Raw genomic sequence first — 72,089 nt, forward strand, 5'->3', positions numbered from 1 at the left:
GATGCATTACTCTCTGTCTCTTCATCTAAGTCATTAATAACATAGATTGTAAATAACTGAAGCCCCAGCAATGATCCTTGCAACACTCCACTATTCACTGCCTGCCAACTTGAAAAAGCCAGTTATGCCCATTCTCTTGTTATGGCAGGCAGATGGTGAATGCCAAGCTGCTCAAATCCCAAAGGGAAACTCGAAACACCTGCCAAAACTGTTTTGCTGTGTGTATATATTTCGAGATGCGTGCCTTGAATTCAGTAGTAATAAGACCACTGAGTATTACAGGTTTCTTACAAAACTAAATTAAACCTTTATTAATAGAAGAAATCATTTTAAGCACATAAATAGATCTACAAATTACGACTATGATTATTTCTAAATCCCGTAATTAATCTAACCCCATTACACTTCTGGTAAGGCAACAGTGAGACACATAGATTTTAAAAGACCCAGGCAAAATAACACACAATACACTTGGCAGTCGAATTCAAAGTGAGTTTTCTTAACTTCAGTTCTTTGTAGACAGCAGCTTGTGGCTTAGATGCTGGAGGCCCTTCACACTTGTTAGATCTTAGTTTTCCTTCCCTTATACACAACCTTCCCTCCTTTATGCATATTTTCCCCTTTGAATGCAAATTCCCATTGTTTCACCATGGGCAGGATTTTGCCCTTGGCGGGCATGTTCAGTGGGGGCGGGCGGGGGCGCTTGGGAAGCTGGCTGCCGCCCACGATCAGCTCCGTACCGTTATTTCACTCAGGCGGGCCAATTAAGGCCCGCCCTGCATGGATCGTGAGTGGCAGCAATGAGCGCTGCCTATGCAAGCGGGGGGGGGAAGAGGGAAAGTGGGCCTAGTGCGCAGTTCGCGCATGCACGCAAAAGATCGCTTCAATCTCCCTGAGGAAATTAATAAAGACAGTAAAAATTTAATAAGACATGTCCCCTCCTGTGACTCTGTTACATGAGATGATTTTAATTCCAAAATAAAGTTTTTGTTTAATGTGTATTGGCTTTAGGATACCTCATCCCGCTCGTGGATGAGGTTTCCTAAAAAATGTAAAGGCCACTTAGCCTTTTCACCTGCCCGCCAACCGTAGGGTTGGACGGGCAGCGTAAATTCAAGTTAACAGGATTGTTAGTGGCCTTAATAGACTTTTTAATTATCGGCGGACGCGCAGCCAACTCCGGCGCGCAGCCGACTCCGGTGCGCGCCCGCTGAATGAAGTATTGCGCAAGTGCACGATGACATCGGGATGCACGCCTGATGTCATCGCGCATCATTTTACACTCGGTCTTGTCGGGCGCACATCCCCACGCCGAGCGTAAAATTCTACCTCATGTATTTGGATTTTTACCTCCAATAATAAAATCTATAATATTACCAATTTCACCAGTAATCTTTGGGAAAAACAAACACACTGGGCTGAATTTTGACATCGGCGAACAGGGGTCGGGGCCTGCTCGCTGACACGTAAAATGATGCGGGATGACGTCGGGTGAACCCCTGACATCATCCCGCCCCATTTAAAATTTCAGGAAGGCGGGCCCGCAGCAAAATCAGCTGTGGGCCCGTCAACCTGTTAATGACCAGTTGAGGCCACTGACATGATCATTGAAACAATTAAAGGATCTGCCTGTCCAACCTTAAGGTTGGTGGGCAGGCCAGGAGCCCTGGCGGGAATTAAAAAAAACATGAAACCTCATCCACCGGCAGGATGAGGTTTCATGTAGGGATTTAAAAAGTTTAATAAAGTTTTAGTGTCATTTATGAACACGTCCCATCTCATGTGACATTGTCACATGAGGAGGACATGTTAATTGGCCTGCCCACGTAAAATGGCGGCGGGGCCTGCTTCTCTGGTGGGGATCAGCTCCCCACCCGCCGGAGATTGGGTCGGGCCCGCCTGCCCGGCAGACAGAAAATTCTGCCCATTGTTTCTTAACTTCTACTGGCTAGGTGTAATATTTCACTCCTCCTTTTGAATTCAATCTAGTCTGGTTTATTTTAAAATGTATTTGTTCCCTTTACACCTCACATCCTAAAACACCACCAACTGGAAGTTCTCCTCCAAGACACCCACCTCCTGACTTGGAAATATATCACCTTTCCTTCACTGTCACTTGCTCAAAATTCTGGAACTCCCTTCCTAACAGCACTGTGGGTGCACCTACACCACATGGACTGCAGCAGTTCAAGAAGGCAGCTCACCATCACCTTCTCAAGGGCATCTTGGGATGGGCAATAAATGCTGGCCCAGCCAGCGAAGCCCACATCCCGTGAGTGAATTTTTAAAAACCCCATGTTTACCTACTTAATATTTCAAACCTAGCATATCTTCTGTTACATAAAAGCCTTCAGCTGCCTTTAATTCAATTAAGTCCCACACTCAGACTCATAGACACAAACCCCACTATTACTCTACTTTTAAATAATTTCCAATAACATTATGAAAATTATTATATCTTCCTGACACTCTGCTTTCTACCCATTAACCAATACTCTACCCATGCTAAAATACTACCCCCAACTTCATGAGCCCTTATCTTCCCTATTCACCTTTTGTGTGGCACATTATCAAATGTCTTTTAGAAATCCATGTACACTCCATCTACTAGTTCTCCTTTATCTACCCAACTAGTTTTTTTTATTTGTTCATGGGATATGGAAGTCGCTAACTAGACCAGCATTTATTGCCCGTCCGCAATTGCCCTTGTTCAGAGAACATTTTTTAAGAGTCAACCACATTGCTCTGGGTCTGGAGTCACATGTAGGCCAGACCAGGTAAGGACAGCAAATTTCCTTCCCTAAAGGACATTAGCGAACCACATGGGTTTTTACAACAATCAACAATGGTTTTATGGTCATCATTAGACTTTCAATTCCAGATTTTTATTGAATTCAAATTTCATTATCTGGGTCCTGGGTCCCCAGAGCATTATCCCAGGTCACTGGAATACAGTCTAGTGACAATATCACTATGCCACCACCTCCCCGCTCAAAATACTTTAATAAATTAGTCAAACAGGGTTTCCCCTTAGTAAAACTATGTTGACTTGTTCCAATCATACTATGCTTTTCTAAGCGCATTATTAAGACTCCCCAACAAATGATGTTAGACTAACTAGCCTGTAGTTCACTGATTTCTCTCTCCCTCCTTTCTTAAAAAGTGGTGTAACATTTGCCAACTTCCAAAGTAATGGGACTGCTCCTGAATCTAAGGAATTTTGGAGAATCCTAGCCAGCAAATCTACTGTCTCTGCAGCTATCTTTTTTAGAACCCGAGGGTATAGGCCATCAGGTCCCTGGGATTTTTTGCATTTTAGTCTCTCAAGTTTTGCCAATACTTTACCTCTGTTGATATTAATTTCCTCACACTTTTTAGCCGCTAGGTTACCATCTGTTTCTAGTATGAAACTTGTGGTCTTCTACTCTGAAAAAGTATACAAAATATTTGTTCAATACCCGTGCTATTTTCTCATTCCCCATGATAGTGTGTCCTGCCTCTGCTACTTTAGCTACTCTCTTCCTCTTTATATACTTATAGGGCTGAACTTTCTGGCTGGTGGAGGGGCGGAGCAGGAACAGGCATGGGGGGAGCGGACCAAATCGCAGCCTGCGATCGGGTCTGTGCCGCCATTTTACGTGGGCGGGCCAATTAAGGCCCACCCAGCGTTAATCAAGTCTCCTGAGGAGAGCAGGGATGGCCGTCCGGCGGCGGGACTGCAATGAGTACTGGGTCCAATGGCAACCCAGCAGCCTCTTTTAAAAAGTTGCTGCAGTCTGTCAAAGGCTGTGATTGTTGGCCAGTGAAAGCACTCTGCACAGCACTGCTGGTGAGCAGACCAGGCAGGAAGGTAGGGCAGATGGGCACTGTGCCCCTTGTTTTTCCAATGATTGCCTTGCTGCCCACCTCAAAGAGCGCTGCTTCACTTGAAAGGAGTGTTTGGGGCCTTGGACGGTGAGGAGATGGGAAGTAAAAGGGCAGGTGTTGCACCCTCTGCGATTGCATGGGAAGGTGCCATGGGAGGGGGTAGAGGTGTAGGGGGTGATGGAGGACTGGACCAGGGTGTCCCGGAGGGAACACTCCCTGCGGAAAGCTACCAGGGGGGAAGGGAAGATGTGTTTGGTGGTGGCATCATGCCGGAGTTGGCATAAATGGCGGAGGATGATCCGTTGAATGTGGAGGCTGGTGGGGTGATAAGTGAGGACATGGGGGGCCCTATCATGGTTCTGGGAGGGAGAGGAAGGTGTGAGGGCGGATGCGCAGGAGATGGGCCGGACACAGTTGAGGGCCCTGTCAACCACCGTGGGTGGAAACCTTGGTTAAGGAATAAGGAAGACATGTCAGAGGAACTGTTTTGGAAAGTGGCATCATCAGAACAGATGCAACAGAGGCGAAGGAACTGAGAGAATGGGATGGAGTCCTTACAGGATGCGGGGTGTGAGGAGCTGTAGTTGAGGTAGCTGTGGGAGTCAGTAGGCTTGTAATGAATATTGGTGGACAGTCTATCACCAGAAATTGAGGCTGAGGTGTCAAGGAAGGGAAGGGAAGTGTCAGTGATGGACCACGTGAAAATGATGGAGGGGTGGAAATTGGAAGCAAAATTAATAAAATTTTTCCAGATCCAAACGAGAGCATGAAACGGCACCTAAGCAGTCATCGATGTACCGGAGAAAGAGTTGTCGGAGGGGGCCTGAGTAGGACTGGAAGAAGGAATGTTCCACAGATCCCATGAAGAGACAGGCTTAGCTGGGGCCCATGTGGGTACCCATAGCCACACCTTTTATTTGGAGGAAGTGAGACGAGTTTAAGGAGACATTGTTCAGTGAGAGAACAAGTTCAGCCAGACGGAGGAGAGTAGTGGTGGATGGGGATTGTTCGGGCCTCTGTTCAAGGACGAAGCGGAGAGCCCTCAGACCATCCTGGTGGGGGATGGAGGTGTAGAGGGATTGGGCGTCCATGGTGAAGAGGAGGCGGTTGGGACCAGGGAACTGGAAATTGTTGATATGATGTAGGGCATGAGAGGTATTGCGGATATAGGTGGGAAGAGACTGGACAAGGGGAGAGAGAATGGAGTCAAGATAGCAAGAAATGAGTTCCGTGTGGCAGGAACAGGCTGACACAATCAGTCCGCCAGGACAGTCCTGTTTGTGGATTTTGGGTAGGAGGTAGAAGCGGGCCATTCAAGGTTGGGAGACTATGAGGTTGGAAGCTGTGGAGGGAAGATCTCCAGAGGAGATGAGGTCAGTGACAGTCCTGGAAACAATGGCTTGATGTTCAGTGATGGGGCCATGGTCCAGAGGGAAGTAGGAGGAAGAGTCTGCGAGTTGATGCTCAGCCTCTGCGAGGTAGAGGTCAGTGCGCCAGACAACAGCACCACCCTTGTTAGCGGGTTTGATGATAAAGTCAGGGTTGGACCTGAGAGAACGGAGTGCGGCAAGTTCAGAAAGAGACAGGTTAGAGTGGGTGAGAGGAGCAGAGAAATTGAGACGACTGATGTCACGCCAACAGTTCTCAGTGAAAAGATCAAGAGCAGGTAAAAATCCAGAGGGAGGGATCCAGGTGGAGGGAAAATATTGGAGGTGCGTAAAAGGAACCGTTGAACGGGGAGAGGACTCCTGCCCAAAGAAGTGAGCATGGAGACAAAGGCGGCGGAAGAAGAGTTGAAATTCATTGAGGTGAGGGCATAAGGGTATGAAACTGAGTCCTTTGCTGAGCACTGAACGTTCAGCATCAGAGAGGGGAATGTCAGAGGGTATGGTAAATACAGGCCGGGGCTGGGATTGGAAGACGGGATGGGGACAGAGGGGCAGGCAGGGGTAGGGGATCCTGGATGGGCGTTGGTGTCGATGAGTTGTTGGAGCTTGCGTTCCTTTGCATCTGAAAGAGACAAAGTTTCTTGTTGAGGCGTCAAATGAGACGAAGAATAAAATAAAACTGGGGGCAAGGACAGCTTAGAAATAGGGTGCGTCGGTGCTGCTGGAGGGAGAGTCGAGTGTGTTCATATGGCGGCGCATGGCACTGAGTGTGGATCTCAGGATGCGACGAGAACAGCAGTCCAAGGAGCGTTGTATGTCCCGGGGAAACCTGTAATCCTGGGTGGGTTCAAAACATGAGGGGTGGAACTTCAGTTGGAATCCACATGGGGTAAGTCGGAGATGGAGACAGTCACTGAGGAATGAAATATGGCTGTGAAAGCGAGTTTTAGTAAACACCTTGTCAAACACCAGGAGAGAAATGGAAAGCAATGAAGGTGAACAGGGCAAAAGAGATAGGCGGAAATCCTGTCGGAGAGAAGAGCAATACTTCTTCAAGGTATTCTTAAGATAATTGGCAAAAGAAGCAATGGCGACATGAAGAAAATCATTTTTTAACATCGAATGGTTAGAATCTGGAATGCATTGCCTGAGGGCGGAATCATCCTAGATTTGCCCTAAGTGTGGTAGCGGGTGGGAAAAATGACATTTCACCCGCCAGCCGCAATGGCAATTTCTCACACCTTATCATCTCAACCCCGCCGCATTAATTAGGCATTCCCAGAAAACACACCGTTTCGATGGCGGGTGGGCTCTCATTCGCCCGCCACGCCATCAGCTTGCCACTTCCTCATGCTGGGCATCATACTTAAAATGCAGCCATGTGTGTGCAGCATGCACACCTCTCATTGCTTCCAGTGTTCAGTAGGGCACCGGGAAAGACATGGCCCCAAAAGCCAAAAAGAGTGCAGCTCCTCAATTCAGTGACGCATCCCTGGGATGCCTTCTGGACACCATTGGAGCCTGCTGTGATGTCCTCTACCCCCGCTCTGGCTGCAGGAGGCCCATCAGTGTCACCACTCTGGCTTGAGAGGTGGTGGCAGAGGTGGTCAGTGCCAACGCTGCACAGAAGAGGTTCGCCGTCCAGTGCAGAAAGAGGGTAAGATGGAAAGAGGGTAAGGCAACCATCTCATCATGCTAAACTCACACACTCACAAGCCCATCACACATCCACTGGCATCTCATTCATTTCCTGCTCAAGAGATGTCACCACTCATTCTCTCACACGCCCTCACATCTCCATTTGGCCTCCTCTCCTCTGAAGAGCTTCCTCAGCCCTCACCCTCTTGAGCCCACTTATACAGATCACCATCTGTCCCCAAACAAATTCTGGGATACCCTCCCCCCCTTCCCCAGTAATGCCTTAGCCATGCAGCCTCTTCCCTTGCCTGAGGCCACTTCTCCCCCTTCCCCAAGCAAGCCAAAGCCCTGCAGCCATTGAAATGCCACCCCCACCTTACCGCTGGTCTGGTAGATAGAGACCTGCCCATGATCCCCTCTAAAAGTGATGTGGTGCTGCCTGATAAGCCTGTCGCTGATGACCGTGGGTGCTGGCCGAGACAAGGTAGGCAAACAAGCCTCAAAATCCCAAGCGCAGTGCAGCTTGCCAGTTGCATGTCGCTTGTGTTTAGTTGTGAAACACATCAGTGTGCAATCATGCCGACGTGCTTGGGCGATCCAGCATGGGGAGAGGGATGATTCCAGTGAGCTGGGCTTATAATGATATGCGGATGTATTACAATGAGGTTCCTGACGTCCAATAGCAGGAAACGCTGCCCGCCATTGACGGGCTGAGCGGACAATCGCAAACTAGTTTCATGATGTCGTGAAACCGATTTTTGGCCTTCCCGCCATATTTTCCACTCATGCCACCAAACACGCCCAACACCAGCGGGCACAGAAAATTCTGCCCTGAGAGTGCGGTGGAGGCATGGTCAATCAAAGCATTCTTGAGGGAACTGGATCATCGGGTGGGATTTTCCAGCCCTGACATCAACAGGCATCGTCATGGGCAGGATGGGAAAATTTGGAGAGCAGTTAACTTTTAATGGCTCTCCAAATTTTCCTGTCCTGTGCTGACGATGCCCGCCGATATTAGGGCTGGGAAATCCCGCCCATTATCTGAAAAGGAAAAATATCCAGAGCCACAGGGAAAAGGCAGAGGAGTGTGGCACTAGGTGAAATGCTCCTTCAGGGGGCCGGCACAGACATGATGGCTTGCTTGTGTGCTGTAACCATTCTATGATGCTATGATTACTACAGAACAATTTCCCACCCAAATTCTACATATAAAGGGAGCAAACTGCTGATTGTTTCCTAAACTTCACTAAATTTCACGAAGTTTCAGCTTTGGCACTACTCAGCCATTGCCCTCCAAAACAGGTGGCTTCGGCCAATTCTGCTGCGAGTTGCTGCCACAGCTCAACATGTATCAAGTGATGTAGTTTATTTTTCATGGCAAATACCCATGTTGCTTCATTATAATTCTTACCTTTACCACAATTGCTCTCCCTTATGAATCTTGCTGAGACTCAGCTCTGGGTATAAAATAGAACTTTTCAACTGTTGACTCTTTGACATCATAATTGATAAGCAGGGAACTGGAGTAAAAATTATATATGACTCCTGTTTCGCTAGATGGTTGTTGGAAGTCAATCATCTCAGTTCCAGGACATTACTAGGAGTTCCTCAGGGTAGTGTCCTAGGCCCAACCATCTTCATCTGCTTCATCAATGCCCTTCTTTCCATCCTAAGGCAGAAGGTTCGCTGATGATTATATAATGTTCAGCATCATTCGTGACTCCGCAGATACTGAATCAGTCCATGTCCAAATGCAGCAAAACCTAGACAATATCTAGACTTAGGATGACAAGTGGAAGTAACATTCGCATCACAAAAGTGTCAGGCAATGGCCATTCCAACAAGAGAATCTAACCATCGCCCCTTGACATTTAATAGCATTAACATCACTGAATCCCCCACTATCAACATCCTGAAGATCACCATTGACCAGAAACTGAACTGGACTAGACATATAAATACAGTGGCTACAAGGTCAGAGGTTCCGAAAGCTGCAGCAAGTAACTCACCTCCTGACTCCCCAGAACCTGTCCACCATCTACAAGCACAAGTCAAGAGTGTGATGGAATACTCTCCACTTGCTTGGATGAGTGCAGCTCCAACAACACTCAAAAAGTTTGACACGACTCAGAAAAAAGCAGCCCACTTGATTGGCACTCCATCCACAAACATTCATTCCCTCCACCATTGATGCACAGTTGCAGCAGTGTGTACCATCTACAAGACACACTGAAGGAACTCACCAAGGCTCCTTAGGCAGTATCTTCCAAACCCATGACCAGTATCATCTAGAAGGACAAGGGCAGCAGACACATGGGAACACCACCACCTGGAAATTCCTCTCCAAGTCACTCACTACCCTGACTTGGAAATTTACCCCCATTCCTTCACTGTCACTGGGTCCAAATCCTGGAGCTCCCTCCCTAACAGCACTGTGGATGTACTTACACCACATGGACTGCAGCGGTTCAAGAAGGCTGCTCACCACCACCTTCTCAAGAGCAATTAGGTATGGGCAACAAATGCTGGCCTAGCCAGTGACAGTCTCATCCCATGAATTAATAAAAAATGAATAGATTTGAGTTTACATTTGAGTTCACTGTGATCCATTTAAACACAAGGTTATAAAGAGAAAGAGAGAAAGAATCAAGTGCAAGTAAGGAGCATAAATAGCTAACTGTCTTCACAGTTTACGAGTGCATGGTCAATGTGATCTTATGATGGGTTTCAATCATCTGAGGGGGTGAGAGAGGGATTTTTTAATTCTTTAACAGCAATATTCAATATCTCTTTTAGGTGCAAGGAGGAGCTCTACCATCACAAGAAGGCATTCCGTATCAGGTGGCTCAAGTAAGTTGTAAACTTACAAAAGGACTAGTTACTTGGTAGGATAATATTTAATCTTTAAGCATGAAGCCACTTAAATGCACCAAAGAAGTATAGCTGCTAATCAAATGTTGCGGTGAAACTATTGATGGGCAGATCTCTGAAGGCGGAGGGGCATGCTAGTGGGGTGGTAAAAAAGGCATATGGGACATTTGCCTTTATCAATCGAGGCATAGATTACAAAAGTAGGGAGGTCATGTTGGAGTTGTATAGAACCTTGGTGAGGCCACAGCTGGAGTACTGTGTGCAGTTCTGGTCGCCACATTATAGGAGGGATGTGATTGCACTGGAGTGGGTGCAGAGGAGATTCACCAGGATGTTGCCTGGGATGAAATATTTAAGTTATGAAGAGAGGTTGGATAGACTTGGGTTGTTTTCTTTGGAGCAGAGAAGACTGAGGGGCAACCTGATCGAGGTGTACAAGATTATGGGGCATGGACAGGATGGATAAGGAGCAGCTGTTCCCCTTAGTTGAAGGGTCAGTCACAAGGGGACATAAGTTCAAGGTGAGGGGCAGGAGGTTTAGGGGGGATGTGAGGAAAAACTTTTTTACCCAGAGGGTGGTGACGGTTTGGAATGCGCTGCCTGCGAGGGTGGTGGAGGCGGGTTGCCTCACATCCTTTAAAAAGTACCTGGATGAGCACTTGGCACGTCATAACATTCAAGGCTATGGGCCAAGTGCTGGTAAATGGGATTAGGTAGGTAGGTCAGGTGTTTCTCACGTGTCAGTGCAGACTCGATGGGCCGAAGGGCCTCTTCTGCACTGTGATTCTGCACTCCCTCTATAGCAAGTACATCCTTCCTCAGATAGGGAGACCAAAACCGCACACAGTATTCCAGGTCTCACCAAGGCCCTCACTTGAGAATTCCTAGTCTCTGACCTGCTCTTCTAGCCACAGTATCTGTATGGCTAGTCCAGTTCAGTTTCACAAACATTCACCCTCTTCATCACCAGTTCAGTTTCTGGTCAATGGTAACCCCCAGGATGTTGATAGTGGGGGATTTACCGATGGTAATGCCATTGAATGTTGAGGGGTGATGGTTAGATTCTCTCAGGTTGGAGATGGTCATTGTTGGGCACTTGTATGGCATGAACGTTACTTGTTACTTGTCAGCCCAAGCCTGGATAATGTTCACATCTTGCTGCATTTGGCCAGAGACTGATTCAGTAAGTGGCATCTGTGATGCTGGGGGCCTCTGGTGGAAGCCAAGATGGATCATCCACTTGGTACTTCTGGCTGAAGATTGTTGCAAATACTTCAGCTTTATCTTTGCATTAATGTGTTGGGCTCCCCCATCATTAAGGATGGGGATATTTTTGGAGTCTTCTCCTCTAATTACTTGTTTAATTGTCCATCACCATTCACGACTGAATGTGGCAGGACTGCAGAGTTTAGGTCTGATCCGTTGGATTGCAAGCTGTTTGCGCTGTTTGGCATGCAAGTATTCCCGAGTTGTAGCTTTTCCAGGTTGACACCTCATTTTTAGGTATGCCTGGTGCTGCTCCTAGTATGTCCTCCTGCACCCTTCATTGAACCAGGGTCGATCCCCGGCTTGATGGTAATGGTAGAGTTGAGGATATGCTGTGCCATGAGGTTACAGATTGTGTTCAAGTGCAATTCTGCTGCTGTTGATGGCTCACAGTGCCTCATGTATGCCCAGTCTTGAGTTGCTAGATCTGTTCGAAATCTATCCCATTTAGCACGGTGATAGTGCCACTCAACATGACGGAGTGTATCCTCAATGTGAAGGCGGGACTTCATCTCCACAAGGACTGTGCGATGGACACTCCTGCCCATATTGTCATGGACAGATGCTTCTGCGGCAGGCAGGATGGTGAGGATGAGCTCAAGTATGTTTTTCCTTCATGTTGGTTCCCTCGCCATCTGCCGCGGACCAAGTCTAGCAGCTTTGTCCTTTAGGACTCGGCCAGCTGGGTCAGTAGTGGTGCTACCGAGCCACGCTTGATGATGGACATTGAAGTCCCCCATCCAGAGTACATTCTGCGCCCTTGCCACCCTTAGTGCTTCCTCCAAGTGGTGTTCAACATGAAGGAGTACCTGATTCATCAGCTGAGGGGAGGCAGTATGGGGTCATCAGCAGTATGTTTCCTTGCCCATGTTTGACCTGATGCCATGAGACTTCATAGGATCACAGGGTGATGTTGAGGACTCCCAGGGCAGCTCCCTCCCAACTGTCTGCTACCGTGCTGCGACATCTGTTGGGTCTGCTGCTATTGGGCAGGACATACCGAGGGATGGTGATGGTGGTGTCTGAGCATTGTCTGTAACGTATGATTCCATGAGTATGACTATGTCAGGCTGTTGCTTGACTAATCTGTGGGACATCTCTCCCAATTTTGGCACAAACCCCCTGGTTAAGGAGGACTTTGCAAGATTGACAGGGCTGATTTTGCCATTGTCATTTCCGGTGCCTAAGTCGATGCTGAGTGGTCCGTCCGGTGTAAGTGTAAGATCAGTGACGGTGTCACTTTGTCTTTATTATCTTCTTACTCTTCCTGCAATTCCTGGGCAGGTTCCAGTATCTGGGTATCTGAACTGAAAAAAAGGAATAGGGATTGGATTGGTGAAATTAGTTCATGCTTATGCTCATGCTAAAAAGTTCATGCTTATGCCATTTGCAGTTTCTCACTCAAGTGATTGGGCTCACTCAAGTGATTCCTTGATCAATACTGCGACCCCCCCGCCCCCCACCTCTTCTATCCCCCTCTCTATCTCATTTGAATACCCTCTAACCAGGCAGTGAAGGAGAAGAGGGGTGAAATGAGGAAGATTAGGTCTGTGGATATCCTCATCAGCAATTACTTCAGTACCACCAGCAAGCTCAGTAATATTCTTTCTCATGGTGGCCAGCACTGTCTCCTCTAATCATGTCAAAACATACATTCGTGCTTGTCTTCCTGCAATTCTTCCTCCAATTGTCTTCCTCCTCCCGGAGTGCCAGGGTCAAGGATGTCATGAAACAGCTGCAGGGTATTCTGAAGGGGGAGGGTGAACAGCCAGAGGTCGTGGTCCATGTTGGGACCAATGACATAGGAAGAAAAAAAAAAAATCTTGCAAAGGAGTTAGGTAGGAAATTGAAAGCAGGACTTCAAAGGTACCAATCTCCCGATTACTCCCGGTGCCACGCAGTAGTGAGTATAAGAACAGAAGGATAGAGCAGATGAATGCATGGCTGGTGCAGGAGGGAGAGCTTTAGACCCCTGGGGCATTGGGACTGTTCAAGGGGGAGGTGGGACCTGTAAAAATTGGACGGCTTACATTTGAACAGGAACAGGACCAACATCTTCGTGGGGAGGTTTGCCAATGTTGGTTGGGGTGTATTTAAACTAAATTGGCACAGAGATAGGATCCTGAAAAGTAGTTCAGAGGGGAGAGAAGCTGAGATGGAATTAGAAGTTAAAATGCCAATAAGTGAGTCTGGAAGGCAGAGGAAACATAGGTTAGATAACAAAGAAGTGAGTTTAGCAATGCTAAATGGGATATATTTTAACGCAAGGAGCCTGAGGAATAAGACAGATGAGCTGAGGGCACAGATAGGCATGCTGAAGTATGATATGATAGCTGTGACCAAGACTTGGCTAAGAGAAGGGCAGGATTGGCAGCTCAACGTTCCTGGTTATTGAGTATTCAGACAAGATAGAGAGGGGGATAGAAGTGGGGGGGGGGGGGGGGGGGCGGGGGGTCGTAATATTGATCAAGGAATCAATTATAGCAGTGAGGAGGGATGATATCTTGGAAGGAATTAGGCCTTATGGGTAGAATTAAACAATACAAAAGGGGCAAACACGCTGTTGGGTGTGTACTATCAGCCCCCAAACAGTCAGGGAGAGATAGAGGGTCAAATATGTAATCAAATTCAGATAAGGGTAAGAGTAATAAGGAAGTAATAGTAGGGGATTTTAACTACCCAAATATTAATTGGGATAATTTTAGTGTGCAAGGTAGGGAGAAAGCAAAATTCTTAAGTTGCATCCAGGAGAAATTTTTTTAGCCAGTACATAGAAAACCCAACAAAGGAGGGGGCAGTTCTGGACCTAATATTCAGAAATGAGCCCAGGCAGGTGGAAGATGTATCAGTAGGGGAGCATTTTGGAGATAGAGAGCATAACTCAGTTAGATTTAGGATAGTTATGGAAAAGGATAAAAGTTCTAACCTGGGGCATGAAAAAACATTGGCAGGTAAAATAAAGGAGAATCCAAAGTTATTTTACAAGTACATTAAGAGTAAGAGGATAACTACGGAAAGAGTAGGGCCCATTAAGGACCATAGTGGTAATTTGTGTGTGGAGCTGGAAGACATAGGTAGGGTTCTAAATGAATACTTTCTGTTGGTGTTCACAAGTGAGAGGGACGATGTGGGTATGGAAATCAAGCAGAAGGACTGGGATATAATTAAAGAAATTAGCATAAAAAAGGAGGAGGTTCTAAGTGATCTGGCAGGCTTAAAAGTAGATAAATCTCCAGGCCCAGATGAACTGTATTCCAGGCTGTTGAGTGAGGCAAGGGAGGAGATAGCAGGGGCGCTGGCAATAATTTTCAATACCTCTCTGGCCACAGGAGAGGTGCCAGAGGACTGGGGGACAGCCAATGTGGTACTGTTATTCAAGAAGGGAGGAAGGGATAAACCAGGGAACTACAGGCCAGTCAGTCTAACCTCAGCGGCAGGGAAACTATTGAAAGCAATTCTGAGGGACAGAATTAATCTACACTTGGAGAGGCAGGGATTAATCAAGGACAGTCAACGTGGTTTTGTTAAGGGGAGGTCATGTCTGACCAGTTTGATTGGATTTTTTGAAGAGGTGACCAAGTCTGTAGATGAGGGCAATGCATTTGACATAGTCTACTTGGACTTCAGCAAGGCTTTTGATAAGGTCCCACATGGGAGACTTATAACGAAGATAAGAGCCCATGGGATCCAAGGCAATTTGACAAATTGGATCCAGAATTGGCTGAGTGGCAGGAAGCAGAGGGTAAAGGTCGAGGGGCGTTTTTGTGACTGGATGCCTGTGTCCAGTGGGGTTCCATTGGGATCGGTGTTGGGTCCCTTGCTGTTTGTGGTATATATAAATGATTTACTCTTGAATGTAGGGGGGGTGATCAGGAAGTTCAGGGATGACACAAAAATTGGTGGGGTGGTAAATAGTGAGGAGGATAGCCTTAGATTACAGGAGGATAGAGACGGGCTGGTCAGATGAGCTGATCAGTGGCAAATGGAATTTAATCCAGATAAATATGAAGTGATGCATTTGGGCAGGACAAACAAGGCACGGGAATACACAATGAATGGTAGGACCCTGGGAAGTACTGAGGATCAGAGGGACAGAAGCAAGAGGCTTGGTGTGCATGTCCACTGGTCCCTTAAGGTAGCGGGACAGGTAGATAAGGTGGTTAATAAAGCATATGGGATGCTTTCCTTTATTAGCCGAGGCATAGAATATAAGAGCAGGGAAGTTATGCTGGAACTGTATAAAACGCTGGTTAGGCCACAGCTAGGGTATTGCGTGCAGTTCTGGAATCCGCAATTTAGGAAAGATGTGATTGCACTAGAGAAAGTGCAGAGGAGATTTACTAGGATGTTGCCTGGGCTGGAGAGTTTTAGCTATGAGGAGAGATTGGATAGACTGGGGTTATTTTCCCTGGAGCAGAGGAGATTGAGGGGGGACATGATTGAGATATATAAAATTATGAGGGACATAGATAGGGTAGACAGGAAGGAACCTTTCCCCTTGGTGGATGGATCAATAACCAGAGGGCATAGATTTAAGGTAAGGGGCAGGAGGTTTAAAGGGGATGTGAGGAAGAATTTTTTCACCCAGAGGGTAGTAGGAATCTGGAACTCACTGCTTGAAAGGGTGGTAGAGGCAGAAATCCTCATAACATTTAAGAAGTATTTGGACATACACTTGCGATGCCATGGCATACAAGGCTATGGGCCTAGTGCTGGAAAATGGGATTAGATTAGTTAGGTACTTGTTTGACTGGTGCAGACTCGATGGGCCGAAGGGTCTTTTACTGTGCTGTAGACCTCTATAACTCTATGGGGAAAGGCTAATTTTACTAAGATGAGATACGATTTGGCCCAAGTGAACTGGGAGCAGATAAAACTATGTCAGAGCAGTGGGAGGCATTCAAAGAGGAAAAAGCAAGAGTACATGGCAAATATGTTCCCGTAAAGACAAAGGACCAAGTCCTTAGAACCCTGGATGTCAAGAGACATAAAGGTTAGGATTAAGATAAAAAAGAGAAGCTTATGGCAGATACCGAGGGCTCAATACGGTAGAGTCCCTGGAGGGGTATAAAAAGTGCAGGGGGGATCTTAAAAAGGAAACTAGGAAAGCTGAGAGTGCATGAGAAAGCATTGGTGGGTTGAATAAAGTGAAACCCAAAGGGGTTTTTAAATATATAAAGATCAAGAGAATAACTAGGGAAAGAGTAGGGCTAATTAGGGACCAGAGAAGTAATCTGTGTGGACCCGGAGGATGTGGGTACAATCCTCAATGAATACTTTGCTTCGGTCTTCACAATGGAAAAGGACGACATAGGTATGGACATCAGGGTGGAAGGCTGTGAAATATTAGAGGAAATTAACATAGAGAGAGAGGAGGTACTAGCGGGTTTAGTGGCCTTAAAGGAGGATAAATCTGCAGGCTCAGATGAGATGTTCCCAGGCTGTTGAGGGAGGAAAGAGAAGAGATAGCAGGGGCCCTGGCAGTAATTTTCAAATCCTCTCTGGCCACAGGTGAGGTGCCAAAGGACTGGAGGACTGCTAACGTTGTCCCATTATTAAAAAAGGGTGGAAGGGATAGACCAGGAAGTTAAGGCCAGTCAGTCTAATCTCGGTGGTGGGGAAGCTACTAGAAAGAAGTCTGAGGGACTGAATGTATCTGCACTTGGAGAGACACGGATTAATCAATCAGCATGGATTTGTTAAGGGAAGGTAGTGTTTGACAAATATTTTTGATTTTTTGAGGATGTAACCAGGAGTGTTGATGAGGGTAATGCATTTTATGTGGCAAACATGGACTTTAGCAAGGCTTTTGATAAGGTCCCTCATGGCAGACTGGTCAAGAATGTAAGAACCAATGAGATCCAAGGCAAAGTGGCACATCGGATGCAAAATTGGCTGAGAGGCAGGAAGCAGAGGGTGATGGTAGAGAGACGTTTCGGCGACTGGAAGTCTGTTCCAGTGGGGTTCCACATCGGTGCTAGGGTCCTTGCTGTTTGTGGTGTACATAAATGATTTGGACTTAATTGTAGGGGATATAATCAAGAAGTTCGCAGTTGACACAAAAATTGGTGGAGTGCTAATAGTGAGGAGGATAGCTGTAAACTGCAGGAGGATATCATTGGACTGGTCAGGTGGGCAGAGCAGTGGCAAATGGAATTCAACCCAGAAAAGTATGAGGTAATGCACTTGGGGAGGGCTAACAAGGCAGGGGATTACACTATGAATGGTAGGACCCTGGAAAGTACTGAAGATCAGAGGTGCATATCCATAGATCCCTGAAGGTAACAGGGAAGGTAGATAAGGTGGTTAAGGCGTCATATGGGATACGTGCCTTTATTTGCTGAGGCGTAGAATACAAGAAACAGGAGGTTATGCTGGAACTGTATAAAATGCTGGTTAGGCCACAACTGAGTACTGTGTGCAGTTCTGGTCACCGCATTATAGGAAGGATGCGATTGCACTGGAGAGGATGTAGAGGAGATTTACCAGGATGCTGCCTGGGCTGGAGGGTCTGAGCTGTGAGGAAAGATTGGATAGGCTGGGGTTGCTTTTCTTGGAGCAGCGAAGGTTGAGAGGGGACTTGATAGAGGTGTATAAGATTATGAGGGACATAGGTAGGGTGGAGAGGAAGTCACTTTTTCTATTAGTAGAAGGGTCAATAACCAGGGGGTTTAAATTTAAGGTAAGAGGTAGAAGGGTAAGAGGGGAGTTGAGAAATTTTTTTCACCCAGAGAGTGGTGGGAGTCTGGAACTCACTGCATGAAAGGGTAGTTGAGTCAGAAACTCTCATAATATTTAAGAAGTATTTAGATATTCACTTGCGCTGCCATAGCCTCCAGGGCGATGGGCCAAGTGCTGGAAAATAGGATTAGTGTAGTCAGATCTTTGCTGACTGGCGCAGACATGATGGGCCGAATGGCCTTCTTTGCTGTAAACGTCTATGAGTCAATTCTTTGGTGTTGCCTGCTGGTATGTGCCATCCGCTCCTGAAAGAAAGAGTGAAATTTGTCAGTGAGTGTCAAGCAATATATTTGGATAATGTGGCTGTCGTGGTTCAATAGTTGCCATGTTTGCAAGTTGTGCGTGGTGGATGTGAATCTTGCAATGTTGATAAGCATATGAGGTTGAGGTAAAGCATATGCATTGTAGGCTGAAGCCTGATTGATAAGAAATGTTTGCCAGGTGAGTGATGGGGTTACAGTGAATTGAGCAGTGGATGAAGCTGTTGGTTCAGTTGGTAAGATTTTGAAGATGAAGTCACTCATCTTGTCAATTTGTGCGACATTATTAAGCTTTTTCCTGTGCTGCATCCATGTTCTTGCAGAAATGCCCCTGGAGCTTACATCCCCTGCTAGCTCTTGCCCACTGCCTGTTGAACATGTTGGGGGGAGATACAAGGCATCCCTTCTCCTTTCCTCCTCTGCCAGCAAGGCCTCCAGTGCACTATTTTAAAACTTTGATGCATGCTATCTCACATATCCAGCCATTACTCAAAGTATCATAGCGTGTGTTCAGTTTTGAGAAGACTCCCACCACCCTCGTCGGGACCTGGAAAAATTTATCAATTTTGCTTCCAATTTCCACCCCTCCATCATTTTCACATGGTCCATCTTCCCTTCCCTTCCTTGACCTCTCTGTCTCAATTTCTGGTGATAGACTGTCCAATATCCATTACAAGCCTACCAACTCCCACAGCTACCTCAACTATAGCTCCTCACACCCCGCTTCCTGTAAGGACTCCATCCCATTCTCTCAGTTCCTTCACCTCCGTCGCATCTGTTCTGATGATGCTACCTTCAAAAACAGTTCCTCTGACATGTCCTCCTTCTTCCTTAACCGAGGTTTTCCACCCACGGTCGTTGACAGGGCCCTCAACCGTGTCCGGCCCATCTCCCGCGCATCCGCCCTCGCACCTTCTCCTCCCTCCCAGAAACATGATAGGGTCCCCCTTGTCCTCACTTATCACCCCACCAGCCTCCGCATTCAAAGGATCATCCTCCGCCATTTCCGCCAACACCAGCATGATGCCACCACCAAACACATCTTCCCTTCACCCCCCCGGCGGCATTCCGTAGGGATCGTTCCCTCCGGGACACCCTGGTTCACTCCTCCATCACCCCCTACTCAACCCCCACCTATGGCACCTCCCCATGCCCACGCAGAAGATGCAACACCTGCCCCTTCACTTCCTCTTTCCTCACCGTCCAAGGGCCCAAACACTCCTTTCAAGTGAAGCAGCATTTCATTTGCATTTCCCCTAACTTAGTCTACTGCATTCATTGCTCCCAATGCGGTCTCCTCTATATTGGAGAGACCAAACGCAAACTGGGCGACCGCTTTGCAGAACACCTGTGGTCTGTCCGCAAGAAAGACCCAAACCTCCCTGTCGCTCGCCATTTTAACACTCCACCCTGCTCTCTTGCCCACATGTCTGTCCTTGGCTTGCTGCATTGTTCCAGTGAAGCCCAACGCAAACTGGAGGAACAGCACCTCATCTTCCGACTAGGCACTTTACAGCCTTCCGGACTGAATATTGAATTCAACAACTTTAGATCTTAAACTCCCTCCCCCATCCCCACCCCCTTTCCGTTTCTTCCCCCTCCCTTTTGTTTTTTCCAATAATTTATATAGATTTTTCTTTTCCCACCTATTTCCATTATTTTTAAATCTATAACTGTAATACCCTGTCAGTCTTTCCACCCCACCCCCACTAGAACTGTACCTTGAGTGTCCTGCCATCCATTCTTAATTAGCACATTTTCTTAGATAAGATCACCACCTTCAACACCTCTTTGACCTTTTGTCTGTGACATCTTTTGATTAGCTGCTCCTATCACTGCTTGCTTGTCCCTACAACCACCCCCCTCCAACTTCTCTCCCCCCCCCACCACCTTAAACCAGCTTATATTTCACCCCTCTCCTAACTTTACTCAGTTCTGCTGAAGGGTCATGAGGACTTGAAACGTCAACTCTTTTCTTCTCCGCCGATGCTGCCAGACCTGCTGAGTTTTTCCAGGTAATTCTGTTTTTGTTTTGGATTTCCAGCATCCGCAGTAGTTTTTGTTTTTATCCCACCACCCTTTATTGCCCTTGTGCTCTTTAAGAGGTGAAGGCTGCCTTTAGGTAACAGCTAGGCATTTGGCGATGTCAGGCCTCTGCTAACATGTGCAGCCAATGAAGAGCTTGAGTAGCTGCATGCAGAAATCAATTGAAAACAGGTAGCACAAATTTAGCATATTAACTATAACGCTATGGACAGGCATGTGGTAATTGTGCATCACAATCCTTGTGCCCCTTTTCAGATCTTAACCAGTACTCCCCAACTTTGTGCTGTCTCACACATGTTCTTTTTGAATGAATTTATGATGCTGCTAGACATGGCAACTAGAACAATTCTTCCATCGTAATATTTACTTTCAAAAGCTTTGTTGTAAAAATCCTGCTGCTATACTCCCTGGGGATGCCAAGAATCATACTGCAAAAAATGCATGCTCTCAGCCCTCAGAAATAATCATTATTTTCTTTAGAATTAACAGTATGCACTCTTGGCAGGTGCCAGGAGTTCAGAGGCAGAACATTAACCCCATAGTGGCTAGCAAAGACCACCCAGTAATGGAAAGATGTCCAGCACATGTCTTTTGGTGCAGATAAATATAGTTATTAATAATCACCAATAGTGATCAAAGATCGTCACTAATAAATCCACCAAGAAATTCAGGAGAAGCCTCTTTACCCGAAAAGTAGTTAGAATGTGGAATGCATCACAAAGAGTTAATGATAGCACTGAAGAACTGAAAGGGAAGATGATAAACATATGAGAGAGAAAAAAATGGAAAGTTAATCTGAAAGAGTGAGATGAATTCAGGTGGGTAAAAAGGTTCACGTGCAGCATAATACTGTCATAGACCAGTAGATCAGTTGGGCCGATTAGACTATTTCTGTGCTGTAAATTCTAAGTAATATGTAACAATTTAGATTGTGAGGAAAGATGTTAGATGAGTAATGTGTGACAAAGTTAAAAATACGGCTGTCCTTTCACATTTGGCTCAAAGGTACTTTTTGTCTGAAGGGATGAAAATCTTTTCTATCCTATTTTTCACAGTGTCACATGGAATGAATTTGATCAGTCTCAGTGCAATTCTTCAAAATCCACATCAATTGATAACCTCAGGCACAGAGGTCATAGAATTGGTTTGTAAAGAAAATCAGAAAATTCATGCTAATGAGGTAGTGGATATTCATCTTTGGTGAAGGTGAAGAATTAGGCACTGTATTGGGACAAAGTGAAAAGGGCTTAATTTCTAAAGAGGGTTTCATTCTAAATTTAAACTGTTGTAACTCTTCTGAAAGTGGTCCTGCTGTTACTGGATGAATAAAATAGAAAGATCTTCTCCAAAAAATGTAAACTGAAAAAAATGCCAGAAAGTCAGTCCTATCAGTAACTTTCTGTTTTATGTGTTTCATTTGATCTAAATATTTTTAATCTCTGTTTACAGGTATGAAGCATGCAGAAAGAGAAGCTCGTGCCCAAAAACGTTAAGTGTTGTCTACATTATTGTTCCTAGAATCATATAGCATAAAGGGAGGCCATTTGGCCCATTGTGGCTGCGTCAGCTCTTTGAAAATGCCAGTCAGTTAGTCGCACTCCCTTGCTTTTTCATAACCCTGCATTGTTTTCCTCTTCAAGTATTTATCCAGTTCCTTTTGCAAGTTACTATTGAATCTGCATCCACCACCTTTTCTAGATCTTAACTTAAAAAATTCTTATTTCCTCTATTGTTCTTTTGGCAATTACTTTAAATCTGTGCTCTTTGGTTACAGACCCTGTTGCCAATGGGAACTATTTCACCCCATTTACTCGATCAATCTCCTCCTTTGTTGGGTATCTTGTTGAGGACTTCCTTAGATCATGAAATAGAACAGTTGACCATCAAGAAAACCAATATTGTTAATGTAATGTGCCTAAATCACTATATTATGCATAACCCATAATAATGCCTAAACATTTTAGCTCCAGACAGCTTAAGTCTCCTCAGATGAAATTCTGTTATAAGTGAAAAGTGATGGATAACAGATGTGCTGTGCTGAGATACCTGAAGCTGAAATCTTCTGTTAGCTAGCTGTTGAACTAAAAGCACAGTGGGGAGATTGGGGACAGTAATAGGAGGGGTCAGGTGAAGGGAGATTTAGAAATCTAAACAGAAAAGTTGAGGCAATAGAGTATTGTAGCAATTTGGGTGAAGACAAACAGAATGGATTTGGAAGGGACAGAGTGTTTCATTATAATAGTGCAGGAGCAAATAAGGTCAATGCAAAGGATAGTAGTAAAAGAATAAAATTAAATGCTTGTTATCTGAATACACAAAGAATTTGTAAAACAATAAATGTACTAGTGGAACAAATAGAAATAAATTGTTTAGATCTAATCACGGTTACAGACATGGGACAGGATTTCACTTCCGAGATAGGGAAACTGACATTAGGACCGTTTCCAGGTCATGACCCTGTGTCAGGCTGGAACCAATCACAGTTCCCAGTTTTGCCTGAGGTGGACCGTTAATTGGCTGAAGGGCAGGTTGGACAGAAAATTAGCAGCTACGGGGGTAGGAATGGAGGAGACACTGAGCAAGTGTGGGCCCAATTTGTGGGCACTGTGCTGCCACCTTCATACACACGGTCGGCACAACCACTGTGCTCTTTAACTAACTTATTGCACTTATTTGTGAATCAAGTGGGTTCTTGGGCCAGACATTCCCCTCTTGATCAAACTAACTAGTGGGGGGAATTACAACAGAATACTGGGATGTAGGTCAGCACCACTATTTTCAGTGCCCATCCTCCTGCAATCCCAATGCTGGCAGGGCCTAAAGGTGATGAAGGTTGGGAAATAGGGTACACAATAGGTCGAAACGTCATTTAGAGTGGAAAAGGGGGATAATAAAGAATGTCATAAGGGCCTTAGTCAGAAAGAACATGACGCAGAAGATCAGGAAGTGAAATATGGGTGAAAATTAGGAATAAATAATAAGGGTCAGAAAATGAAGGTGGCAGTAGTTTATAGGTGGACTGTTGGACAGAACATTAAACAAGGAATTATTGGACTTTTAACAAAGACAGACTGGACAGATCAAAGTGGCAAGGTAGTCTGGAAAATACATTTTTAGACTGCATTCACGACTGTTTCCTGAAAGAGTGGGCAGAGTTTAATGTCTCTACTCGGAGGGATTTTGGATGCGGAGGTGGGGTGAGGTGGGGGAATTGTTTGAATGGCAGGAGGGTACAGGGTGGAGACTCACTGTCTTTCTGACTCTCCTGATCAAGCTCAGGCTGGGAAGGATGGAGGGTGGTCTTCCCGTCTGGAAGCATGAGTTCCTTAAGTAGTCACTGGTATTCAACAAGGAGGGGGGCAGGGAACTCATCATCTGGGAAAACTGCCCAACTAAACCTGTCAAGGATGTAGGCAAAGGCAAAATACTGTGGATGCTGGAAATCTGAAACAAAAACAAAAAATGCTGGAAAAACTCAGCAGGTCTGACAGCATCTGTGGAGAGGAAGACAGAATTAACATTTTGAATCTATATGACTCTTCTTCAGAGCTCTGAAGAATGGGATGGGTCCCCATTTACTTCTCAATGGAACATATCTTTGTTGAGAGTTATGAAATATCTCCTTAACTGATTGCAACTGCTTCTCTACTGTCTTACCTATTAACCTTTTTTTTCCATTCCACTTTAGCCAACTCAATTGGCATACTCTTAATATTGCATTTATTTAAGTTTAATACACTAGTTTCAGACCCAAATTTCCCACCCTCAAACTGAATATGAAGTTCTACCATGTTAGGATCACTCTTACCTAGAGAATTCTTCACTATGAGGTCAGTTATTAATGCCATCTCATTACACATTACCAGATCTAAAAAAGCCTGCCCCTGCTTGCTTCTAGAAGTATTGCTCTAAATAACTGTCTCAAATACATTCTATGAACTCATTTTTATTGCTACCTTTGCTAATTCAATTTGTCCAATACACCCACATGAAATTTAAAATCTATGATTATTGCAGTACCTTTCTTATAAGCCATCATTATTTCTTGATTTATACTCTGTGTTACAGTGTAACTGCTGTCAGGGGGCCTTATAAACTACTCCACCAGTGGCTTTTTTTTTGGTCTTTATTATCTCCAGCCAAACTCATTCTACATTTTGATCCTCCGAACCAAGATCCTTTTTCACTAGTGTACTGATCTCATTCTTTATTAACGGAGCTACACCATCTCCTTCCTCTCCTTATGAAATGTCAAATATCCTTGAATATTCAGATCCCAGTCGTGGTCACATTGCAATGCTGTAATTGCTATCATATCATGCTCATTTATTTCTATTTGTGCTACCAATTCATCAATCTTGTTATGAAAGCTGTATGCATTCAGATAAAGAGTCTTTGAGTCTGTCTTTTCACCATTCTTCCTTACTCTGGCCCTATTTGCTGGTGCACTATTATGTTTGTATGCTCCATCCCTTCCTGTCACACTCTGGTTATCATTATCTGCACTATTGTGAAAGGAAAATTATGCTTTATTAACGTATTGGAGTTCTTTGAGGAAGTAACAATGTGAATAAAGGGGAATCTGTAGATGTGGTGAACTTGGATTTCCAAAAGAGGCCATTCAGCCCATCATGTATGTGCCAATCAACAAAGATCTGACTACACTAATCCCATTTTCCAGCACTTGGCCCATAGCCCTGGTGCTATGGCAATGTAAGTGAATATCTGGCTACTTCTTAAATGTTACGAGAGTTTCTGACTCAACAATCCTTTCAAGGAGTGAGTTCCAGACACTTAACCCTCTGGGTGAAAGAATTTCTCCTCAACTCCCATCTTATCCTTTTACCTCTTACCTTAAATCTATGCCCCCTGGTTATTGACCCCTCTACTAATGGAAAAAGTGCCTTCCAATCCACCCTATCTATGCCCCTCATAATCTTCTACACCTCTATTAGGTCTCTTCTCAACCTTTGCTGCTCCAAGGAAAACAACCCCAGCCTATCCAATCATTCCACATAGCCCAGGCCCTCCAGCCTAGGCAGCATCCTGGTAAATCTCCTCTGCACCCTCTTCAGTGCAATCACATCCTTCCTATAATGTGGTGACCAGAACTGTACGCAGTACTCCAGTTGTGGCCTAACCAGCATTTTATACAGTTCCCGCATAACCCTCCTGCTCTTGTATTCTGTGCCTCGGCTAATAAAGGCAAGCATCCCATATGCCTTCTTAACCACCTTGTCTACCTGCCATGCTACCTTCAGGTATCTGTGGATATGCACACCAAGGTCCCTCTGATCTTCAGTTCTTTCCAGAGTCCTACCTTGCATAGTGTAATCCCTTGCCTTGTTAGTCCTCCCCAAGACTTCACACTTTTCCGGGTTGAATTCACATTTACCACTGCTCTGCCCACCTGACCAGTTCATTGTTATCCTCCTGTAGTTTACGGCTATCCTCTTCACTATTTCCAATCCTACCAATTTTCTTGTCATCTGCGAATTTTTTGATTATACCCCCTACATTTAAATCCAAATCATTTCTGTGCACCAGAAACAGCAAGGGCCCCAGCACCGAGCCCTGCAGAACCCCAATGGAAACAGACTTCCAGTCACAGAAACATCCCTCTACCATCACCCTCTGCTTCCGGCCTCTCAGCCAATTTTGGATCCAACGTGCCACTTTGCCTTAGAAACCATGGGCTCTTACTCATTGACCAGTATGCCATGAAAGGCCTTATCAAAAGCCTTGCTAAAGTCTATGCAGACCACATCAAATTCATTAGATTCATCAACACTCCTGGCTACATCCTCAAAAAGTTTGATCAAATTTGTCAAACACTACCCTTAACAAGTTCATACTGATTGATTAATCCATGCCTCTCCAAGCGCAGATACATTCAGTCCCTCAGAATTATTTCTAGTAACTTTCCCATTACCAAGGTTAGACTGACTGGCCTGTAACTTCCTGGTCGATCCCTTCCTCCCATTTTTAATAATAGGACAATGTTAGCAGTCCTCCATTCCTCTGGCACCTCACCTGTGGCCAGGGAGGGTTTGAAAATTACTGCCAGAGCCCCTGATATCTCTTGCCTTGCCTCCCTCAACAGCGTGGGATACATCTCATCTGGGCCTCTGGATTTATCCACTTTTATGTCCACTAAACCCATTAATGCCTCCTCTCTCTCTCTATGTTAATTTCCTCTAATATTTCACAGTCTACCACCCTGATGTCTATACCTGCGTCGTCCTTTTCTATTGTGAAGACCAAAGCAAAGTATTCATTGAGGACTATACCCATGTCTTCCGGGTCCATACACAGATTACCTCTCTGGTCCCTAATTAGCCCTACTCTTTCCCTAGTTATTCTCTTGATCTTTACATATTTAAAAATCCCTTTGGGTTTCCCTTTATTCTACCCACCAATGCTTTCTCATGCACTCTCTTAGCTTTCCTAATTTCCTTTTAAGTTCCCCCCCTGCACTTTTTATAGTCCTCTAGGGGCTCTGCCATATTGAGCCCTTGGTATCTGCCATAAGCTTCTCTTTTTTTCTCAATCTTAACCTTTATGTCCCTTGACATCCAGGGTTCACCGGACTTGGTCCCCCCTTTGTCTTTATAGGAGCATATTTGCCCTGTACTCTTGCTATTACCTCCTTAAATGCCTCCCACTGCTCTGACACAGTTTTATCTGCAAGTATCTGCTCCCTGTCTACTTGGGCCAAATCGTATCTCATCTTAATAAAATTAGCCTTTCTCAGTTTAAAACTTTTATTCCTGGCCCAGCCTTGTCCTTTTCCATAACTATCCTAAATCTAACTGAGTTATGGTCACTATCTCCAAAATGTTTCGCTACTAATACACCTTCCACCTGCCCAGGCTCATTTCCGAATATTAGGTTCAGAACTGTCCCCTCCCTTGTTGGACTTTCTATGTACTGGCTAAAAAATTTCTCCTGGATGCAACTCCCTCCCTGCCTTACACACTAAAACTGTCCCTGTTAATATTTGGGTGGTTAAAATCCCCTATTATTAAACCCCTATTAATATTCTTACACTTCTCTGAAATGTGATCACATATTTGATCCTCTATCTCTCCTGACTATTTAGGGGCCTATAGTACACACCCAACATTGTGTTTATCTCATTTGTGTTTTTTACTTCTATCCATATGGCCTCATTTGATGATCCTGCCAAGATATTATCCCTCCTCACTGCAATAATTGATTCCTTGATCAATATTGCTACCTCCCCCCTCCTCTTCTATCCCCCTCTCCATCTTGTTGAATAACCTATAACCAGGAATTTTGAGCTGCCAATCCTGCCCTTTTAGCAAAGTTTTGGTTCTAGCTATGATATCATACTCCCACATGCCTATCTGTGCCCTCAGCTTGTCTGTCTTATTCCTCAGGCTCCTAGCATTAAAATATATTCCATTCAGCATTGCTAAACTCACTTCTTTGTTATCTAGCCTATGGGGAGAAATGCGGGCGCGGGGCTACCTGCGATCGGCTGCGCACCGCCAATTTTACATGGGCAGGCCAATTAAGGCCCGCCCAGCGTGACAAGTGCCCACTAGCGCTCAGCGCTCCCTGTGCAGGGGTGGGGGGGGGGGAAGAAAGAGTCGGGGCCTGTGCTCTTTCGTGCATGCATGCGAAAGAGCGCAGAAATCTCCCTGGGGCACGGATGACAGATGAAAATTATTTAGATATGTCCCCTCATGTGACAGTGTCACATGAGCTTGGACATATTTATGAAGTGTGGAAAAAATATTTATTTAATTATTAAACCCTTCATGAAACCTCATCCCGCCTGTGGATGAGGTTTCATGAAAAATGTGAAGGCCGCTTGGACTCTTTGCCTGCCCGCCAACCTTAAGGTTGGACGGACAGTCCTGTCAATTTGGTTAATTGCTGTATTAATGGCCGTAATAGGCCTTTGACAGTACGGCAGGTGCGCAGCCACCTCCGGTGCGTAGCGCCGAACAAGAAATAGGAATGATGCATGCCCACCCCCACACGCTGACGAGAAAATTCTGCCCTATGTTTCCTCTGCCCTCAGACTCACTTACTAGTGTTTTAGCTTCTAATTCCATCTCAGCTGCTCTACCCTCTGAACTACTTTTCAGGATCCCATCCCCATGCCAATTTAGTTTAAATCCGCCCCAACAGCATTAGCAAACTTTCCCGCGAGGATGTTGGTCCCATTCCTGTTCAGATGTAACCCGTCCAACGTGTACAGGTCCCACCTCCCCCAGAAACGGTCCTAATGACCCAGGAATCTAAAGCCTTCTCTCCTGCACCATCTCTCCAGCCACGCATTCATCTGCCCTATCCTTCTGTTCCTATACTCAATACTGCATGGCACCGGGAGTAATCCGGAGATTGCTACCCATGAAGTCCTACTTTCAATATACAACCTAACTCCCCAAAGTCTGCTTGCAGGACCTCGTTTCTCTTTCTTCCTATGTCATTGGTCCCAACACAGACCACAACCTCTGGCTGTTCACCCTCCCCCTTCAGAATGCCCTGCGGCGTATCTGTGACAGTCTTGACGCTGGTATCCAGGAGGCAATATACCATCCTGGAGTCACGTCTACGGTCGCAAAAGTGCCTGCCTACTCCCCTCACTAATGAATCTCTTACCACTATTGCCCTTCTACACTTCTTCCTCCCCCCCCGAGCAGTTGAACCATCCACAGTGCCATGGCCTTGGCTCTGGTTGGCCTCCACAGAGGAAACGTCAATCTCACTGTTTTCCAAGGCCGTAAAATGGTTTGCGAGCAATTGTCATTCAGGGGATTCCCTCACTATCTGCCTGGTCCCCTTCTTCTGTCTGGTGGTCACCCATTCCCTTTCTGCTTGCACTTCCTTAAGCTGCCACGTCCTGACACGTGCTGTCCACGAACTTCTCAGCTTCGTGAATACATCGTAGTGCCCCCAGCTGCCGCTCAAGCCCCAAAGCTCACAGCTTGAGTTGCTCCAGTTGGAGGCAGCTCCTGCATACATGGTCATCCAAACTGCCAAGAGTGCCTAGGATTTCCCACGTAGCGCAGGATGTGCAAATCACGGGACTGTGCTCTCTAAACATATCTTAACTAAATAGAATATGGACCCTTGCTATTATCTTACATTTACTCCTACTTGAGTCTTGCTATTTTAACCTCTCTCCCAAAGCATTGCTGTTTTAACCTCTCTGTCCCAAAGTATCGCTGTTTTAACCTCTCTCTCCTGAAGTCTCAGTGTTTTAACCTCTTTGAGCCACGCATTCAACTCTGATTTTATTTAGCCTATGCTTATTTGTTCATGGCTCAGGTAGTAATCCAGAGATTACTTTGTGGTTCTGCTTTTTAATTTAGTCCCCATACTCCCTCAGCAGAATCTTTTTGTTAGTCCTACCTTTGTCATTGGTTCCCATGTGGACTATGATAATTGGATCCTTCCCTCCCACCAAGTTTCCCTCCAGCCCAGAGGAGATATCCTTAACCTTGGCACCAAGGAGGCAACATAGCTGTCAGGATGCACGCTCTTGGCTGCAGAGAACAGTGTCTATCCCCTAACTAAACTGCTCCCACTACAACTGCATTCCTTTTTGCTCCCCTCAATTGAATGGCCTCCCAAACCACAGTACTGTGGTCAGTTTGCTCATTCTCCCTGCAGTCCCTGGTCTCATCTACACAAGCCACAATGACCTGGAACCTCTCAGACAATTGAAAGGCTGAGGCTCTTCCATTGCTACCTTCTGGATTCCCATATCAGCTTCTGTTACCTTCATGCCCTCCTGTCTCAGACCATCGACCAAATCTGAAGTACCTAGCCGAAGGGGTGCAACTGCCTCCCTGGACCAAAGTAACTTCCCTTCTCTATGATGCATCGCAATGTCTGAAGCTTGGACTCCAGCTCATCAACTCTGAGCTGAAGTTCCTCGAACAGCAAACACTTACTGTAGATGTGGTTGCCTTGGATCACACAGGTATCCACCAGCTCACACATGCTTCAGCGACTTCATATCACCTGCCATGCCATCTTTATTTTGTTTTGATTTAACTAATTAGGTTTCAAGTTTAGAATATCACTCAGGACACTTAGGATGTTTTAAAAATCACCAAAGGGTGACCAAAAATGTTATTAGAAGGGAAAAATATAAAATATGAAAGTAAAATAGCCAGGAATATAATAGGTTATAAGATGTTTTACAAGTATATAAAAAGGAGAGAAGCTAAAATAAACTAGCATTGGATGCTTAGAGACAGAGAGAACAGAAATTATCAAGGGGAATGAGGATATGACAGAGATACTGAACAAAAACTTTGTGGCTGTCTTCACAGTAGAAGATGCAAATCACTTACCAGAAACAGAGGGTAGCCAGGGAATAATAAGAGTGAGAAGCCTTTGGTAATTAATATAAGCAGGCAAAAGACTAAAAGCCAACATTGCCCACATCTGAAACATCCGCTCATCCCTTTGCATATGCAAATAAATAAGCCGGCTGCAAGATTGGTGTGCCCTGAGGTAGTAGGTGTCTATTTCCAGCAACTTTTCAATTCTTAGGCAATTGGGTGAGGCTGTCCTGTGCAATGTTGCATTTTGAAAGCTCCATTCAGCAGTTTTTAGCTGGAAACTTTGAACTACAAATAGAAATTTGATTATTTCTATTCTCTGTCAACAGAGGGTTTGAAACAAGAAGAACACCTCCTTAAAAAACGTAAGTTTCAGAGTGAGAAGAAGGTCTACTTGAAAGCCTATGTGCGGGTTTATAGACATCATAATTTAAGGACGGTCAGTGCTACTCTAAATAATGTACCAAGATCCAAAAGAGAAAGTTATCAGTGTATTTTAATGGCAATGACAGTCTTTCAGAGTGTATTATAAATTTCAAATTCAACTGTGGGACAAACCCATAAATCCATGATTAGGAAGCTTTTGTTTTTCTTATACATTTGTGGGATGTGGGCATTGGAGGCAAAGCAAGCATTTGTTACACATCTCTAATCACTGCTAACCCTTATTTAAGGGAAGATGTAAATACATTAGAAGCAGCTCAGAGAAAGTTTACTAGACTAATACCAGGAAAGGGCGGATTGTCTTATGAGGAAAGTTGAACAGGCTAGACTTGTATCCAATGGAGTTTAAAAGAGTAAGAGGCAACTTGAAACTTTTACGATCCTGAGTGGTCTTGACAGGGTGGATGTGGAGAGGATGTTTCCTCTTGTGGGAGAATCTAGAACTAGGGGTGGCTGGTTAAAAATAAGGGGTCACTCATTTAAAACAGAGATGAGGAGAAATGTTTTATCTCAGAGGGGAATGAGTTTTTGGAACTCTATTCCTCAAAAGGCAGTGGAAGCAGAGTCTTTGAATATTTTTAAGGCAGAGCTAGATAGATTCTTGATTAACAATGGGGTGAAAGATTATTGGGGGTAGGCAGGAATGTGGGGTTGAGGTTACAATCAGATCAGCCACGATCTCATTGAATAGTGGAGCAGGCTTGAGGTGCTGAATGGCCTACTCCTGCTCCTAATTAGTATGCTTGTATGAGAAGGTGGTGGTGAGCTACCTTCTTGATCCACTGGAGTTGACCTAGTTTGACTTTTCTGCAGTGGTTTGGTATCACTGAGTGGCTTGCTAGGTAGGCCATTTCAGAGATCAGTTAAGAGTCAACCACATTGCTATAGGTTTGAAGTCACATGTAGGCCAGACCAGGTCAGGACAGCAGATTTCCTTCTCTTAAGAACATTGTTACTGAACCAGATGGGCTTTTACCACAATTGATCATAGTTCCATTACTGAGACTAGCTTTCAATTCCAAATTTATTAATTAACTAAATTGAAAATTCCACAAGTTGCCATGATGGGATTTGAACCTATTTACCCAGAGCATTAGCCACATTACTACTCTAATTACACTACAATGACATCTATCCAAGGGTAGATGTGGTTAAAAATTATGGGATACTGAAGGAACACATAGGACGGAATCGTCCCAGATTTGCACTGCGCGGTAGCAGGCGGGAAAAAGAGTGTTTTACCTGCCGGTTGCAATGGCGGGTTTTCGCACCGTATCATCCTAATCCCGCCTCATTAATCATGCATTCTCGGGAAACACACCATTTCGATGGCTGGCGGGACCCTCATTCACCCACCACACCATGACCTTGCTGTTTACTCATGCCAGGTGCCATATTTAAAGTACAGCGTTTCATTGCTTCCAGCCCAGGACTGCTGCACAGAAGGCATGGCCCTGAATGGCAAGAAGACTGCAGCCCCCTGGTTTAATGACCCATCCCTCGAAGGCCTTTTCAACGCAGTGGAGGCCTGCCGTGATGGCCTCTACCCCGCTCTGGCCGCAGGAGGGGCAGCAACATCACTAATCCAGGGTGGAGGTGGTGGCAGAGGTGGTTAGCACCAATGCCCGGCAAAGAGGACAGCCACCCAGTGCCACAACAGGATGAATGGTCTCATCCGTTCTGCCAGGGTAAGTCATTCTCCTCATCATTCTCAACTCACACACTCACAAACCATTCATTCACTGGGATCTCACATCCCAAGGGACAACACCACTAACTCTCACACACACCCTCACATCTCCAACAGGCTCATATCCGCTCGAGCTCGCGTCCTCATCCCACCCATGTCTCCGCTCACCACACAAACATTTCATGCCATGCCATGTGTCCTGCTCAATCAATTTTCATGCAGGAGAAGCTGGCTCACAACAGCAGAGAGAGGTCCCAGACGGGGGGTGGAGTGGCCCACATTAGGCCCCTCACTCACTTTGAGGAGAGTGCCATCGCACTGACTGGTAAGGACATGGACCGCGTCTGCAGAGGTGGTGAGATTGGTGGCGAACACCCTCGTGAGGATCCTGCACCACAACATCCCTCACTCAACGCAAATGTGTGCTCTCTCCCCTGCTTTTGACTCTGCTGCCATGCACTAATTATCTCTACTTTGGTTCACAGGGATTTCTGCCAAGCGGCTGACACCCTCAGCCAGCCAGTCCCTCAGCTCCATCCATGTCCTCACCTCCAGCCAAGAGGACACCTCCTTTATTGAAGAGCTGGAAATAAGCAGCCTGGAAGACCTGTCAGAGTGCTTACCCACACCCTCCACCAACGCAGAGACACACCTTGGTGGGACCTAGATCTAGAGCAAGCTCAGGTTCAGAATCTGGAGGTCACCGCACTGACACGTGTCCGCGGCAGGAGGAGGCAGGTTCAACTGAGCTCCCTGACACTCGGTGGATTGCAGGGGAAGAGGCATCTGTGAGGTCCAAGTCAGATGGTGAGCCTCTGGATTTGGTCTTCCAACACATCCTGGAGGGTCAGCAGAAGGCGGGGGAACATCACGCAGGTCTGTTGGGAGCCTTCAACAGAGTGACACACGAGTCAGAGGAGTGTGTCTGCCTGCTCTCTAATGAAATGATGCCCACATGTGCACGTATGGAAATCTCTATGAGGAGGTCGGCGGACGCAAAACGCAGAGATGCGCGCATACCTGCACACCATGGCGGAAGTCTTGGGTGAGTTCCTGCAGTGGCGAGATGAGAGGGAAACAGGGCACCTCGAAGTCTCCCCAAGGTCCTTCCCCTCAAGGAGTCAGGCCAGGGCCCGCAGGCACCCAAAGGGAGGAGGAGCGGCAGCTGGACACTCCTGGGTTATCCACTCAGGAATCTCAGAAGCTGTCTGCTCCCTCCGAGTCCCCTTCCCTGTGACCCCATCAACCTCATCCTCTGTCACCACAGGAGGACAGCCAAAGCAAGCCGGAGCCCCCAAGGCCTCTGTTCACCAGAGGACCCACGCCAAAGGCATCAGAGGCAACAGGGCCAACCACTGCACAGGTTGAGTCCACCCCTGCTGCAGATCTCAGGGCAGCAACTGGAAATCTAAGGCTTTCAAAAGTTAAGAAATTCTGATCACAGTTGGTTGCACGGGTGAACACATTTTGTCACTTTACAATCTGGAAATATATTCATTTTCACTGAATAATGTGTAATGGTGTCTTTCAGCTTCATTGACAGGCTTCATGAGTCCTCCCACTAGCAGTTCAGCTGCACGCAGCTGGCCCACGAGTGATTCTGGAGGGAAAAGTGTATATGTAGCAGAGCCTTTCGTAGCATCATGCAAGCACTTTCCCATGCATGCGGATCCTTCCCGCATCACACTGATCTCAATGTCCTGAGCATTTTCAATGCTGCCTGCTGTGGTTTGCTTTCAGTTGACCATCTAAGCCGACCTGCAGCTCCGCCGACACATTGATCACACTCCCATGCTGCACCTGTTCTCACCCACCACGACTCGTGTTTCACTTTCAATTTGGCAAGCGTGGTCCTGCTGTGTATTTTTTCCTGCGCTCCTCCGTCCTTTCCCCTCCCGCAGTCACCCATATCCTTTCCCCCATCACTGTCGACTATCCTGGCACCACCTTCACAATCTCACGTGACCTACCAGCTAGAACCCTTTTCTTTCAGGGATGGCCAGGTGAACGTGCACGTTCCCTTCCTTCCCGAAAATCCCACCCCCATCCACATTAACCTCCCTGACATCCTTCCCACCCCCATGGTTTGTGTCGGCCTTCGAGTCCCCACCAACCACCCTCGCTATCCCTTTTAGGATACGATCGCACCCTCACCCTCTCCCCGCTACTGCTTCACTCTGCCCTCGGTCATTCTCACCATTCTCTCATAGCATGCCCACCCTCAATTCACTCCCCAGGAAACTGTCATAGACTCAACAGAGCCCTCCCTTGCACGTTCACCTGGATATCCCCCCACTCCAACTCCTTCCCCCCTTGGAACTCCTTCCCCCCTTGGAACCCCTTCCACGCCCTCTAGACATGTAGAACACACATGAATGAATGATTCAGAAATGAAAATTCAGAAGTGAACTAAACTGTTGTATTTAAATCACCTATGAGACTGATAGATTCCCACATGATCTGTCATATTCTAATTACAATAGTCCATTACAACTTCATTCCTGAGGCAAACTTTTCAGTATTATAAGGCAGAATTTCACCGGACCTGTGGTAACAGAATTGGAGAGGGGGAGGGCAGGGGGGCAGAAAAATGGTGGGAGAAGCCACTAGATTCATACTAATGTCTTCCCACTGTCGGCCAAATTTCTCAGCTACTGGACTGCGGGAAAGACAAATATTGATAACAATATCTATGTCCACCCACTTTCTGCTTGTCAATGACCCAGAGCTTCGTGAGCCTCCTTCTGTGTTGTAACTTTTCTATGGTTCTATGGTCATCAAGGGTCACAGGAACAACTGCCAAGACCAGTGAGAAGGTTTGGTGCCCATGCCCATTGCTTTTCTCACTGTCTCTGGGCTCAAAACTTGCATTGCCTTCTGCAATAGACTGGCTTGCTGCCAACCATCCAATTTCCATCACTTCCTCCTCCATCTGTGTTTTTTATTTATTCATTCATGGAATGTGGGCTTCACTGGCTGGGTCAGCATTTATTGCCCATCCCTAGTTGCCCTTGAGAAGGTGGTGGTGAGCTGCCTTTTTGAACCGCTGCAGTCCATGTGGAGTAGGTACACACACCATGCTATTAGAGAGGGAGTTCCAGGATTTTGACTCAGCGACAGTGAAGGAATGGTGATATATTTCCAAGTCAGGATGGTGAGTGACTTGGAGAGGAACTTCCAGTTGGTGGTGTTCCCATCTACCTGCTGCCCTTGTCCTTCTAGATGGTAGTGGTTGTAGGTTTGGAAGGTGCTGTTGAAGGAACCTTGTTGAATTCCTGCAGTGCACCTTGTTGATGGAACACACTGCTGCTACTGTGTGTCGGTGGTGGAGGGTGTGAATGTTTGTGGATGTGGTACCAATTAAGTGGGCTGCTTTGCCCTGGACAGTGTCAAGTTTCTTGAGTGTTATGGGAGCTGCACTCATCCAGGCAGGTGGAGATGATTCCATCACACTCCTGACTTGTGCCTTGTAGATGGTGAACAGACTTTGAGGAGTCAGGAAGTGAGTTACTCGTCCTGGGATTCCTAGCCTCTGACCTGCTCATGTAGCCACACTATTTATGTGGCTAGTCCCATTCAGTTTCTGGTCAAAGGTAACCCCGTAGATGTTGATAGTGGGGGTTTCAGTGATGGTAATGCCTTTGAACATCATGGGATGATGATTGAGTTCTCTCTTGTTGGAGATGGTCATTGCCTGACACTTGTGTGGTGCAACTATTACTTGTCACTTGTCAGCCCAAGCCTGGATATTGTCCACGTCTTGTTGCAGAAGAGAACAAATAAAAGTACAGCACAGGAACAGGCCCTTCGGCCCTCCAAGCCTGCGCCAATCATGTTGCCCGTCAAACTAAAACATTTTGCACTTCCAGGGTCCATATCCCTCCATTCCCATCCTATTCATGTATTTGTCAAGCTGCCTCTTAAACACCACTATCGTACCTGCTTCCACCACCTCCTCTGGCAGCCAATTCCAGACACTCACTACCCTCTGCGTAAAAATCTTGCCCCGCACATCTCCTCTAAAGTTTTCTCCTCTCACCTTAAATCTATGTCCCCTAGTAATTGACTCTTCCACCCTGGGAAAAAGCTATCTACTCTGTCCATGCCACTTATAATTTTGTAAACTTCTATCAAGTCGCCCCTCAATCTCTGTCACTCTAGTGAGAACAATCCGAGTTTTTCCAACCTCTCCTCATAGCTAATAACCTCCAGACCAGGCAGCATCCTGGTAAACCTCCTCTGCACCCTCTCCAATGCCACCATATCCTTCTGGTAATGTGGCGACCAGAATTGCACGCAATATTCCAAGTGTGGCCTAACCAAGGTTCTATACAGCTGCAGCATGACTTCCCAGCTTTTATACTCAATACCCCTGCCGATGAAGGCAAGCATGCCATATGCCTTCCTGACTACCTTATCCACCTGCATTGCCCCTTTCAGTGACCTGTGGATCTGTACACCCAGATCCCTCTGCCCGTCGATGCACTTAAGGGTTCTGCCATTTACTGTATATTTCCGACCTGTATTAGACCTTCCAAAATGCATTACCTCGCATTTGTCCGGATTAAACTCCATCTGCCATTTCTCCGCCCAAGTCTCCAACCGATCTATATCCCGTTGTATCCTTGGACAATCCTCTTTACTATCTGCAACTCCTCCAACCATAGTGTCGTCTGCAAACTTACTAATTAGCCCAGTTACATTTTCCTCTAAATCATTTACGTATACTACAAACAGCAAAAGTCCCAGCACGGATCCCTGCAGAACACCACTAGTCACAGCTCTCCATTCAGAAAATCACCCTTCCACTGCTACCCTCTGTCTTCTATGACCAAGCCAATTCTGTATCCATCTTGCCAGCTCACCTTTGATCCCGTGCGACTTTACCTTCTGTACCAGTCTGTCATGAGGGACCTTGTCAAAGGCCTTACTGAAATCCATGTAGATAACATCCACTGCCCTTCCATCGTCGATCATCTTTGTCACTTCCTCGAAAAAGTATCTGAGGAGTCACAAATGTTTCTGAACTTTGTGCAGTCATCAGCGAACATTCCCACTTCTGACCTTATGATGGAAGGAAGGTGATTGATGAAGCAGCTGAAGATGGTTGGGCTGAGGGCACTCCCCTGAAGAATTCCTAACAATGAAGAGCGCACAACCTTTTGTGCGTCTCCGCCTTCCAGAATTAGGAACTTGCTTCTCTTGCAACAAAAGAAATATAGAGATTCACACAACTCTCTTGGCCCAGCTATGCTTAACATACTGTGCCACATAAAATGGACATTATCATGCCACTCGGAGGCCTTCCAGCAGTTATGAAAGCTTGGCATTGGAGGAAGTGCCTTAAATGAACGGGGTCCTCTGCTGTGAGGCCACTCTGTGTCTCACTTTGCTTGGTCTTTGGTCCTCACTTGTCTTCCCCTATGCATGGGTCAGTTACCTCGCCTCAGATCTCATGGCCACCATATAAGACATTCAAAACTGTCACTTAGCCATCATGCATACCACTCATATATAAAAACAAAAAACTGCAGATGCTGGAAATCCAAAACAAAAACAGAATTACCTGGAAAAACTCAGCAGGTCTGGCAGCATCGGTGGAGAAGAAAAGAGTTGACATTTCAAGTCCTCAAGGACTCGAAATGTCAACTCTTTTCTTCTCCGCTGATGCTGCCAGACCTGCTGAGTTTTTCCAGGTAATTCTGTTTTTGTTATGCATGCCATTCACCTTGCCAGACCTCATTAGACCAATGAAGCACTTATGGCACTACATCCATGTTTGCGCAACTACCTGGTGGCTGTTACTTCCTCAGCCAATTCCAACCAGGCCTTTCTCTCACTGAAGCCATTCCTCCACAGGTTCCCTTATGCCGCACCCTTCCTACCTCCTTTGCGTGCACTAGCATGAAGGTTGCATACTAGCCTTTAAAAATGCAGCCATTAATCTCTCAGCTGGCATTACCTCCCACCCACCCGGTATTAGTTTGGTAACTGGAAGTTCATTAGCCTCATAGTGGAAGATTACCACGAAAGTTCCGCTAATCGTCCATGCAGCTGCACAACCCACAAATGGCTCCAATATTGGGAGTTTGAGTCAATCAATAGAATCCAGCCCATATTTCAACAAGAGGCAAACAGATGTTCAAAGAAAACTACAGGGTTTTGCTGGACTGTGATGCAATCAATTTCCATATTTTCAGTCACTGTACAACGTAATTTCCACTAAATACCTATGTATCCTGAAACACCATTGATAAACAACTGTTGAAAGCTGTCATCAGGATTTCCGAGAGGGAATATGTTCTATTGTATTAGCTGCTGTATTTGTGTACTTGCATAATGCATTTGTAGATTTGTTTTTCAGTTAGCTTGCCTGATTTCAGTATTTCTGTTCTGTCAACAGTTACAACGAAGCAAAAACAAGTTGTTGATATTGAAATGCGTAAGTCTTAGAATAGGAAAAACTAGATATGAGTGATGCGGGCAATTCTTTATTTTACATCAATAATGGTTATTCATTACTACTGCAAAGAGGTCTGTTAACATGCCAGTTTTCCATGGTTCAGCTTATTTAGCTAACTAAATTTCAACAGTAAAATCCTTTACCTTCACCTGACCAAAATCAATCTCAATTCTGAAAGCCTAGTTGACCCATTCTGGTGGGAAGAATAGAAAAGCAGAAACTGAGGAATCCTGGTGTCCCTGTAAATTAATCACAAAAAAAGTTAGCATGCAGGCACATCAAGTAATTAGGAAGGTAAATAGAATGTTGGCCTTTATTGCAAGGTGGGATGGAATGTGTAGGGAAGTCTTGCTATAGCAATATGGGGCATTGGTAAGGCCACACATAGAGTACTCTGTGCAGTTTTGGTCTCCTTATTTAAGGAGGGATATACTTACATTGGAGGCAGTTCAGAAAAGGTTCACAAGATTGAGTTGGGCCTATATTCATTGGAGTTTAGAAGAATGAGAAGTGATCTTATTGAAACATAAGATTCTCAAGGATAGATGCTGTGAGGATGAGCTGGCTTTTACCCCCCACCAGCATGTGTGAAAGTGAGGGTTTGGATGGGGGGTCTTGTAAATCCACTCTGACTTATCTCTCATTTTATAGTAGGCTAGCTAGGCATCAGGCAGCCTACCCACCCTTGGGTCTATTAAGGCCCTTAAGTAATGGGCTAAAGTGCCTCATTCCGTCTCTGCTGCCATTTTGTCCATAGCGGGGGAGGCCCACATCAGGTGAGTGGCCTGGCAGCTTTTACTACACAAGCTGGTGTCAGGCAAGAAGCGAGGGGTGCATCCTCCTTTGGGGAGTCCCCAGTGCTCATAGGAGGCACCATACCAAACTCATAACCTCCTTCAACCTTTCTCCCCCAACCTCTGAAACCCAGCCGCCAACCTCACTCGCTGGGGTCTTCCAGCCAGCCCCCAGCAATGCCTCAGGCTTACCTTGAAGCCTGGCTCCATAACCTCCTCTTCTCCTTCATCCTCTAGCCCCAGCAGTGGCTACCACTTAAACCTATCATTCCTGGGACTACAGATTGAGCTGCCAGCCCATCAGATTGGCCAGCCGCTCTCCAAGGCAAGACATCCTCCCCAGGTGGGGGAAGTCTCAATCTTTGTCAATTAATACTGTTTCTGGCTTAAAATGGCTGGCGCGGCTGGCTTTTGGGTTGGCAGGCGCCATATATGACTTTTTAGTCAGGGAGCGGGAACCCTTGATATTCAGCCCAATGTTTCCCCACACAAGGGAATCTAGAAATAGGGGGCATATCTTCAAAACAGTCCAATTTAAGATGGAAATGAGGTGGAATTTCATCCCTCAGAGGGTCACTGGAATTATCTCTCTTAGAGAACAGTGGAGGCTGGGTCATTAAATATATTCAAAGCTGAGTTAAAAATTATTTTTGATCAAAAGGGAATCAAGCGTCATGTGAGGCAGGCAGGAAAGTGGAGTTAAAGCCACAATCAGATCAGCCATGATATTATTGAATGCTGGCCTATTTCTGCTCCTATTTCTGATGTTCTTATGGCCCAGCATTCACAAACTTTAGGGGAGAGAGTTCTGGATTTCTAAAGCCCTTTTTTGTCACTTCACTCCTCAATCACCAAACTCTAATTTTACCCATATGCCCCCTTTTCCTTGATTTGCTCACCAGGAGAAATAGTTTCTCAGTGTCTACCCTATTAACTTTTCAACACCCATATCACAGCTTAATCTTCTATAGGCAAGGAAGTACATATTAAGTTTAAATAACCTGTCCTCAATAATTTAACTCTCTAAACCCGATACCATTCTGGTGAATGTGCATTGTACCCATTCAAGGCCAATACATCCTAAAACTGAACACTATATTCCAGATAGGATCCATAGAACTGGAGTAAGTTTTCATCCCTTTTGCATTTCAGCCACTTGAGAAAATGCCAGCAACCTTTTTTTGATTGATTTTCCTACTAGGTTACTCCCTTCTAATAATATCTGTACTTGGACTCCCAGATCTCTTTGCTGCTCTAAAGTTCCTATTATCCTACCATATATAAAATACTCTTGATTTATCTTTTGTAGATCCTAAGTCCTCAAATTGGCTCACATTAAACTCCATTGCCATTGTTTTTTACACTTACTTAATCTATGTCGCTTCGCAAATTCTTATTCAATCTGCATTATTTATTGTACCTCGTTACTTGTCATTTGGAAATTTGAATATCTCTTCATCCGTTGCATTAATCTGTTAAAAATATGCAGAACAGATAACTAAGGAACACCACTTTTATATCCCACTGATCAAAATAGCTACCTTTTATCCCTATTCTCTCTTACCTCCCAAACAATTTCCAAATCAAAATACTAACTCCAATTCCATGCCCTTTTATTTTTTTTGCTAATAATCTCTTGTGTGCACTCTTATCAAATGCTTCTGAAAGTCAATTGAGATAACACCAATAGGTGCTCCCTTAACTACCTTATTAGTGACCTTGACAAAAAATTCAACTAGCTTAATTGCCATGTCTGTAAGTTAACTGGTTTCTCTTCCACCCTTCTTAAATAACCAGTTTTCCAATCTAAAAGCACAATTCCTGAATCAAGACAGATTTTAAAGATTATTGCAAAATGTTTCTGCAATTTCTTAACCTACTGTTTTTAATAACCTACAATGAGAACCATTAGGTCCTCGAGAACTATTTGTATATCCTAAGTGTCATTAGTTTCTGCATTACTATTTTGTTAGTTATACTGAATCAAATTCCTTGATTTACTTTTTTAGTTATCCTTCTATCACTGGTATTTTATTTTCTTGAGATTGTCTCAATTTTCAAATTAGACCAAAATCCACCCATGAGAAAGCTGGTAGCCTCATTCTAAGCCATTAACTTGCCACAATTGACAAGTAAACTCTGGCAATTGGTTGATCAATATTACTGAACTTATTCTGCCAAACCGTTTAGTAATTTTAGCTCTTGAATGTTTAAACACGCAGAGTTTCGATGTAATTTTATCTTTTCTTTCAACAGAAAAGTTGAAAGAAGAAGAAGCAGCTCTTCTGAAAAACTGTAAGTTTTAGAATGAGGGAAGGTTCATATTTAAAGGCCTACAAGTAGTTTTCATATTTTAAAGGCAATACGCTGGATTTTCATGGAGTCAGGGAAACTCTGTGGAAAGTCAAAAAAGGCAACCAGGACCCAATTCCAGGATTCCAGGCCCCATTACCAACACCCCCATTTTTCATCAGTGTGCGTTAATGGTATACGCTTGTGTCGGTTGCAAGCCTACTCCCTGCACTCCCGATCTGCCAGGCTCCATTGCGGGGATAGACATTTCCTAGCCCCATGCAATTTTTGTGGAGTTGTACCAGCTTTTCAAGGTATCATGGTTCACCCCTCAGAGGGGTCGTGCACCATGATCTGGATGAGGGGACATTTGAAACATAAGTTCAAAAGTTCTTACCCATGCCAACCTCAAATGGCCCCTTATGCTGTGACTAGTGGAGTTCCGCAGGGATCAGTGCTGGGACCTTTGCTGTTTGTAGTATACGTAAATGATTTGGAGGAAAATGTAACTGGGCTAATTAGTAAGTTTGCAGACGACACTAAGGGTGGAGGAGTTGCAGATAGTAAAGAGGATTGTCCAAGGATACAACGGGATATAGATCGGTTGGAGACTTGGGCGGAGAAATGGCAGATGGAGTTTAATCTGGACAAATGCGAGGTAATGCATTTTGGAAGATCTAATACAGGCAGGAATTATACAGTAAATGGCAGAACCCTTAAGTGCATTGACGGGCAGAGGGATCTGGGTGTACAGGTCACTGAAAGTGGCAACGCAGGTGGATAAGGTAGTCAGGAAGACATATGGCATGCTTGCCTTCATTGGCAGGGGTATTGAGTATAAAAGCTGGGAAGTCATGCTGCAGCTGTATAGAACCTTGGTTAGGCCACACTTGGAATATTGCGTGCAATTCTGGTCACCACATTACCAGAAGGATATGGAGGCGTTGGAGAGGGTGCAGAGGAGGTTTACCAGGATGCTGATGGTCTGGAGGTTATTAGCTATGAGGAGAGGTTGGAGAAACTCGGATTGTTCTCACTAGAGTGACAGAGATTGAGGGGCGACTTGATAGAAGTTTACAAAATTATGAGTGGCATGGACAAAGTAGATAGTCAGAAGCTTTTTCCCAGGGTGGAAGAGTCAATTACTAGGGGACATAGATTTAAGGTGAGAGGAGAAAACTATAGAGGAGATGTGCGGGGCAAGATTTTTACGCAGAGGGTAGTGTGTGTCTGGAATTGGCTGCCAGAGGAGGTGGTGGAAGCAGGTACGATAGTGGTGTTTAAGAGGCAGCTTGACAAATACATGAATAGGATGGGAATAGTGGGATACGGTCCCTGGAAGTGCAAAATGTTTTAGTTGACGGGCAACATGATCAGCGCAGGCTTGGAGGGCCGAAGGGCCTGTTACTGTGCTGTACATTTCTTTGTTCTTATACCCTTCATGCCAACCTATACCCTTCCACACACCCCCAATGCTCCCTCATGCCTTCTATGCCAACCTATGATTCTCCACTGACCCCAAGGCCACTCATAACCTCTGTGCCAACCTACTTCAATGCCTATTCACTCAGTATACATAAACATTGAACCTAAAGTAACAATGTCATGTATGATAAAGCTTTAAAAAATACATTCATTTACAACTTTCTAAAGAAAAACTTTTTTCTACAGCCCTGTAGAAGTGCCAATCAACCAGACCTTTAAAGTATCAATAGCAGAAACTACATGCACTTAACACCTGTTAGTCTTTTGTAAATAATCATTGAGCAATTGAGAAATGCATCTAAGAGAAAAAAGCTGTCAATTCAGCAAAGTTTTCCTTTAAGTGTAGCTGTTTTAATGGATGTCTGGGCTCTCAGCCTAGAATACATGATGAGGCCTGGCTAAGAGCCCATCCTCATCTCTTATTTCTCAAAATGAGGCTTTATCCACCCCATTAATGTGGGGGATAGGTCAGAGAAGGATGGGAAGACTGTGGGCTGGCCACCTGCTTTATTGTATATGCCTCCACCTTCAAATAGGCCAGCAAGGGCAGGGTAGGGCTGCAAAATTCACCCCAAGGATCTGATTATCACATAATTTGGAGTGCATGTTTAGTATGCAACTAAGATGCTTACAAATGAATTTCAGCCCTTTTTAACTCTCTTTGGAATAGAGGGCTGTTCAAGCCATGAGCAGCAACGAAGCTGGGGAATTTGTAGGATTGGTGGGCTGAAGCTTCTTACAAACACCGAAGTGAATTTATTCTCCAACAATGGAATTCTTCAGCAGCTTATATCATTATATAATTATGTTTGATATTTGTTGTGATAGGTTTAAAATTCTAACCCATTTTATTTCTCTAAAATAGTGCAGAAACAGCGTCAACAAGATGCGCTCTTTGAAAGGCGTAAGTTCTAAATTGAAAAAGAGTTACTTTATAATGCATCTGTACTATTTTCGAAAAATAGAGCAACTTGAGGTCAGCTAATCTTAAAGCTGCTGACCTCAAAACTCCCCAATTATTCTAGGTAGATTTGTGGTGCAATTTGGGCAGATACAGGCAATTTTTTGGGTGGGAAAAGTTTATGCTGGGTTTCCACTCCAAGTTGACAATGCTGGGGTTTCCTTGGGCAAAGAGGGATGGTACATCTTGTGCTAGACTCATTTACCAGTGGTATATGGAAAAAAAAACAGGAATGGTGGATGATGTCATGGAATTCCTACTAGTTTTGCCACTGATGACCCCAGTATGCTGTATACCTGCATGAAATAGGTGTACAAAACTTGTTACATTCTGGCAGAAATATAAGTGGCTCCATATTATCAGGATAGTTTACTTACAGAAATTGGTATAAAGAGATCAACTGGCCTAAAGATATAACTGTTTCTGGAAGAGGCCCAATTTTAAAAAAATTTCTTTCATTCGAACTGTCAGCACACCTTCCCTGCAGCTTGCCGCTGCAGCCAGTTACTTATCTCCACACCCAGCTGGAACCCCAGTTACAATGCTACTGGTACAAAGAGATCAACTGGCCTAAAAGATATAACTGTTTCTGGAAGAGGCCCAATTTCAAACTTGAAAGTCTTCTCACAGTTCAGTTATTGGTTAAATGAAGTAAGCATATGTATCAGAAATTTTTGTAATGCTGACATCAGCTATATGTGACTCAGTTGAGGGGTGTTCAGACATCTCACTTATCTAGAGGGTCTCCTCCTCTGCATCTGATAGCTGAACTATTTGTGACTAGCCATCCGTCCATGTGCATTTTCTTCTTCCACAATGGACAAATAAACAGACACATAGAGTATTTGGTGAGTGTGACAATGGTACAGATGCATCACCTTGAATAAGGAATGGGGTGAGTAGCAATGGAGAGGTGATGAAGTGCATAGAAATGAAAACTGTGCTGCTCAAATTTAAATTGGTGTGAGGAATGATGTGATGGAGTAAACTTAGCAAGACAGAGTGAAAGGGAGAAGATACTTAAACCACAGGATGTGGGTTAATCAGAAAGTGTACTCACTTCTAAAACACATGTGCTGCATATTTAAGTTTTGTACTATCATAGTTATTTGTTTTATCATTAATTCGTGGGATGTGAACGTCACTGGCAAGGCAGGCATTAATTACCCATCCCTAATTGCTTTGGAGAAGGCTGTTGAACCACTGCAGCCCATTTGATGTAGGTACACCCAGTGCTGTTAGGGAGGGAATTCCAGGATTTATCCCAATGGCAGTGAAGGGATGGTGATATTGTTCAGTTCTCTGTCAAAGTTATGTGTGACTGGAGGGGAACTTCAGGTGCTGGTGTTCCCATGCATTTGCTGCCACTAATGTGCCAGTGGTGGAGGAAGTGAATGTTTAAGGTGGTGGATGAAATGTTGATCAAGCGGGTTGCTTTGTCCTGGATGGTGTCGAACTTCTTGAGTATTGTTGGACCTGCATTCATCCAGGCAAGTGGAGACTATTCCATCACATTCCTGACTTGCGGCTTGGAGATAATAAGGGAAGGTGGTGGTGTAGTGGTATTGTCACTGGACTAGTATTCCAGAGACCCAGGCTAACGCTCTGAGGACCTGGGTTCAGAACCCCACCATGGCAGATGGTGAAATTTGAAGCCATGACCAAGAAACCGTTGCTGATTGTCAGGGAAAAACCCATCTGGTTCACTAATGTCCCTTTAGGAAGGGAAATCTGCCATCCTTACCTGGTCTAGCCTACAAATGACTCCAGACCTGGAACAGTGTGGTTGACTTTTAAATACCCTCTGAACAAGGGCAGTTAGGGATGGGCAATAAATGCTGGCCTAGCCAGTGGTGCCCAAATCCCACAAACAAATGAAAAAAACAGGCTTTGAGGAGTCAGGACATGAGTTACTCATTGCAGAGTTCATAGACTCTGACCTTCTTTTGTAGCCACAATATATTATACTGCTAATAATAAGATGCTGATTTTCAGTTCCTACACAATGCTGGAACTTCAATTCTACCTTCCAATTAAATTGGAAATTGCACTTTGCATCTACACCATGGGCAGAATTTTGTGGCAGCGGGATTTTACATTCCCACCAAAGTCAATGGAGTTTATAATAGCTCACTGCATTTTAGGCCCCGTCCCTGCCGTGACAGGGCCATAAAATTCCAGCCCTTATCTTTAAACATATAGGTTGAGAAAGTTATTCATGTAGCACTGCCAGGTTGATTTGCAGGGGGGGGAAACAGTGTCACAGGCTGCTACTTGCGTAGCCAGCACAGCACTGATCAATGAAATCAAGATGAATGCCCTGTGAGCCATGCAGGTAACAGCCTGCAGCTCTGTCTGCCCCCGAAAATTGTTGTAAGTCTGATTAGAACCTCTATGCAAATTAATTTCTCTTCCATACTTCCTGAAATTATAATGCATGATCTAACAAATTCTTCTAAAATTCCTCTTATCACCAGTTTAGTGGAGTTATTAATTTGTTTAAAATAAGTGGGCTAACACCTCTAATCAAGTTGCAAAAAGTGATATTTCAGATGAATGTGTTAAGTGCCCAAGCCATAATTTCAGAAAATTGTCATTCACATGTTGACGACCAGAAGCAAAAATAGTTTAACAACATTTCTCCTGGATTACTGGAGAGGATCTTGCATCGGACAGCTGGAGTGGTAACCAACATCAGGAATTTATTTTCCTACAAATGAGTCCTATAACAGTTAACTAAGTATTTGATTGTGCATCATTATTGTATGTACATTCTGCAACACAATGTTCTATAATTTCAATTTATTATTTGCAATGTTTTATTGACAAAATGCTGTTGTTCTCTGTCAACAGAACGAGTGTGTCAACAAGAAGGTGTAATGAAACAAAGTAAGTTTTGGAATTTTTTCTTCTAAGTTTATGAAATTCATAGCCTTCAAAAGTAATTAATTGCATATTATCTTTGTTCTTTGAGATGTTTTAATGTGATTAAAAGCGCTCTATCAATGCAAGCATTACTTATCACCACCATAAATCAGTGTTTGAATTTTGGGACCTTTCTCTTCTGCATGGTTTAGTAACGCAACAGATATTGCATTTGGTCAATGATGCAGTGGAAAACAATAAAAAAAGCAATGCCTTGAAATTCATTTGTGCTCTCCATAAGATCATGCCAATAGCATAGGCCATTAATGTTTTAAAGTATTATATAACTAATTGGGTAGTTGCTGCTGTCACAAAGCAAAACGTTGTCCTCAGAACACATAAGAATTAGTTGAACTGTTTTTGAAAACTTTCCTATATATTCCAACTGCTGTCACACCAACTCAGTGGTTCCATAATAGCAACTGGTTTCTCACTAAGGTGGCCATTTTTCATATGTGGGTCCAGATAATAAATAACAGCAGGTTGTTCACCAATGAAGCCATCACAGCCCACAACTATAATAGAAACTGGAAATTCAGCACAGACCAGTACAAGATAGCTGCCCACTGAGAAGCTTTAAATTATAACTTCTAATTTTCTCTTTGGGTTATTTTATTAAAAATGCTAAATGTGACATATTTAACATTAAAAATTAAACTTGGATTCATATGCCACCTTTAACGTAGTAAAACATTCCAAGCTGCTTCAAAAGGAAAGACTTGCATTTATTTATTGCCTTTCATGACCATAGGACATCCCAAAGCATTTTACAATCAATTAAATACTTTGAAGTGCAGTCAAGTGCTGTAAATGAGGAAAAGGTGGTCTTGTGATGCAATGGTAGCTTTCCTACTTATTGGCCAGCAACTCTGGGTTCAAGTCCCACATCAGGACTTGTTGGTCACAGAATGATTGTTGACATGGTTCAGCGGGCTCATAATCAGCCCAGGAGTCCTTCCACCACTTCTCCACTATTCCCAAAAGAGAAAAAGAAGTGTGCATGAAGATTTGCTTTAAAAAAAAGAAACACTATAGCCAACTTGCAAACAGCAAGCTTCCACAAACAGCAATGTAATAATGACTAGATAATCTGATTTGGTGATGTTGATTGTGGGACAAATAATGGCCATGACACTGGGGATAGATCCCCTCCTGTTCTTCGAAATAGTATAATGGGATCTATTACATCCACATGAGTGGGCTGACAAGCACTCAGTTGATATTTCATCTGAAAGGTAAGTGTTGAACAGGAGCATTATCAAATAAAATGTGTCAATGAGCCACCAAAGGGGATATTAATGTAAGTAAGATAGGATTTAAAGTTTGCGAATGACACAAAACTTGGAAGCATTGTTAACTGTGAGGAGGATAGAGTAGAACTTCAAAAGGACATAGACAAGATGGTGGGATAGCGGACAGGTGGCAGATGAAGTTCAATGCAGAGAAATCTGAAGTGATTCATTTTGGTAGAAAGAACATGGAGAGAGAATATAAAGGGTACAACTCTAAAGGGTGTGAAAGAGCAGAGGGACCTTGGTGTGTATGTGTATAAGTCATTGAAGGTAGCAGGACAGGTTGAAAGAGTACAGTTAATAAAGTGTACTGTGTCCTGGCTTTATCAATAGGGACATAGAGTACAAGAGCAAGAAGTTTACGTTGAACTTGTATAAGTCACTGGTTCAGCCTCAGCGAGTGTATTGCGTCCAGTTCTGCGTGCTGCACTTCAGGGAGGATATAAAGGCATTAGAGATGATACAGAACAGGTTCACAATAATGGACAATAATGGTTCGCGGGAAGAGGAACTTCAGTTATGAAAATAGATTGATGAAGTTAGGACTGCTTCCCTCAGAGAAAAGAAAGCTGTGAAGAGATTTGACAAATGTATTTAAAATCATCAGGGGTCTGGACAGAGTAGATAAGGATAAACTGATCCCACTTGTGAAAGAATCGAGAATGAGAGAGCACAGATTTAACATAAATTTGTAAAAGAAGCAAAAGTGATGTGGGGGAAAATTTTTTCATGTAGTGAGTGGTTAGGGTCTGGCATGCACTGCCTGAGAGTGTGGTGGAGGCAAATTCAACTGAAGCATTCAAAAGGAATTAGGCTGTTATCTGAAAAGGACAACCTGCAGGGTTATGAGGGGAAGGCATGGTAATAGAACTAGGTGAGTTGCTCATTTGGAGAGCTAATGCAGACGCCAAATGGCCTCCTTCTGCACTGTAACAATTCTGTGATTCTGTGTTTTCAAGACCATTATAAACATACGGAGGTTATGGGGAGGAATTTCAGAGCTCCAGCTGAAGGCACAGCTGCCAACGCAAAGCAAATGATTTCTATTAGTTCCATTAATCTTAATTCTGACCAAATACCTTCTGAAAATGCCAATATAATTATGGGGACAAAAATTCATGGGACCTACATCCCAGCATAAGCACCAAATTATACCTGCTGAGAAACACCACAGCTGGCCCAAGCGGACATTCTGAAATCAAGGGGAACTTCCGATATTTGCATGTTAATGTGGTGCAACTGGTGCACACTCTGGGGAGGTTTTCTTCTCGTCTTCAGGATCCCAATGTGAGGACTAAATGGAGGGTCCCAAGCGCTTAATTGCCAACAAAGATGGACATGCAATTTTCCAGCAGACGGCTTCCTGATTGGCCTTCTCTGCTTCCACCATCTCAGTAAGGGTGTGCTCCTGATGCTGAAGGCCCAGCCAGAGTGCTGGCAATTCTAGTGTCTCAGCAAGCCCGCCAGGAGAGGTGGGCGCTGCTGAGGTAGGTGCGATACCATGTCTGCGCCACAATTTGGAGGACCCTTGATGGTCAGCACAGAACGATTGAACTGAAGACCGAAAGGACATGGAGATGAGGGCAATGCCCTTGCTATCCAACTTCTTAAATCTTCAGAGAGTGGTCTTGCCCTGCTATAGCAGTAGAGGCGACAAGAGAAAGGAATGACTGGTAAGTAGTGCGTAAGGTCGGGTAAGTATTTACTACTTTTATCACTTACAGTTTAAGGTCTTTTTGTGGTTTATAGTTTAGTATATTCTGTAGTAACGAGGATCAGGAAAGAAGGGCCCTAGAGTAATTGATTTAAAAGATTTAATTTAAAGGGATAAGTCATGGCAGGAGCGCTCAAAGCCATGGTGTGCTCCTCGTGCTCCATGTGGGAAGCCGGGGACATTTCCAGTGCCCGGGATCAGCATGTGTGCAGGAAGTGTGTCCAGCTGCAGCTCCTCGAAGCTCGGATTTCAGAGCTGTTACGGTAGCTGGGGACACTGGAGCATCCGCGAGTCTGAGAGCATCGTGGATAGCACGTTTAGAGAGCTGGTCACACCGCAGCTGAAGGGACTTGAGGAAGGAAGGGAATGGGTGATCACCGGGCAATCCAAGAGAAACAGGCAGGTAGTTCAGAAGTCCCCTGGGGTCCTGCTCGCAAATCAGTATTCCATTTTGGAGGCTGATGAGGGTACTGGTTCCTCCAGGGAGCGCAGACAGAGCCAAGCTTCTGGCACCACAAGCAGCCTGTCTGTACAGGAGGGGAGGAAGAGCAATAGTAATAGGGGATTCTATAGTTAGAACAGATAGGCGCTAATGTGACCGTCAACGTGACTCTAGGATGGTGTGTTACCTCCCTGGTGCCAGGGTCCGGAATGTCACTGAACAGCTGCAGGGCATCCTGAAGGGGGAGGGTGATAAGGCAGAGGTCATGGTACATGTTGGTACCAATGACATAGGTAGAAATAGGGATGAGGTCTTGCATCAATAATTCAGGTAGTTAGGCAGCACTCTAAAAGCAAGACCTCTTGGGTTGTAATCTCTGAATTACTCCCAGTGCCACGTGCTAACGAGCTCAGAAATAGGAGAAGAGCACAGATGAATTTGTGGCTTAAGAGTTGGTGCAGGAAGGAGAGTTTTAGATTCCTGGATCACTGGGACCGTTTCTGGGGAAGATGGGACCTGTACAAGCGGGAGAGTTTACATCTGAACCAGAGTGGGACTAACATCCTTGCAGGCGGGTTTGCTAGTGTTGTTGGGAGGAGTTTAAACTAATTTGGCAGGGGGAGGAGACACAGAATATTAGCAGAATAGGGACACATCATAATACAGTAAAACAATCAAGTCAGAGGGAGTACAGCTGCATTAAGTTTCAAGGGAGTAAGGCAAGGCTGGATGGCCTCTACTTTAATGCCAGGAGTATTACAGGTAAAACGGATGAGTTAAGGGTGAGGATTGACACGTGGAATTGTGATATAGTAGCCATCACAGAGATGTGGTTGAGGGAGGGGCAGGATTGGCAGCTCAACACTCCGGGATATAGAATCTTCAGGTGAGACAGGGGAGGGGGTAAAAGAGGAGGAGGCATTGCATTATTAGTTAAGGAGTCAGTTACTGCAGTAAAGAGAGACGATGTCTTGGAGGGAGCATTGAATGAAGCTTTGTGGGTAGAGTTTAGGAATAAAAAAGGGGCAGCCACATTGTTAGGTGTTTATTATAGACCCCCAGATAGTCAGAGGGAAATTGAGGAGCAAATATGTGCACAATTTGCAGAGGTGTGTAAAAACAATAACAATAGGGTAGTGATATTAGGTGATTTCAACTTTCCCAACATTAATAGGGATAGACACGGTGTTAAGGGCTTGGATGGAGTGCATTTCTTGAAATGTGTACAAGAGAACTTTTTAGGTCAATATGCAGAGGGTCCAACAAGACACTGTGCAGTGCTGGACCTAATTCTGGGGAATGAAGCCGGACAGGTGGCTGAGGTGATGGTGGGGGAGCATTTTAGTGATAGCGACCACAACATGGCACAATTTAAGCTTGTTATGGACAAAGAAATAGACAAGTTGCAAAAAAATGTTTTGGGTTGGGGGAGAACGGATTTTAGTAAAATAAGGCAGGACCTTGGCAAGGTAGACTGGGAACAGCTACTTGTGGGGAAATCTACAGAGGAGCAGTGGGGGGCATTCAAAAAGGAAATGTGGAGGCTACAGGCTTAACATTTTCCCTCTAGGGTGATAGGAAGGAGTAACAAGCCCAGAGAACCATGGTTGACCAGAGATATTCAGGATACGATGAGAAGGAAAAGAGAACCTTTTAGCAGGTACAAGGGAAACAAATCAGCGGAAGCATTAGTGGAGTACAGAAAGTGTAGGGTGGAGCTGAAGAAAGCAATTAGGAGAGCAAAGAGGGGATATGAGAAAGCTCTGGCTGGTAAAAGTAGGGAAAATCCCAAGATATTCTATAAGTATATCAATGAGAAGAGGATAACCAGGGAAAGAGTAGGGCCCATTAGCGACCAAGGGGGCAATCTATGGGTGGAGCCAGAAGACATCGGTAGAGTATTGAACGAATACTTCACATCCGTCTTCACCCAAGAGAATGAGGATGAAGGTATTGAACTCGGGGAGAGAGACTGCAAGGTTCTTGAGCAAATTGACATAGGGAGTGACAAGGTATTGGAGGTGTTGGCAGTCTTAAAAGTGGACAAATCTTCAGGTCCGGATGATTTGTGTCCCAGACTGCTGAGGGAGGCAAGGGAGGAGATCGCAGGGGCTCTGACCCAAATTTTTAATTCCTCTCTGGCCACGGGGGAGGTGCCAGAGGACTGGAGAACAGCTAATGTGGTTTTGCTATTTAAGAAGGGTTGTAGAGATAAGCCAGGGAACTACAGGCCAGTGAGTCTCACGTCAGTGGTAGGGAAACTACTGGAGAAAATTCTGAAGGAGAGAATCTATCTCCACTTGGAAAGGCAAGGTTTGATCAGGGATAGTCAGCATGGCTTTGTCAGAGGAAGATCATGCCTAACAAATTTGATTTAATTTTTTGAGGAGGTGACCAGGTGTGTAGATGAGGGTAGTGCAGTTGATGTAGTTTATATGGATTTCAACAAAGCCTTTGACAAGGTCCCACATGGGAGACTTTTAAAGAAGGCAAATGCACATGGGATACAGGGTAATTTGATAAGGTGGATTCAAAATTGGCTTAGTTGTAGGAGACAGACGGTGATGACAGAAGGCTGCTTTAGTGACTGGAAGCCAGTGTCCAGTGGTGTACCACAGAGATCTGTGCTGGGTCCCTATTATTCGTCATTTATATAAACGACATAGATGACTATGTGGGGGGTAGGATTAGTAAGTTTGCAGATGACACAAAGATTGGCCAGGTGGTTAACAGTGAGGTTGAGTGTCTTGGGCTACAGGAAGATATAAACGGGATGGTCAAATAGGCAGATAAGTGGCAGATGGAATTTAACCCTGAAAAGTGTGAGGTGATCCACTTTGGAAGGAGTAATTTGACAAGAAAGTATTCAATAAACAGCATGACACTAGGAAGTTCTAAGGGACAAAGGGACCTTGGCGTGTGTGTCCATAGATCTCTGAAGGCAGAGGGGCATGTTAGTGGGGTGGTGAAAAAGGCATATGGGACACTTGCCTTTATCAATCGAGGCATAGATTACAAAAGTAGGGAGATCATGTTGGAGTTGTTTTGGACCTTGGTGAGGCCACAGCTGGAGTACTGTGTGCAGTTCTGGTCGCCACATTATAGGAAGGATGTGATTGCACTGGAGGGGGTGCAGAGGAGATTCACTAGGATGTTGCCTGGGGTGAAACCTGTAAGTTATGAAGAGAGGTTGGATAGACTTGGGTTGTTTTCTTTGGAGCAGAGAAGACTGAGGGGTGACCTGATCGAGGTGTACAAGATTATGAGGAGCATGGACAGGGTGGATAGGGAGCAGCTGTTCCTCTTAGTTGAAGGGTCAGTCACGAGGGGACATAAGTTCAAGGTGAGGGGCAGGAGGTTTAGGGGGTATGTGAGGAAAAACTTTTTTACCCAGAGGATGGTGATGGTCTGGAATGCACTGCCTGGGAGGGTGGTGGAGGCGGGTTGCCTCACATCCTTTAACAAGTACCTGAATGAGCACTTGGCACGTCATAACATTCAAAGCTATGGACCAAGTACTGGTAAATGGGATTAGGTAGGTAGGTCAGGTGCAGACTCTATGAGCTGAAGGGCCTCTTCTGTATTGTGTGATTCTGTGAAGGTCTCCAAGGTGGCCACCATCCGACCAGTGTTAACCTTGGTGCGGACAGACTCCTCAATCGTGCCTTGCAATCTGAAGAGTGCAGTAGACATCCCTTCCTGATGTTCCCGGGCTTGCCTTTGGAGCTCCAGCAACTGAGATCTGACTGAGACGAGAGGCTCGTCATCTGACTCGGACTCAGCGGATTTCTGGCCTCCAAAAGTCCTCCGAGCATCAGAAACCTGGAAGTCCCTGCTGCCGCCCGCTGTGGATCAGACAGTGTGATGTACTCATCAGATTGGGACCCTGAGGCTACTCTGGAACTAGGTCCTACCAAGGCATGTGTCTGCACTGGTGGAGGGTGTGGACGAGCGCTGTGATGGGTCTTCAATTCGGGTTTCAGCAGATTCCCCTTCCGAGGTGTCTCCGGGGCTTGAGTCAAGGACCTGGGTTGTGGACTCCTTTGGCTGTTTCCCAGATGTACCTGCGAAAGCAAAGAGAGACAATTAGTGCATGGCAGTGGCCTGTGAAACAGGACACATCACTCATAATATTGTTGTCCGTTTGATATTGCACTGCTGGATCCTCACTTAGTAGAGCACCGCCGACCTCACCATCAGCACAGGAATGGTCCAGATCTTCAACGGCCAGCTGTATGACTCTATTTTCAAAGTCTGTTAAATGATGTTGGGCATTCCTCCACCAGTCTGCGACCTCTCCCTCTTGTGTGCCAGCTTGTCCTGCATGAATACAGGCAGAGAGAGCGTAAGCAGGGCATCTGCCAGGCCAGATAATAAGGATGAGTGGTGCCATGGACAGGTGAGGATAATGAAGCTGTGTGTGAGAGAGTGAATGGTGATATCCTTTGAACTGGCAGTGAGTGAGATCCTGTGGATGTGTGATGGGTTTGTGAGTGTGTCAGTTGAGAGTGATGAGAAGAGTGACTTACCCTGGTGGACCAGAGGAGATCATTCATCTTCTTTCGGCACTGGGTGGCTGTCCTCTTTTGCAGGGCGTTGGCACTGACCACCACTGCCACGGCCTCCCAAGCTGGATTGATGTTACTGCCCCTTCTGCGGCCAAAGCGAGGGTAGAATACATCACAGCGGGTCTCCAAGGCATCAAAAGGCACTCCGGGGACGTGTCACTAAATTGGGGGGGTGGCAGGCTGCAGTCTTCTTGCCTTTCAGGACCATGTCTTCTGTGCAGCAGTCCTGGGCTGGAAGCACTGAGAGATGTGCACGAGGCTGCACTTTAAATATGGTGCCCAGTGTGAGGAAACAGCGAGGTAACGGTGTCAAATGACAGCCCGCCCACCATCAAAACGGCATGTTTACCAGGAATGCATGATTAATGAGTCAGGGTTGGGACAATACGACATGAAAAGCTGCTATTGTGGCCGATGGGTAAAACATTCTTTTTCCCGCCTGCTACCACAATAAGTGCAGATCTGGGTTGATTCCACTCTCTGTGATTCTGGATATAGGCAGGAAGGCCAATCTCAGCACAGGGTGGACGTTAAATGCCATCACCTATTTTTGCTGAGGTTGAGAGAGCAGAATTGCTCCATTAGCACAGTGGGCAGATAATCTGGAGGTTACTACCTTTGAGGTTCTGCATGCTAATTTCCTACCTAGCTCCCTAAATTCTGATTGCAGGACCACGTCTCTCTTTCTGTCTATATCAATGGTATCAATGTGGGTCATTACTGCTGGCTGTTTACCCTCCTTCCTCTGGGTGTACTGCAGCTGTTCAGTGACATCTTTGATCCTGGCTGTAGGGAGGCAACGTAAACTCCTGGATTCACACCTGCAGCTACAGAAATACCTGTCCATTCCCATAACTATTGAATCTCCTATCACTATTGCTCTTCCAGTCTTCTTTGTAACCCCTGACATTCCTGGTGCCATGGACTTGGCTCTGGCTGCACTCCCCAGATGAACCATCACTCTCATCAGTATTCAGAACTGAATATTGGTCAGAAAGTGAGGTTTTTTTGCTCTTTCACGGGACAAGGGCATCACTGGCTAGGCCAGCATTTGTTGCCCACCCCTAATTGCCCTTGAGAAGGTGCTGGTGGGCTGCCTTCTTGAACAACTGCAGTCCGTGTAGCATAGATACACCCACAGAGCTGTTGGGGAGGGAGATCCGGGATTTTAGCCCAGCATCAGTGAAGGAACGGCAATATAGTTCCAAGTCAGGATGGTGCATGATTTGAAGGGGAACTTGCAGGTGGTGGTGTTCCCATGCATCTGTAGTCCTTGTCCTTCTAAGTGGTAGAGGTCGCTGGTGTGGAAGGTACTGTTGAAGGAGTCTTGCTGAGTTGCTGACTCACCAGCTACTCCCTTCCCTTCTTTTGGCTTAGACTCAGTGCCTAACTTTGAAAAAAGGGAAACACAGCAGCTATACTCCCCAGCTAATGAGTTTTCCGTTCTGTGATGCCACTGATTTTTTTCCCCATTATTTTTCAAACTTGAGGGTGCCCTGGACACTGCTGCTGCCTCAGGTAAACCATAATCTGCCTTCTTTGCATATTTCCAGAGCATGCTCTCAGTGTTCGCGCTAAAGCCCTACACAATAACCCAAGGCTAAAACCTCACACTATATTTTTATGAAATACATATATATATCAACATGGCTTCTTCCTAAAATTTTGAAACCAACAGACCTTAAAAAGACTGAAGCTATGTCTGCCTGTAACCCTGAACAAAAGGAACTTTCTGTTTGTGACCTTCAAACAATAGGATCAGAAGAAAATTGCGACTTGTTATCATTGAAGAGATGCTAACAACCTAGTGAGCATCAGAAGCCAAATACAAAGGCCATCTACATTCGCTCAGTCAGGCCTGGCCAACGGAGACTACTAGTCTGCTAGTACAATGGACACTGCATCTTTCCTTTCAAATCTTAATGGTTGAACATTGACAATCTCAAGGATCCAGACAAAGAAGTATACATCCTTTGTCAAAGTCAAAGTGGACAGGTGGGAGTCATGTGATGTGACCCCCTAGCTGGAGGAACTTGTAACACTGTCTTGCTGTGCTGTCAATAGGTCTGCCATCTACCATCTAGCAAGCAGCAGCTCAGGACAGGGGCTCGGTTCAGGTAAATGCCCGTCCCCCATCTGCACTGTTTCTACTGGAATTTCTGAACTTCTGTATCCATGCCTAGAAGATTAATTTAACTGTAAATGCCTATTCCATCATGGAAATCATCTCTACTGAATCCAGTAGAAAAGCGAGTTATCCAGCATCAGTCTTCATCCTTCCGACCTCTGTGAAAGATTACACCATTGGAACTTTGATTCTGGACTCTGGACTCACGTGAAACAATAAATCTTTGCTCTGTGGTCTTTGCCTTGTAATTCTTTTCTTCTCTATCCCTCTTTGATTGGATGAATGCACCAGGACTACGTAGTGACACCCCCAACCCCCTCCCGTATTTTGTGTGTGTGAATAAACTAACCCCCTGAGTTCACCCTGTCTCGGGTTTGCTGTGGAGTTATTGATAAAAATTCGGTCACACCAAAACTGAGCAGTTGGGAAATACGCCAACGCTTATGAAACAGGAAATCAAAATCAAAGTGCCTTTCTGTTTAGAGGCAGGTGGTGAGAGGAGAAATCAGGGCTGTTTAAAATAAGACCCATCCTGTCCTAACAACAAGATGGCATCTGGTACAACATGCACCAATGCATGCATGTTTGCCACATACACCATTTTGGAACCAAAACAAAACCCTTAGCACCCAAAGTATAGGGAGGCTCAGAGACAAATTTTGCAACCTTAATAGCTTATGCAACTAAATCATCATCAGTTTGTTAGCAGTAGTCAATATTTGTAGCAGATGGGTTTTTGGCCATGTTCAACTTAAATCTTTCTATTCAACAGAAAGGAAGCATGAAGAGAAGATAAAGCCTACGGACAAACGTAAGTCTAAAATTAGATTTACTTGATTTATTCTTTTTAAAATTAGTCATTTAAGGGTAGTGCAATATATGAATCTGTGCCATATATGAGGCAGATTGAGTCAAAGATTTCATCGTCTGCAGCAGTATGCCTTATTGTACAACATATATGGAGTAATTTATGTTACGTTATAAAATTTAACTTATAGCTGTTATTACCACTTTTTATGAAAGGTCTGATTTTTGGATGATATCTTACAAGCAACTAACAATGTAATGTATCCAAAGACTATTATGCAACAAAACACTTGCCTGTGGTGTAATTTTCAAAAACTCAAGGGTTTTTCTGTAGCTGGGACACCATCATTTCTAGTGTTCTTAACATTACCTTCAAATTACCAATATAATACATTGGTTGGAAATTTCCCTACTGCTGCTCCAGCGCCACATTGTAACTTCATCAGAAGTGCAGTGGAAACCCTGTTTATGATACAGGGGGTTTACATTGCAATTCTGAGGAAATGTCTTGTCATTTTTTAGGATAAGTGGATTTTAAAGCTATCCTTTGAAATGGTTGTGGTAATTCCTCCATGTAGCCCAGTGGGAAGCCATGCTCACAAAGAGCTCAGGTCCAAAATAGAAATACAATATAAAATCATAGAATGATTGTAATATATAGGCCAGTACCTCCACAATTTCCACCCTCACTCAATACACTCAGTATGTAACACATCTGGTCTCGGTAATTGGATATCTGTGTTAGGATAGAGGCGTCTTTGGGCAGCAGCATCCGTGATTGAGCAGTACTCTTCAGGGCACTCCGCTCATCCCAAATAGGGAGGGGGCTAGAAAAGGTGCCCTAAAAACAGGCTGTCCCACTATCTCCTGGATGGGGAACCAAACCTACAGAATCACCGTCTTTGTGGTCAAAAAAAGAAAGCTTTTTGAAACTTGGAATGTTACAACGCTCATGGATAATCTCAAGAGTGACCATCCAGAAAGAAGAACTGCAATCGTATCACTTGAGCTATCAAGGCTCAAAATTGATATCGCTGTCCTCAGTGAGACCTATCTTCCTGGGTAGGGGCCACTGAAGGAGCAAGCAGGGGAATACAATTTTTACTGGAAAGGAAAGGCTAACAGCAATCCTCATGTCAACAGAGTTCGTTTTGTCATTTGGAATCAGTCTTCCTTCGACTCAGTCATGGTTCCAGAGGACTGGAGAATTGCAAACCTTACATCCTTGTTCAAAAAACGGTGTAAGTATAAGCCCAGCAACAACAGGCCAGTCTGTCGTTTAACTGTAATGGTGGGGAAACTTCTAGAAAAAATAATCCAGGTCAAAATTAATGCTCACATGGACTTCTTAAGAGAAAATTATGTTTAACTAAATTGTTGGAATTTTTTGAAGAGGTAACATGTTTTTTTTAATTCATTCATGGGATGGAGGCGTCGCTGGCTAAGCCAGCATTTATTGCCCATCCTTAATTGTCCTTGAGAACTGAATGGCTTGCTAGGGCATTTAAGAGTCAACCATGTTGCTGTGGGTCTGGAGTCATATGTAGGCCAGACAAGGTAAGGATGGCAGGTTTCTTTCCCTAAAGGACATTAGTGAACCAGATGGGTTTTTACAACAATCGACAGTGGTTTCATGGTTCTCATTAGACTCATAATTCCAGATTTTTTATTGAATCCCACTATCTGCCATGATGGGATTTGAACACAGGTCCCCAGAGCATTACCCTGGGTCTCCAGTGACAATAGCACTATGCCACTGCCTCCCCTGCTGTGGTGTACATGGACTTCCAAAAGGCATTTGATACAGTGCCACACAACAGACTTATGACAATTCTGTGATTCTGAGCAAAGTTATAACTCATGAAATAAAAGGGACAGCAGCAACATGGATACAAAATTGGCTGAGTAACAGGAAAGAAAGAATAGTAGTCAATGGATTTTTTTTGGGCTGGAGGAAGGTTTATATTGGATGTTCACCAGGGGTCAGTGTCCAGCCCCTTGCTTTTCCTGATATATATTTATGACCTGGACCTTGGTGTACAGGTCACAATTTTAAAATTTGCAAATGAACTTTGAGAAGGACAGTGTAGAACTTCAAAGGGCCATAGACAAGCTGGCGGAATGGGCAGACAGATGCAGTGATGAAGGTGGCAGATGAAGTTCAATATGGAGGAATCTGAAATGTGAAGTGATTCATTTTGTTAGGAGAGACAATATAAAATAAAGGGTATTAATGTTGGAATCATACTACGATGGAGTGCATGCTTTAGCTTGTAATTGAAAGCAGCTGCTACCAATTGGGAAAAGATTAGGGAACTATTCCTGGTGTATAAAAAAAGTTTACACTGGATGTAGCAGGGGAACAAGGGAGTCAATGCCAGTACTCTGTGGTCTGGTGAATAAACCTGGATTAAGTAAAAGACTGACGCCAGATTCATCCTTCCTCAATGTATGACCAGTGACTTTAACATGGGCCAGAATTTTTCACTCAGCGTGCGGGCACGCGCCCGAGACACTCGCGCGTAAGATAGCGCATGATGATGTCGGATGAGTGTCCCGGCATCATCACACACTCACGCGATACTTCACTTGGCGGATGTGCATGAGTGCCAGAGCCGCACCCGCCATTAATTAAAAGGCCAGTTAAGGCCATTAAAAGTCAATCAACGGCGATTTTTCATTGCCCATGCGATTTTGCGCTTGTCACACAGGCAAAATGGGTGGGCGGCCAACCGACAATTTCAAAAACCTCATCCACTGGCAGGATAAAAAGGGTTAGCAGCATTGCTAGTGTGAGTTTGGTAGATAGTTTGCTGCTGGTGACTTATTCATATATGGCAGCTTCATCTCTATTCAGGGCCTCATTCTTAGCATTCCCAGGCTTCATTTCAGGACTTATAGTTGTCTGCAAGGCCCCCGGAGGATTCAGACTGTGTGGACTCTTCCTGGTATCATACAGCCTTCTGTGACCCTGGTAATGGGGATTATGCTCTCCGCTGGTGGAAGAAAGGGGCAGAAGGGAGAGGAGGCCAGGTGTCCCAGTGCAGCTAACAGGGGAGGGACCTGTGGGAGGAGAGGTGCAGGCACAACGGGCACAGGGCCAGCAGGTAGTCCAAGGTGGGAGGGGCTGCAGAAGATGCCACTATCCTGCTGCCAGGATTTACAGGTGATGATGCAGCTACCTCAATATGTCTGAGGTGCAATGCTGAAGGAGGCTCTGCCTCTCATGGGAGACCATGACTCCTTCTGTCAGATGTTTGGACCGGAGATCAGCTCTGACTGTGTGGGTGCACACCCCATGCCAGTGGCTCTGAAGGTCACAGTGGCCCTCAACTTCTATGCCTCCAGCTCTTTCTGGGGGTCAGTGAGGGATCTGTGTGCAGTCTCCCAATCAGCTGTCCACAGTTGCATCAAGCTGGTAAAAGAAGCTCTGTTCAGGCGGGTACTGACCTTTATTCTTTACTGTACGGACGAGGCCAGCCAGACTGAGTAAGCCAGAGGCTTTGCAGCGATTGCTGGGTTCCCCCGCATCCAGGGTACCATCGAGTGCACACATGTGGCCATCAAGGCGCCAGCGGGTCAGCCGGGTCCTTTCAACAACAGGAATTGATTCCACTCCATGAACATGCAGATAGTGTGTGACCACAGGATACATATTCTGTAAGTCTGTGCAAGGTACCCTTGCAACTCCCATGGCACATATATCCTGAGGCACTCCCGGGTGCCAAGGCTCTTCAGTGCTTGACTGCTGGGTGACAAGGGCTATCCGTTGAAGAGGTGGCTCATGACACCTCTCCGCTACCCAAGAACAGAGTCAGAGCAGCGTCACAATATGAGTCATGCCTCCACAAGGGCAGTGGTAGAGAGGAACATAGGTCTTCTCAAGATGTGCTTCCGATGCCTGGACTGTTCAGGAGGTGCACTACAATACCCCCCAGAGCGGGTGTCACTGATCATGGTTGCACGTTGCGCTCTCCACAATCTGGCACTGGCAAGGGGGGACCCACTGGAGAAAGAGGATCTTGGCACAGCTGCACAGGCCACAGATGATGAATCCAGAAGTGGGTCAGAAGAGGAGCACGGTGAGGAGAACGCTGAGGGTGTAGAGGCAGACCTCGGTAACCTCCAAGGAGGCAGAGACACCAGGGACGCTTTGATCCAATGCTCCTTCAACTAGGCTGCCAAAGATCTGCTTCCACCTCATGCCAGGGCTGCCGCCTCCATCCCAGATGTCGGAAATGATCCTTTCATTTGCACCCAAAGTCCACTCAGTAGCTGAGCAATAAATTTTAGAGCCACTCACATCCAGCATTACATACTGGCGTATCCTGCACCAGAAAAAAAATGGTGAAGCATACTCAGGCCATCAGAACCAAAGCAAATGTAATGTTATTGTCACATTAAAGCATAATGACATTAGCATTACTGGTGTTGATGCCCGTACCAGCAGACATATAAACCGAACATAAATGAAAAGAAAATCACCTGTGAACTGTCCCTTTTATGCTCATGGTGCCTTTAACTTCATTTCCGAGCCCGACCCCCCTCGCTGGCACCGGCATTGGAGACAGCCTGCTGACTCTGTTGTCTTGTTGGCCTTGGCAGTCGTCCTCTGGCTAGTGAAACCTGTACTGGCTCTGCCTGGGAGGGAGCGGCCAATGCCATGGCTGGCATCTCCCCATTCATCGCAGCCTCATCAGATGCCACAGCCACTGGCGGAGGGGCAGAGGAGCTACTGCCATCATCCAGGGCGTCCTGAGAGAAGCCCGCAGAGACGACGAGTAGTTCATGCGCCAATGTGAGGTTGGTAGACGGACACCTAGCGGGGATATTGGGTGCCTCATCCATCTCCCAACTGGCGCTGACCACCTGAGGTCATTGCCTGTGTGAGGGCTTGCAGGTCCGAGCGCAACCCCAGGAACCAATCATTCTGTCCCTGGAGCTGCCTCTCCAGGAGAGTCGCCACTCTTTCAACGGAGGAGGCTGTGCGCTCAGCCATGAGGGCGAACGCAGTGCTTATGGTCTGCATGAACTCCTCCACAATGGAGACCATGGCACGCAGACCCTCATGGATCTCCGCCCGATAGTCCTGCACATCCCGCTGGACATCCAGCATCTGTGCCTAATGGACGACTCCAGAGGCTCATCATCTACCTTCGGCTGAGCATCGTCCTGGTCCCCAGCAGTCCTCTGACTGCCAACGCCCTGGGCACTCTCTGCCTCTGCCTGCACCTCAAGCAAGTGTGAAGCGCCCTCACCAATGCACACCAACATTCTAACCGCCGATCTAATGTCCACCGAGGTGCTAGTATCTACACTGGTGCCTGATTCAGAGAGCGGGTGTGATGCAAGTGCAAATGAGAGTAAGTGTGTGCTGGCGAATCTAAGAGAGAACAAGGACATATTAGTTAAAGTCATCACACTGTTACTGTGCATGCTAGGCACCCTGGTGAGACAATGGAGATCTACATGGTGCCATCATCTTTCAATGATCAGTGGGGACTCCAGGTTTGAAGCTCCCACCAATGAAGAGACTACACTAGAATGGTTGCACAATCTGAAACTCTCACCTCTGTGCACTGCACTCTTACCTTTGTCTGGTTGCAAATGGAGTGGGCTGGCTCTCCAGCTCAAGGGCGTCATGCTCAAACCTGGTGAGCAGCAGCAGGTTAGGCAGGCCTCCGCCTGTCCATGATCTCTCCAATTGGTTATGCCTGGTCTTCTCCTGAAAGCATAGAGGAGCATTGATTTGTCCACTCTCTACCTGCAGCGCCATTGCAGCCTGGTCAACCCCGGCTGAAGAATACCTCGCAGGGCACAGCTGAGTCGTGGCCCTCGAGCCACAAGGCACTCAGTACAAGCTGCCAGGGCTCATCCCATTGGCCAGCTCCAGCGTCACTGACAGTTGGCACTCAGACTCCTTAATACATCTGCACAATGACCCATGCCAACACGGCATTCAACCTTCTTGAGCACAGCAGGTCATTGAACCTCTTCTGGCACTGCACCCATGTGTGCTGCACCACGTCGTGGCTGCTAACCGACACGGCAACCTCCTCCCATGCCCTCTTTGTGAGGTGCGGTGGCTTCCTCCTCTCATCTCTGGGGACAAGGGTGTCCCTCCTGGTAGCCACCTCCTCCAGGAGGACCGTGAGGCACTCATCCAAAAAGCAGGGGGCTAAGTGCCTACCTGACCTGCCCTCCTGCCTGCCATGTCCAGCCACACCCGACTCCATTACTTGAATGTTGAAGACGCAAAGGAGACGTTCTTCTGTGGCAGCCTTCCAGGGGCTGCCTGGGCCATTTTTAAACCAGTGACAGGCACCTGGCCCGCCTACCCCTTGCCGACCAGTGAGGAGCTGCATTCCATGCTGAGCAGACTTTAATTGGCCCGCCAGTGTGACATCATGGTTGGGGGCCAATTGCGGGCTCTCCCGGGCCCACTGACCATGCCCATCTACCAACCTCAAAATTCTGGCCCTGGTAGCGGAGAATGAACATCAATGTCTGGTGAATGGGAGTTGAGTAAGGAGGTTTTTTTTGTCTGTATCTTATGAGAAAATAATAAAGAAATACACTACTCCTGGCAACCTCTGATGCAAAATGGCTGAGTTCCAATGCAAAATCTCAAGCTTTGATTATCCACTGGTTTTTTTCACCATCTGAACCATATGAGCAGTGGGAAAATGAATTGAAAATGTGGGCACAGGTTACCTCATTATCCCAGAGGAAGCAAGGTATGCTTTGGCTTTGTCATGACCAGGAAATAATAAGATTAGACAGCACCCTCCAAACCCACGACCACGACCACCTAGAAGGACTAGGGTGACAGATACATGGGAGCACCACCACCTACAAGTTCCCCTCCAAACCACTAACCATCCTGACTTGGGAATATATATCACCTTTCTTCACTGTCACTGGGTCAAAATTCTGGAACTCCCTTCCTAACAGCACTGTGGATGTACCTACACCACATGGACTGCAGCGGTTCAAGAGGGCAACTCACACCACGTTCTCAAGGGCCATTAGGGATAGGCAATAACTGCAAGCCTAGCAAGTGACGCTCAATACCCATAAATGAATAAGAAAAATTAGAAGTAAAGTATTTTCGGAGCTGGATGTGGATGATTTGGATACCAAAGAGGGGTTAACTCTTCTATTACAAGAAAGATGATTTGTTGGAAGCCTACAAAGCATGGTCAACTTTTAATAAGTCTAAGGAGTCCATGGAAGAGTATATTATAGACTTTGATAGGAAATATAAGAGATTGACAAAGTTTGACCTAGAAATCCCGAAGTCTGTGCTTGCATTCAAGTTACTGGATGTGCACAGATTTTACATATGGATAGACTTCTGGTATTGAAGGGGGTTCAATTTCATGGAAAAGACTCTCTCTTAGATCAAATGGCTGCTGCCCCAAAAAAAACATTTGGGAAAGCAATCCTTTCCAGCTAATTTCAAATCAAATACAGGCAATTCTGCAGTGATGCAAAGAATGGAGGACTCCATGGTTGTTGAATTTTGAGATCGCCTGATTACTGGACGCAGGCTTAAGTACAAAGATGGGGTCGCTGATAGGTGGCCTGAAGATGGTTGCACTTTTAGCCAATTTGAGAATCAAGACGAAATGTGGGTCTGGTGCCTGAACCCTAGGAATGCATGGGCTGATTTTAATAGGTGTTATTGTTATGATATCAAATATGGTATCACATGCCATAAATTGCCCGAACCAAAAAAATTGTGGCTTTGAGGTAATTGTATTGCTTACCGGGGAGCTTGAATCCAATGATGAGTGTTTTGTTCGCTGATTCATTCAACTGTACGGTGTTTGTTAGCGTTTGCACTTCTACAGCTTCGTGAATTGGCTCAATTGCCACTTGGAATTTCTTGACAAGGAAGATACGCATAAGGTTGAAGAGTATGAAAGCTCTGCCTGTTCTAGGCTTGGGGACGACAACACATTACAGTCTTTCAAAAGAGTGGTCATCCATTGCAGAAGGACCTCAAAATGCAGTGGAAGAACAGCCTTTGAATATTTTTAAGGCAGAGGTAGATTGATTCTTGATAAGCAAGGAGGCGAAGGGCTTGAGCTGTTGGAATGCTGCCTATTGTCCCAGATCTTCTGATCAGGATTGGAAACCCTATTTCCGACCTTGAAAAAATAGCACACGTAACTTTCTCTTATTTTTGTGAGCAATCTTCCAATGGAGGATCCTTCACATCCAACTCACCACAACCTTTTCAAAAGTTATCTGGGATCGGCAATAAATGCTGGCCTAGCCAGTGATGCCTATGCCCCATGATAGCATTTTAAAAATCCGACCCAGTGCAGCAAACCTCATAGGGAACAGTGCAGAGAATCCATCCAGAATCATTTTTATGGCACTAGCTGCTGTATTCTGAGAAATAAAATGTTTAAAACACCCAAAGCTGCTTTGAAAACAGCTATGGAGAGAAGGTAACAGTGTAAGGTATTGGTTAAGGGGGTAGGGTGGATAAGATAAGTGGGTAAGGGAGTAGGGCGGGTAAGGTAAATGGGTAAGAGGGTATGGTGGGTAAGGGTATTCAGTGGCAGATGGGTAGGGTGGCAGGGTGGCAAGTGGGTGGGTGGTAGGTGAGTGAGATATGTAGGATGGCAGATGGATAGGTGAGTGAGCTAGGTAGAGGGTGGTAGGTGGGTGAGATGAGTAGGCGGGTGAGATGGGTAGGGGGCTGGTCAGGTAGAGTCGAGTGGGAGTTGCGGGGATCAGGGGAGTCGGGTGGTGGGGGCTAGTAAGGTTGGGTTGGAGCCAGTCAGGTCAATTCAGGGGGGACTAGTGGAGGGAGTCAGGGAGTAGTCAGCGGGGGTTAGTGTGAATGATTGGTTACAGAGGTGTTAAGACTAGGTTTCTTTCCTATCTAATGTTTCCTGGGTAACTATCCAAGTTACTAAATCGGACCTGTACGAAGTCCCTGATTCTAACTCAAAGTTGGAGACTTTTTCAGAGGGCCCTGGAAGCAGGGGAATTGCCTATTAGAAGTTCAAACTTCCCAGGAAATTTCCACGGAGTCCTTGTGTTGGGCTTCCGAGGTGTCCTGCAGTGCATCTTCCAGTATACGTACATCTCTGATTATCCAGATACCATAAAATCTGGTCCCTTGACTTGCAACCTTGCGTGGTTCTGCCAGGCAATGCAGGCTGCTCACTTGTGTTCCAGGAGGTCACATATTTCAACATCATTTTCGTCAAACCAGTCCTGTCAACGATGATGCTTGAACCTAATGGTCTGGCTATAGGAATCTAGAACAGCTAACTATATTTGATTCCACTGTTCTGGAATTGGGTTGGATGTGTGAAGATTTTCCAAATGGGTCGTGTGCTGCACTAGGAAATCCTCTCTTCTGTTGAATTACTTTAGGGCAAAGACATTAATTTTCCTCTTGGACTTATGGGCCCTGCTCCGTCTTGGTGCTAAGCAGATGTTCATTGCCAATCAAAAATATTTACAATCTATCCATCAGGCATCTGTCCCCTTCATAGATAGAGTGATACAGACGTCATCTAAATCTTTGACCTGACCAATGACATAATCCAGGAGGTTCCAATACTTTGATCTCCATGCGTTTTTGTCTTTGTCCTTCTGGAGGAAGAGGGTGTTGTTTATAATGACAACATGCCGAGCACATTTTGTCAGCAGGAGGATGCCCTTTTCATTGGTTTTTCCCACCCAATTTTCCCAATGGTTCTACTCCAGATAGTGGAGTCATGGCCAACCCTGGCATTAAAGTCCTCCAGAAAGATGATCTTTTCTTAACAAAAAATAAAAATTACCTGGAAAAACTCAGCAGGTCTGGCAGCATCGGCGGAGAAGAGTACAGTTGACGTTTCGAGTCCTCATGACCCTACAACAGAACTAAGTAAAAATAGGAGAGGGGTGAAATATAAGCTGGTTTAAGGCTGGGGGGGGGGGGGGGGGGGGGGGAGTGCAGGGGGAGAGAGAAGGGGGGGGGGGGGGGTTGGTTGTTGGGACAAGCAAGAAATGATAGGAGGAGATAACCAAGAGATGTCACAGACAAAAGAACAAAGAGGTGTTGAAGGTGGTGATATTATCTAAATAAATGTGCTAATTAAGAATGGATAGCAGGACAGGCAAGGTACAGATAGCTCTAGTGGGGGTGGGGTAAAATAAGACTAAAAGGGCATATAAGGTATAGATAAATGATTGGTGGAATACATTAAAAATAATAGAAATAGGTGGGAAAAGAAAAATCTATATAAATTATTGGAAAAAACAAAGAGGGGGAAGAAACGGAAAGGGGGTGGGGATGGAGGAGGGAGTTTAAGATCTAAAATTGTTGAACTCAATATTCAGTCCTGAATACCCTTAATTAGCACATTCCTTTAGATAACCTTCAACACCTCTTTGTCCTTTTGTCTGTGACATCTTTTGGTTATCTCCACCTATCACTGGCCCTCTATCCAGCTCTTCTTGTCCCACCACACCCCCCGCCCTTAAACCAGCTTATATTTCACCTCTCTTCTAATTTTACTTAGTTCTGTTGAAGGGTCATTCGGACTCGAAACGTTAACTGTACTCTTCTCCGCCGATGCTGCCAGACCTGCTAAGTTTTTCCTGGTATTTTTTATTTTTTGTTTTGGATTTCCAGCATCCGCAGTTTTTTGCTTTTATCTCAGATTATCTTTTCTTCTTTTGGGATGGCAGTGAGGACTTCATTAAGGTTGGGGCATAAGCACTGAGGACATAGAAACATAGAAAATAGGAGCAGGAGTAGGCCATTCGGCCCTTTGAGCCTGCTCCGCCATTCATTATGATCATGGCTGATCATCCGACTCAATAGCCTGCTCCCACTTTGTCTCCATATCCTTTGATCCCTTTTGCCCCAAGAGCTATATCTAACTCCTTCTTGAAAACATACAATGTTTTGGCCTCAACTACTTTATGTGGGAGCGAATTCCACAGGCTCACCACTCTCTGGGTGAAGAAATTTCTCCTCATCACAGTCCTAAATTGTCTACCCCGTATCCTCAGACTGTGACCCCTGGTTCCGGACTCCCCCAGCATCAGGAACATCCTTCCTGCATCTACCCTGTCTCGTCCTGTTAGAATTTTATAGGTTTCTAAGAGATCCCCCCTCATTCTTCTGAACTCCAGCAAATATAATCCTAACCAACTCAATCTCTCCTCATATGTCAGTCTCGCCATCCTAGGAATCAGTCTGGTAAACCTTCGCTGCACTCCCTCAATAGCAAGAACATCCTTCCTCAGATAAGGAGACCAAAACTGTACACAATATTCCATGTGTGATCTCACCAAGGCCCTGTATAATTGCAGCAAAACATCCCTGCTCCTGTACTCGAATCCTCTTGCTATGAAGGCCAACATACCATTTGTCTTCTTTACCGCCTGCTGTACCTGTATGCTTACCTTCAGCGACTGATGTACGAGGACACCCAGGTCTAGTTGCACATTCCCTTCTCTCAATTTATAGCCATTCAGATAATAATTTGCCTTCCTGTTTTTGCTACCAAAATGGATAACCTCATATTTATCCACATTATACTGCATCTGCCATGCATTTGCCCACTCACTCAACTTGTCCAAATCACACTGAAGCACCTCTGCATCCTCCTCACAGCTCACACTCCCACCCAGCTTTGTGTCATCTGCAAATTTGGAGATATTACATTTAGTTCCCTCACCTAAATCATTAATATATATTGGGAATAGCTGGGGTCCCAGCACCGATCCCTGCGGTACCCCACTAGTCACTGCCTGCCATTCGGAAAAAGACCCATTTATTCCTACTCTTTGTTTCCTGTCTGCCAATCAGTTTTCTATCCATCTCAATAAACTACCCACAACCCCATGTGCTTTAATTTTACACGTTAATCTCTTATGTGGGACTTTGTCGAAAGCCTTCTGAAAGTCCAAATAAACCACGCCCACTGGCTCCCCTCATCAACTCTACTAGTTACATCCTTGAAAAATTCGAGTAGATTTGTCAAGCATGATTTCCCTTTCGTAAATCCATGCTGACTCTGTCCAATTCTGCCACTGTTTTCCAAGTGCTCAGCTATTAAATCTTTTATAATGCACTCTAGAATTCTCCCCACTACCGACGTCAGGCTGATTGGTCTATAATTCCCTATTTTCTCTCTACCTCCCTTTTTAAATGGTGGGCGGTGGCATATTGGTCATGGCTGAGCTGTAGGTGAAGTGTTACAAGTCTTTCACTTGTGTAGTTGCAAAGTTCTAACATTGCATTCAAGATTCTGTTCCAAAATCACAGAATTGTTATGGTGCAGGAGGTGGCCATTTGACCCATCGTGTCTGCACCAGCTCTCCAAATGAGCAATTTCCTTAGTGCCATTCTCCCGCCTTCTCCCTGTAGTCCTGCACATTTGTCCTATTCAGATAGCAGTCTAGTTCCATTTTGAATGCTTCAATTGAACCTGCCTCCACCACACTCTCAGGCAGAACATTCCAGGCCCTAACCACTCGCTGTGTGAAAAGGTTTTCCCTCATATCACTATTGCTTCTTTTGCCAATTACTTCAAATCTGTGCCGCCTTGTACTCGATCCTTTCATGAGTGGGAACAGTTTCTCCCTATCTACTCTGTCCAGACCCCTCATGATTTTGAATACTTCTATCAAATCTCCTCTTAGTGTTCTTTCCTCCAAGGAAAAGAGTCCTAACTTCTCCAATATATCCTCATAACTGATCTTGCTCATCTGGAATCATTCTCATGAATCTATCTGCACTCCCTCCAATGCGTTCACATCCCTCCTAAAATGCGGCATCCAGAACTGGAAGCAATACTCCAGCTGAGGTAGAACTAGTGTCTTATACAAATTCAAGCATAACCTCCTTGCTCCTGTACTCTATGCCCCTTTCTTTTACTTATTTTTTCACTGGGTGTGGGCATCGTTGGCTAGGCCAGCATTTATTGCACAACCATAATTACCCTTGAGCAGGTGGCGGTGAGCTGCTGCAGTCCATGTGGTGTAGGTACACCCACAGTGCTGTAAGGAAGGGAGATCCAGGATTTTGACCCAGCAACAGCAAATGAACAAATGTTGATATGGTTACAAGTTAAAATGGTGTGTGGCTTGGAGGGAATTTGCAGATGCTGGTGTTCCCATGCATCTGCTGCCGTTGTTCTTCTAAGTGGTGGAAGATGCAAGTTTTGAAAATGCCATCGAAGGAGCCTTGGTGAGTTGCTGCAGTGTATCTTGTAAATGATACAAAACAAAAACAAAAATACCTGGAAAAACTCAGCAGGTCTGGCAGCATCTGCGGAGAGGAGCACAGTTAACGTTTTGAGTCCAAATGACCCCACCCCCCTTCCGATTTTCCCCCTCCTTTTTGTTTTTTCCAATAATTTATATAGATTTTTCTTTTCCCACCTACTTCCATTATTTTTAAGTGTATTATTATTATTACACATTGTGTATTACCCATTGTTTTATCTCTACCTTTTACTCTATTTCAATCCCTTCCCCCCCACCCCACCCCCACTAGGGCTATCTGTACCTTGCTCGTCCTGCTTTCTACCCTTAATTAGCACATTCCTTTAGATAACCTTCAACACCTCTTTGTCCTTTTGTCTGTGACATCTTTTGGTTATCTCCACTTATCACTGGCCCTCTATCCAGCTCTTCTTGTCCCA

Source organism: Cetorhinus maximus, chromosome 3 (assembly GCF_964194155.1).
Source record: "Cetorhinus maximus chromosome 3, sCetMax3.hap1.1, whole genome shotgun sequence".
Classification (NCBI taxonomy): Eukaryota; Metazoa; Chordata; class Chondrichthyes; order Lamniformes; family Cetorhinidae; genus Cetorhinus; species Cetorhinus maximus.